A 72,089-nucleotide genomic window follows, 5' to 3' on the forward strand; every position below is an offset into this window, starting at 1 on the left:
TTAAAACGATCTACATTGTTCTTTCTGATCTGATTTTGAAAATTTTAAAATGTCATAGGTTCTGAAAATGAAACATCAAGAATTGTTACTATCGGCCAATAAAATCTATACAAAACTATAAAAAAAAATTAGCATCGGGCCTGTGGCTGCAAATTTGTATTGTGATCACTGCATATTTTCAGGTGTGCATACACATGATGTAGGGACTGTAAACGTTCTATATCAAAAAGAGAAGATTGTCAATGGGACAACTATCCACCAAAATTCATATAAAGTTGATGTTAGCATTTATAGACAATCATACGGCCTTTAACAATGAGAAAAACCATACCATATAGTCGGCTATAAAAGGCCTCGACATGAAAAATATGAAACAATTCGTTTGAAAAAAACAAACAGTTCTTTTAAACTTTATTTGTACTTAAGGTATGAACTGATGAGGATTTTCCTATTTTCGTTTTGATTTAATAAGAAATTTTTGAAGGGCAAAATAAATAAAACCGAATGTGCATATGGAAGGGGTCATACATGTATATGGATAATGCATATACTTTTGACAAGTTTCATTCCTAACGTAGTATTGGTACGTACTGTTATGTAGGAGTGCGCTGATATAGAACGGCGATTCATAACTGTAGAAAGAAAGAATATGCACATTTTCCCTTCCAAATCCTGGATCCGCAACTTGATAGATATGCTTTAGATATCGTATATTTCTACTCACTGAATACAGTTTCCAGCGCAGCTTATATTGTGGACTGACAACTGTATTTGACCTTCTACGATTTTTTGTAAGATCAAGTTTCCGACGGTTTGCCAAAAAACTTAAAGACGGTAAATCGTTTTTGGTGAAGAAATAATTTCGTTTAACTAGGCAGATTTGTCTTTAAAAAATTATAGGACCCGAAGTTGAACGGCTTTAACATCGGAAAATGTCACTTATGGATATTGTATTCCGACATATAGTAGTATTTTAAATGAAATCAGTTAGGTTAAATACTGTAGGTGGTCATATTTTATAAATATACTTCAGTTGAACCGACGAATCATTAAACTTTGTAACAATCAAGTTTACTTCCCCATCAATTATCAAAACTTTTACAAAAATAGATTTAAATGAACTAAATATCTCTTGCAATGATTTTAAACCTCATTTTTTAAGAGTTTAAATGGAAGCTTCTGGTATGATGAAAACAGGTAGTATACGACATTGAAAACACAGAAAAAAAGAAAGACGGAAGATACAAGATAGTCAAACGCACAAATTGAAAATGAAGCGACAGTGCCATGGCAATAAACCGAAAACGACGAAAAGACATACAACAGTCTACAAAAAATAAAACAATAAATGATAATAATATAGATCATTTATGATGGGTTATTTCAAAACTATAACCAACCTTGTAGACAAAACATCTTTGCCGGTTGCAACGCTAACATATTTGTATTAAACATTTACTATTGTAACATTCTTTTAAATGTTTGTTTTCAACATGTATAGACTGTGACAACCTTTGAAAAGTTGTAATAAACATTACATGATACAACATTTAAATAATTGTTACAAAATTTTATCAACTGTCAAAATTTTTTAAAGTGTTGGGACAGACATAAAGTAACTATAACAACAAAACAAGGCAACTGTCACAACCTTAACAGCTATTATCATTTGATCTTGCAGTCATTTTTGTGATTTTACTTTTTCATTTTCAGTCCTCCATCGATTAAGACAGTCGTACAAAGACTGTAACTGGTATAGGTTGCACTTCTGTATGTATAGACAATGCAGTGTTTCATAGAAACTCCTTTTACAGTTAAAACTGTACCACTTATACTATGAAGTTTTGCCAAAAAATATATCCTAGAACGGAAAGCTCATATGCACTACTATTTGTTTCCAAGGGAAAAATATAGGGCTGTGCTGCATATTTTCAACATTTATATGCCCGGAACTTCTAAGAGTTTAAACTTATACTAAAATTCTGTACTATCTCTCCCTTCACTTTGGGTCTTCCTCAGAATTCACCTTGACCGCTATCCATGTGTATCTATATTGGTAACATTCCCAAGTTATATCTCTACGAGATTAAACATAGAGATCATATATGGGAACCGGTAGTTAAACAAAACAAAATATCTATGAATATTATATATCTACACAAAAGAGACGTGGTTTGTGAAACAGCTGTATTTACAAAGTGCAACCTATAGCCAGTTGTGTTTTTGTCCAGTAGTGCATGCATTTTCAATTCATTTCTAAATATGAAAACAGCAATATATTAATTATCTAAGTTTTATTTAACATTTCAAAGTTTTTAAAGTCATGAACCTACTTAAGGAGAGGTTCGTATTTTGGCGAGCAAGCTTTATCTCAAGCGTATATAGAAGTACTCGTTGATGCTATGGCAACCGTAACTTTCTTGCATATTGTAGCCAAATATCGAACTAAAGAAAGGCTAATTGTCGAGTTGTATACAAACAAATGTTTATATTATGTCTAAAGTTTGCCTCGGATGTTAATTTGATTCATATATGATTAGAGATTTGTTCTTACTAGAAATATATATTTATTCATTTGTATTAATATTGTCTTAGCAGATTACTGAAATTATTATTGACAATACCCAACTCTACGTTATAATATTGACATAGGTTCCTCTAGAAGTGAAATTATAGTTTCCGACTTAGTTTGTTATAAACTTATATCAAATATTTTGTCACAATACCAACCCTAATCCGAATTCCAACACACAAAACAAATATATTTGAATCATATAAATATTTGGAGACAAATTTACAGTTTTATTTGGAAACAGACATGGGGCGAATTACATTGCAATGTAATGCATTATATTACAATTACTTTGACTAAAACATGCATTAAATTACAATTACAATTACATGCACTTATCAAAGTAATGCATTAAATTGCAATTACTTTTGCAAAGTAATGCATTGAATTACACATTAAATTTGTAAATTTTATTATCAAGTGAAGAAAAAACCAAACATTTTGAAAAACAACACGAAGTAACAAAAGATTCTAGCTTATGCAGTAACTGTTCCTAGTATTGAATTTAAGTATACATGTAAAAAGTCTATTCAATACAACGATCACATTTTCACATCATAAGGGTTTCATCCTTCATGCGCATTCTATGTTTCAAGGTATACATCTCTGTGTTTTCTCCAAAAAAAATTACAGAGATGAAGTTTTATACCTATTTTAACTTGATGTTAACTTTACTTTCATAAACATACATTTGTTTTTTTTTAATTTCATACAAAATATTTAATGAGAATTTCTTTCCTAAATTATATAATAAACATAGAGCTTAATCTATGACCAAGTGTCAAAATGGTGAAAAGATTGATTGTAAAACAAAGTAATTAGTGTTTTATTGTTATTTAAGGTATTCAGTAATACTTTTCAAATATCAATCTTTTAATGCAGGAAAATGTATGAAATAAAAAAAAAAGAACTCAATCTGATAAACAGTGTTGTGTTATTCATTTAGAATTGTAATTTGGTCATTCTAGTATTTATACCATTTTTTTTTCAAGTTCTACCTGGGGCAAGGCTTAATCTCCAAATTCCCTCTAGTCATTTATGCAAAGTGTGAAAAATAAATAGAAAATAGAAAATCAATATGCAAATGATTATGTTCTTAGTTAATCAAGAAATCTTAAATTCTGCTTTAGTTAAATCTCCAACAATCTGTTAAAGATATATAGTATGTGAAAAAAGAAATGCCATGTAAATTCATGAAATTACACAACTTTTTGCCGAAGTAATGCACTAAATTACAATTACATGTAATGCAAAAATTGCTGCATTACACATTACATGCAATTACTTGGAAAAATGTAATGCATTACCATGCATTACAATTACAAATTTGCATTACCCCATGCCTGATTGGAAAGTAGATCGTACCAGATAAAAGTCATCCTCATCAGTTTCAAAGTCGTGCACAGCAAATTGAAAGTCGTTCGCACAAGTTTGAATGTCGTACGCACCAAGTAAAAAGTCATGGGCATTAGTTAAAAAGTATTGCGAACGAGTTTGAAAATCTGGGGCATGATTTTGTAAACTAAAGCACATCAGTTGAAAATTTCTGCAAACAAAATATTAATTTTTCATGGTACTGAATGGCTCCATATACTGCTATGATCTTGATAATAAAAATATGCTTTCCAACCTAGGCAATTGTTACTTTTTCTTTTTGATAATTGTTTTAAACATATTCTGTTGTTCAAAATGACTAATGGACCAGCATGATTAGATACAAGTTTTACAACTTAGTATCACCTTCTCTAAGATAAGTAGTATCAATTCTTTTAAAAACATTTGACATGATTTTTTCAGCCCGCAGTGCATTTAAGCCACGTTTGATCAGAACCAAACGTAGATTAATCGGGACATACATTTGACCTTATTTATCATATTTAGCGCAAATCGAAATGAATGTGTTTTTTATGTTTTCTGTGATTGATAGCAAGTGATTTACTTAAAAAAAAAAAAAAAAAACCGATGTTGTATAAATATATGGATTTTTAAAAAGAAATTTAAACCAATTCTTAGGAACTTGCAATGGATGGCCTCTGGTATGTTGTTCTATATTTTCTTGTTCAGACGACACTATTCGCTCACGCCCAAGGTCCAGGAGATATTTCAGCAGCAATCGCTGATGCTGTAACGGAAGTGAATGGGCGACGACCTGGTAGACTTGCACTAGCATCTGGTAATTACCTTATTAATAGATTAATATGTTGAAGAATTAAGTAACATAGATATGATTTTAATCTTTTATGCAATAATACAATTATTAATTAATTCATATGTAAAACTACATTTTATATCTATATTATGTATTCTAGCATTTATTCTAGATATTAAATTCTCATATTAATTTAGGTGCTGGTCCTGCTGGAGGTGGTGCTGGATTTGATGGTACTGTCGGTGGACTTGGTGGTGCTGGCGATGGCCTTGGTGGAGTCGCCACACCAGGATCGGGATCTGTAGCAGACAACCCAGTATCTATGTATGCTTTGTTTAGTAGAAGAAGAGAAGCCCCTGCGGCAGTTGCAGCTTTTGGATTCGCAGGAGATATATCAACTACTGCAACCGCTTACTATGCCACAAGGTTCTTATATGTTTGATTTAGATGTTTCAAATGTAATTGTGGACTGAATTTTCAATGGCCTTAATATTGAAAACTAAAAGATAATTCTAGCACAAAAATAAATAAAGTATCAAATGATTTATAAAAACATAAGAACAAAATGCAAAATTTAAATATAACAACTGCGTATGCGACGTCCAAATCATGTAATCAAATGTCTTGGACGTTCAAGTACCAAGCTAAGCAACTTTTGACTCCTGGAAATATCATTCTTGTCACTAGTAGGAAGATTTCAGTCTGAAACGGTCATTTTGGTCTGATCAAGTCTTAATCGACTGAATTTACCACAATGGAAAAACGTTAAGACTTTTTCAGACTTTCAGACGCTGTTCCGATATATCGTATTCAGCTCGTTCAGTCATGTTAAGATAAACAAGACGGAAGGCTCTAGCGTTCGAATAAGATCTGTTAAGACGGTTTTGGACTAATTCAGACCAAACATAAAAAGTAACGTTCAATTTTTAGATCGGGTTAAGATCCGTTCAGTGTGTCAGTATGATACTAGGAGTTACGCCCCTTCATGCTGATGATAAATTTTAATTTAAAAAATGTATAATATAAATGCTAGAATTGAAAACGTAATTTTTGAATAATTAAACATAAAATCATTGGTTGATTTTTTATTTCTATTGTTTTTTTGTTTTTTTTTATTTTAAGAGATAACAGAATTATTATATCGAAACGTCGAGGAAATGAATTATTCGTCTATAAATGTTTCTGGTTTTATTTTTCTTATTTATGTAATTTATGTATTCATCTAGTACATATTATTGTATATTGCAATTTTTTTTTTATTTCGCAAATAATTTGTTGACGCCTGTATTTTATGGTAAAGAATGTATACATGTTTTTTAATTAAGGATTGTGAAAGTTACCGTTTATAACAGATTTACAATAAACGGATACATGTAGTGTGTGGATGTGAGAAATCTGTTTACCGTGCAATCGTTAATCAGAAAACATTTAAGTTATACACTTAATTTCAAAATGGCATTAATCTGGTAAAAAATGTAGTCCTTATCCTGAATAAAATGTGTACAGCAATTGTTTACGTCTTTGAAAAGAAGTAATTGCAAATTTTAAACATACCAACAACAAAAATGTGATAACAACACTTTATTTATTTTATGCGTCCGAAGCACTTTTCTGGATTTAACTTCATCAGGAAAGATCAACGCCGAATACAAGTATGTTTTATGTCAGATAATTCATTTCGTTAATTTCGTTATCTTTCGATACTTTCCTCTTAAACTTAATAATTACCTCGTGGCATTTAATAAACATTACCGTGCGAGTTATTTTTTTTTAAACTTAGAAAAGCGTCTATTATGTAGCTTTTTCCTCGTAGAGAGTGGTACTTCTGAACACCAAGGCCGCATCAGGGCACCAGAGACATGTCTCTGAGTGCACTAATCTTCTGATACTGCACTTAGACCGTGCGTGACGGGACGGTGTTAAAACTATAAATAACATACTATCGGATAGAGGAGGATGTGGATGGGGGTTTTACAGAAAAGAGAATGATGGGCAAAAATATAAAGAATAGAGAAAAATGAACCAAAAAATAAAAAATAGAGAATAATAAGGTGCTTGATTATAAGAATTGAGAATAATGGACAAAAAGTATAAGGAATAGAGAAAAATGGCCTAAAAAAATAAAGAATACAGAAATGAAGGACCCCCTCCCCCTTCCAGACCCTCATAGAACTTTTCATTAAAACAATATAACTTAATTTTAAGTTCAGTACCGATTGTATATCTTATAACATCTGTTTAGCAACAAACTTAAAATTTTATTTCAAAAATCATTTTCATGATTCACAATAGACTATTAGTATTAGAAATTGTATCCATCATTAGCCTATTTGACCGGCTGATTATTTTGTATTATAAAACATGTATTTATTTGTTTATTCAGGTTGCAATTTAATAAATATTTCTTCTTCATCTTTTTCTACCTCTAATAGTACATTTGGCGTTATCTAATACTTTCTGTCTTTAAAGATTAAGTTCGATGGCACGTGCCAATAATCAACAGGTAATAAAATCAATGATCCATAAAATATCAAAGAAACGTGGCAATTACATGGCCATTTTACAATTACACCATATGTACGCCTGTCATGGTATCATAGCTCCGTATTTGTAGTTTAAGGTTCTAACACATTTTATAATAGCTTCTTTCTAAACACTACAGACGACATTGTTAAAACTACACGAACATATCGCAAAACCGCAATTTGAGTAGTATTTACAAAAAATATACGATTCCCATGTATACATAGTCTGTACTTTTATTACAGCGGTATACTTGTTTTATATACAGACAATATTCTATGCAGATAAGATTTAAAAGTAATAAAATTGACAGGACAGAAATTAATATGTTTACAGTCGTTTTAAATCAATTCATTTCACAATTTAGGCAAATGTTCCTTCGCATCTTTGCCAAAAAAAAAATATCCCAAAAACCATATTTTGACGTTTTGTCCTTTAATTCTTTATTTTGACTTTCTATCCTACCTTCTAATCTGAGATATATGTATACACATGTCATAAATCGATTTAGAGAAAACAGATCCGGGTTACAAACCAAAATCGAGGGAAACACATCAACTATAAAAGGAATACCCATATGATAATTTTCAATTATTTTAGATTAAAATATGTAAAGAAATGTGTTTTTGTATTCTATTTATCTAACAAAGTTGTATCTATATTTACACCAAGATATCGATAAATGAAATTGGATACCCTGCATTTATCATGCATTTGAATAGCATATGGTCAAATTGCTGTAAGACCCCTCCTAAATTATTGAATTCTATCATTCTGCATTGTCTTTCAATTTTTTTCTTGTGACCTTCTGTCCTACCTTCTTATTGATGAATGTAGGAGGAAAAGTCACAGAAAATAAAGTCACAATAATAAATTTTTAAGTTATTGTTGAATGATTTTTTTCTCTGTATTTGTACTTTTATTTTAAGATTTTCTTTGAAAAAATCATTAAAATGTTTTCTATTTTGAACTTATTGACAAATAGATGAAAAAATGTTGAAAAAAAACTTTATTACCGGTGCGTAGAAATACTACACATTTAAACAAAATACAAGACCCATAAGATATATAAAATCAAAAACACTAGAACATGCTGAAATAATATATTCATGTACAACACGTGCGTAATAAACGGCATATTTTGGTATTAATATTGATTCACTCATAGGGTCTTTGCATCGGAGATAAACACATTTATTCTAAAACCAGCTGTTGGCATGATACGGGTTATGTTCTTCTCATATATTTTATGATGGTATGATTCTAAACCCCTAACGGGCGGGATTGTGCTTGATTTTCATATGATGAAGACATAATCTTTCAATCAGTTCAATCGAAGTCTGGAGCTGGCATGTCAGTAACTGCTAGTAGTCCCTTGTTAATTTATGTATCATTGGTATTTTGCTTAGTTTCTTAAGTTACCTTTTCTGACATCGGACTCGGACTTCTTCTCAACTGAGTTTTACTGTGCGTATTAGTGTGTGTTTGTTTATTCTACATTGGCTAGAGGTATAGGGGGAGGGTTGAGATCTCACAAAACATGTTTAACCCCGCCGCATTTTTGCGCCTGTCCCAAGTCAGGAGCTTCTGGCCTTTGTTAGTCTTGTATGTTTTTTAATTTTAGTTCATTTATATGTTTTGGAGTTTAGTGTGACGTCCGTTTTCATTGAACTAGTACACATTTTGTTTAGGGGCCAGCTGAAGCCCGCCTCCGGGTGCGGGATTTTCTCGATGTGTTGAAGACCCATTGGTGGCCGTCGGCTGTTTTCTTGTGTTTGGTTGGGTTGTTGTCTCTTTGAAATTCCCCATTTCCATTCTCAACTTTAAAATTAAAAAAAACATACAAAACTAACAAAGGCCAGAGGCTCCTGACTTGGGACAGGCGCAAAAATGCGGCAGGGTTTAACATGTTTTGTGAGATATCAACCCTCCCCCTATCCCTATAGCCAATTAGAATGGATTTATTGTGCAACGCATTTGTTTGTTTTTATTCGAATGTAGGACAAAAAATCACATGACAAAAAGTCACAGACAAAATAGTCACAGTTCATGATAGTTTTAAGTTTATTTTAACTATATCAAAAAAAGTTAATGACATTTAAATATCCTTGAATGTGTCTATCAAATTCTTTATCGGTACAGTTTAATGAAAAATCAAAACAAAATTCGATACGGGAATAAAGAGAAATTATCAACATCACGAATACATCGTGAACAAACAAATGTGTTCTTATTTTCAGATGAAAATATCTGTTGAAAACACGCCAGTGTAGAGATACAGTACACATTCTACTGAAGTTACCTAATCGATAATTTTACATTCTAAATTATTACGTAATACGACTACTTTTTAAATTTGTGCCTCGCATCCTAAAAAAATATGAAAATAATGACATACTTCGAAAATTTTATGCAATCTAATATTAATAATAAAAGTTTTCTTAATAAGATTTTAATGTCTAATAATTTAAACTATTTCAGAAAATGAGAGAGAGAGAGAGAGAGAGAGAGAGAGAGAGAGAGAGAGAGAGAGAGAGAGAGAGAGAGAGAAAGAGAGAGAGAAATGTAAATTGTATTTGTCTGCAAATAAAAACTTTCGAGACGTATTATCGTAAGGAATAGTATACGTAATAAGGCAGTATTTCCAATTTTGATGAAAATGAGAGAGAGGGAGGAGAGAGAGAGAGAGAGAGAGAGACTTATTAATTTATTATCGCAAGGAATAGTATATGTAATAAGGCAGTATTTCAAATTTTGATGAAAATGAAAGAGGGAGAGAAAGAGAGAGAGAACTATTAATGTATATAATGTAATAGCAATGAAACGACGAAAAAGTTATTGAACAAGCAAATCGTTGTATGTCATTTAATCTGCACGATTAACGTTTGGTTGACCCTACTTCTGTTTTGACACATGACGCCATCAATTTACATGATCGTTTTGGGAAATATGCGGACGATATTCAATCAATGGCTCCTGGTAAGGTTCTCTTTTAGGTTAAAGAAAGGGGAAAGTATGCCTTTACGTAATAAAAGATTGGTACATTTTAAATTATTATTCTATTTTTATATTCAGGCTTTTTCCTAAATTGTTAAATTATTTGGAGAGAGAGAGAGAGAGAGAGAGAGAGAGAGAGAGAGAGAGAGAGAGAGAGAGAAATTTAAATTGTATTTGTCTGCAAATAAAAACTTTCGAGACGTATTATCGTAGGGAATAGTATATGTAATAAGGCAGTATTTCAAATTTTGATGAAAATGAAAGAGAGAGAGAGAGAGAGAGAACTATTAATGTATATAATGTAATAGCAATGAAACGACGAAAAAGTTATTGAACAAGCAAATCGTTGTATGTCATTTAATCTGCATGATTAACGTTCGGTTGACCCTACTTCTGTTTTGACACATGACGCTATCAATTTACATTATCGTTTTGGGAAATATGCGGACGATATTCAATCCATGGCTCCTGGTAAGGTTCTCTTTTAGGTTAAAGAAAGGGGAAATTATGCCTTTACGTAATAAAACATTGGTACATTTTAAATTATTATTCTATTTTTATATTCAGGCTTTTTCCTAAATTGTTAAATTATTTGGAGACTTGCGTTTTAATGGTAGATCTTTAATAGTTTTCGATTAATGTATTCACATGGCAAAATCAAAAGCAAAAAAAAACACATCAAACGAATAGACAACAACTGTCATATTCCTGACTTGGTACAGGCATTTTCTTATGTAGAAAATGGTGGATTGAACCTGTTTTTATAGCGCTAAACCTCTTACTTGTATGACAGTCGCATTAAATTCCATTATATTGACAACGACGCGTGAATAAAACAAACAGACATAAAAGGTACAAATGTCAAAATAGGGGTACAGCAGTCAACACCGTGTCACAATCTTAATCACAACAAAAACAAACAAATATTTAACAAAGAAGCACGAAAAAGCATATATCACATTTAACAACCTCGTTCATTGCTTACTTATTTTTGTATGTTATTTATGTATGCCAAATCAACCCATAAAGGATCGAGGGATTTTAAACACTGGAACCAAATCGTAATTTTAACATTAACTCTGGCGTAGAATAAACTCGTGACGATTTAGAGCTTGACATATTGTGTAGACACCTGTTTCTTGTTGAAGACTATAAGTGTCCACTTGATATTCCTATGTTATTTTTGTCGTTTGATTGCTGTCATATTGACACATAACCCACATCTTCTACTGTTTGAGCTCCGTTTGAATACTTATAAATCAGTTTATAACAAATCATAAATGAAAAGGTTATTGAGTATAGATCAATTGTTTTTCTTTCCCTCAAGTCATGAATATACTCAGAGGAAGATTAATCGTTGAGAAATGTACCTAAATCTATAGTACATAGTTAACAAAAAAAAATTTAACTAACCAGTCTTTTACTTCTTCCCTCCTCCCACAATATTTCAACTGTATTAATTTTAAAGACATGTCACATCCAAACGAAGTCTGTTTGATTTGCAACTTATATTTTTTTCCCGTTTTGGCACATACTTGAACCTCATTAAATTCGATCTCAAAATAGTCACTATAAAGGAATAAATATTAAAAAAGCCTTAATAAATTCCATTGAGCACAAAACTAATCCAAATCCGATTTCAATTATTTGGTGATTCTAAAATATATTTTTTTATCTTGTATGACTTTGAAACACTGCTTTAAGATTTACATTGTCTACAAAATATCATGAAATGTTCCCAGTTTAAGAAATACAAAACACGCGTTCTATTTGTTTTTACAAAGTTGTTAATTGATTAACTACGCTAGGTCAGTGGCTGATTTAGGGGGCGACAGAGCGTACGCTACTCTTTTGATTGGCAAATATATCATTTTTAGCATAATTAAAATCATCAAATTTGTTTTATCCTCACTACACTCGGCGTTATTTCTTCATCTGTATATCACAGCTAGTGAATTAGTCTAAATTTCCATCAAATGTATAGAATGTATAGTGCTATTTCTTTTTCATCACTTTTTATTCTTAATATATATATATATATATATATATATTATTTGGCCATCGCCAATGGCAGTCAGTAGGATTTAAGAACATCCTTTGTTCGACCTGCTAGTCAAATGCGTTTTGTTAAAATATACTTTTTCATGCACTTTTTTTTGGTCTTTTGGAAAATGTTGTTTGTGCTGTATTTAGACCCCTCTACCAAGAAATTTGTTTTGCATGCACACGTATAAAAATTGCGGTTTTTATCCAACGCTATCATAGGTTTGAACGTTGTTTTCAATTTAGACTTGTTTATATTTATATATAAGTATATATATAAACAAGTCTAAATTGAAAACAACGTTCAAACCTATGATTAAATATATAAGCGTTGTCTACTTTTTATCTGACAAGCCCACACAGGAACGTTAGCGTTAGTATAGTAAGTCCTTGGCCCACAGTAGCAACAACATCCTTTTGATGATCAATTCATTATAAAAAAAAAACTATGTCAAGCATCATCGCACACAGAGGTTTGATTTATAAGACAGCTGGTTGGATACATGTGATAGATTGCCACGCCTTCATTAAACTGATTTCCAATCAAATGCCTCCAGAAACCTGTCAATAAAAAAATTACTGCAAGCATGGATAAGTAAGAGATTGTGTATTCGATATTTAAAAAAAAAATGTTAGATAGTAACTATTCGTTCATTATTAAATTGCGAAGAACGTGTCGTGTAACAACCCTCCCCCTTTTCCCGTTTTCGCCTTCCTATTTTTACACTTTCTTTTTAAACAGAAAAGTATAAAATACAACCACACTGCAAGTTTCAGAATTTTACAAGAATTCTATAAAGTAACGTGTGATTCCCGGGAACGTCATATTTTCAAGATTTGACACAACCGTCCGTAGAAATACCGCAAAGGACCTCCTAAGTACACCAAGAACAGGATTCCGCACCAAGGACATGATGGAATGACATAATTGACACAAAGGACATGAAATATAGAAGTTAACTAAGTTGAAATAAATAATTCCAAATTTATATCTTTAAAAATGACGATGTTATTTGATGTTTTATCGACACGTGCCACATTAAATTGATTGTCACCTGTGTGATTGATTGACATTCTTGTTCATTCAACCAGGACAAGTTTATTACGCACGTGTATACAGGTTGAACTTGTATACATGTTCTATGTTTTTGTTTTATGTGTTTTGTATTTTGTATATAAAATTAAAATTTTTGATACGGACAAACGCAAATAAAAAAAATTGTAAGTTTCACTCTGGATACTTTCTTTTGATCATCAAAAAAGCTTCTGTCTAAATTTATAAATTCTATGAGGTTTGACAAAATTGTTGACTTTTCTTAGTGTAAACTGCAAAAAAACCCCAAAAAATCCTGAGTCCATTTATCAGTAAAATACGGAATAACGAAAATTATAAAAAAAAATCCATGATCTTGTAAATTTATTTATATATATTGATTCTTGTATATAAACATGATAAAGTTGATCTCATAACTGCATTATTTATAGTTTTTTATTTTTATTTTAAACACCCAATGAAATTTAACAAGGAAAATACCAACAATTTTGTTTTTGTTTTAATAAGTATTTTCTCGGAAACTGAATTGTGACTTTTTGTCTGTGACTTTTTGTCCTGTGACTTTCTGTCCTACATTCTGTTCAACAACCCAACATATTCATTCGAGATTGATATTTATTTATTTTCCACAAGCACGCATTATTTATTCGTAATGTTGGAACATAGGTCAATTTGGCTCTGATTCACTACAATTGTCTTCTGGTAAACATGACCTTTAGTCGACACACGCTCGCCGTATCCGGCTAGAACAAATCAATACATTTAAATTTTACCTGTGTCTTTTCCTTGACTTAATGTTAATATAATATAAGTAATGGTTACAACTGTAGCGTAATGAACTGCATTTGAACCTAATCTTACTTTAATTTTCTGATTTATCAGTTGAACATCTATAAGTGGTCATCGATGTGTAATACTTGACACTGGACAATAATTTTACGATTGATACAATACAATCAATGTATTTCTATCAATCATTCACTTTAGTTATGTAACAATATGGTACAAATACATTTAATTTACTTAATTTGCAAATTTTTTTTATCGAAATGAAAATGTTATAAACTGCTCCCGGTTAATATAAATAAGAAGATGTGGATGAGTGCCAATGGGACAAATCTCCATCCAAGTCACAATATATAAAACAATTATAGGTCAAAAGTACGCCTTCAACACGGAGCCTTGGCTCACACCGAACAGCAAGCTATAAAGGGCCCAACATGACTAGTGTAAAATAATGCAATCAGAAAAACCAACGGTTTAATCAATAAGTACACGTCATTTCGTTACGTTATTTTATAGCTTTTTGGTCAATTCCGAAAAATCAAGTAAACGTCTCACTGTTTTTAAAATGAGAACATTGGTTCTATATATATATATGAAAAAAAAAAAAAAATGATACGAAACAGAATATAAACCGTACACTAGATTTATAATTTTGTACATTTTCTTTTTATCAATCGTTTCTTAACTTATGCCATTTTATAAAAAATTATTTTTTCTACAATATAATTTATTCTTTTATTAGTTCTTGCTAAAAAAAACTTGATGGTTAACAATGTCAGAGAAGTATCAAAATCGGTCTTTATAGGTATCTAATGGTAAATATAAACCGTTAACTAAATTCTTAAAATATGCTTGTATTCTTGTTGCATTTATTTTGAAAAAATAATGTTTTATTTGTAAATGTAATAATTTTACCCGGTTTATCCTTATATACACATGGAAATATATTTCATTTTACTTCCATGGATAAAGCAGCCAAAGCGTTGCATGGGTAAGTATTATTTAGATAGTTTGTGACAATCCGTTTCGGTTGACTGCTCAGATAATCGGTTTATTGAGATGTAAATAACTTTCACCAAACATCTGTCATCTGTTAAGAATTTTAAAACAATAAAGTAAATCAGATACTCAGAATATATGTTTCTTGACAATTTTATATGGATGAGAACAATTATTTTACATTACAGACGAAAATTTGTTAAAAAACAATTTTAAGATATATTACTAATCGTTATATCTTTACAGGCGGAATGAATAAATACAGGATTACTTTATGTCAGAAAGCACGACTGCAAAGTTTTTATGACTTACACATTTTCTGGTTACAACAATTATTCTTTTCTTATATAACCAATTAAATGTAAAAAAATCTATCGGAAAAAAAAAATAATTGTAAGTTTGCATACGTTATTTAATGAAATAGATATGCAGTAATACAATAAAAGAACACAAAAGAATATCCTCCAAGCTTTGCTAATTTTATTCATAATGGGGGAGCAACCCCTGATAAACACAAAGAAAGTGTCGCCCGTTTTACATCCGAATATTTAAAATCTTAACACGACTGAACACGATCTTACAAAATCGAAACAGAATTTTTAACTTTGGTCTGATTTGATCTGAACGTGGTCTGATCCAGTCTTAATCGAACGCTAGAACAATCTGTCTTGTTTATCTTGACATGACTGAACGGACTAAACACGGTATATCGGAACAGTGTCTGAAAGTCTGAAAAAGTCTTAACGTTTTCCCCTAGCAGTATTTCAGTCGATTAAGACTTGATCAGACCAAAATGACCGTTTCAGACTTAAATCTTGCCACTAGTGTGTATATATAATGATATGTGGGATGTTCGTATATGAGACAGCTATACATGACGAATTATTTAATAAAATATGTTTACACTAAAACTTCTAACCTGAAAAATTGCACAATCGCTAGCAAGTCCGATTAATACAATTTCAAACACATGTAATACTACTAAATATAAAGCTGTCAAATTTTGACTTCATGCAGCTAAGGTAGCACTCCACAGTTAGGTGTGTAGTTTCGCATTTTGGCCCCTGTGGATTTTTCAAATATGATAGTTAGTGTAGAATATAATTCATTTTTGGATAGCTGAAGATTAAAATAGCCTTCATACGGGGTTTATAGGAACATCAAGATTATGTAATGTATGTAATATGGGCTGTTTTCTGTATGACAGTCCGTATTTACATATCCATACCAAATATTGGTCCGGCAATTATTGTAATGTTTTTTTCCAACTTTTTGTCGCACGAACTTTGCAATTAAATTTTACGAAAATATGAGGCGAAAGACACCCATTTTTTATTTGATCATTTGGTAGATTAATATCAAGTTTCTGAAAAGGTATCACTTAAAGGCATTGAAATTCTAGTTTTAACCAAATTTTGGTGGAATAAGTGACTTTTTTACCCCCCTTTTTGCAATATATTATGGTAAATAAATGCAGAATGTTGCCATGGATACACTAAAAAGGAATCATATTTCACCATTTTAACTTTTAAAAATCAAATCTATGAAAGATACTGATTACATACATATACACATGTATAACACAAACAGCTTTGTTAATGTATTAGAAAGCCAGAAATAGAAGATGATAAAAGATTTTGTGGTTCAATTTTAATGTTTTTTTCTAACTGTGGAGTGCTACCTAACACGTGCACTTGCATGATCAAAAATAATTCGTATATCAAAACAAATCCAACACATCCGTCAAGATTTTAAAAATATTTAATCTGCAAGAAAACACAAGGATTACATTTATGGCATACTCGAATTATCTTCATTTTTATGCGTTGAAAAATCAATTGATTCACATGAACAGGGCTTTTCCTCGAATTGTACCATGGCTAAAAAACTTTAATGATATCCTTGCATTACTTCATTTCAGATTTTGTTAAAATATACTTTTTCACTTTTTCGGTCTTTTGGGAAATGTTGTTTGTGCTGTATTTAAACCATTCTAAAAATAAATTTGTTTTTCATGCACACGTATAAAAATTGCCGTTTTTATCTAACGCAATCATAGGTTTGAACGTTGTTTTCAATTTAGAATTGTTTATATTTTTTTGTTTGGGCTTGTATCATATTTTCCTTCGAGTTTATATGATCCTTTCATCCTATTTCGACTCTTCAAAATTCAAGAGTCTATCCTAAATTGAGGTAAATTATATGGCCTTCCAAATACCGTTTCGATTCCTAACATCACTGAAGAGACATTAATTGTCGAAATCCGGATATGGTGTACAAATTTTTGCACCTCATGTTTGCGGTATACCATCTTTTCGGTAAGTTTATTGTTTTCTGTTTGGTATAATATTAAAAATTAAGATTCATTTTGTTACATCTAGTGATCCGTTTTTTTTTTTGGCAATCGCCATTGCAGTCATCAGGGTTCAAGAACATCCGTTATTTGACCTGTTAGTCAAATGCGTTTTGTCAAATTATACTTTTTCACTTTTTTGGTCTTTTGGAAAATGTTGTTTGTGCTGTAGTTAGACCCCTCTACCAACAAATTTGTTTTGCATGCACACGTATAAAAATTGCCGTTTTTATCCAACGCAATCATAGGTTTGAATGTTGTGTTCAATTTAGACTTGTTTATATATTTTTGTTTGGGCTTGTATTATATTTTCCTTCGGGTTTATATAATCCGTTGATCTATTTCGACTCTTCAAATTTCAAGAGTCTATCCTAAATTGAGGCAAATTAATTGGTCTTCCAAATACCGTTTCAATTCCTAACATCACTGAAGAGACATTAATTGTCGAAATCCGGAAAATGTGTACAAATTTTTGCACCTCATGTTTGCGGTATAACATCTTTTCCTTATGTTTATTGTTTTCTGTTTGGTATAATATTAAAATTAAGATTCATTTTGTTACATCTGGTGATCCGTTTATTTGGCAATCGCCATGGCAGTCAGAAGGGTTTAAGAACATCCGTTGATTGTTAGTCAAATGCGTTTTGTTAAAAAATACTTTTTCACTTTTTTGGTCTTTTGGAAAATGTTGTTTGTGCTGTATTTAGACCCCTCTACCAACACATTTGTTTTGCATGCACACGTATAAAAATTGCCTTTTTTATCCAACGCAATCATAGGTTTGAAAGATGTTTCCAATTTAGACTTGTTTATATATTTATTTATATATCTCAAAGGTTTTAAATTTTGGTTAGAAACATTTTTAAACTTGTCAAAACAAGATTAGAATATCGTAAAATGCTCTCGACCAATGACATTGTAGGATTTGTTGTTTCTTAATTGTGAGGAATGAATTTAAATCATCTTCTAAGTAAGGGATTATTCTAATGTTAAGACCTATTTACTGTTCAAATAAATAATTGATATAAATGAATTACAAATGCCACGAAACACACTTATCAGCTTGAAAGGATTTGTGATGGAAATTGACTAAAAGTTTAACTTTAAAACAAACAACAAAATCAAAATAAGTTGAAGTTTGCTAGTAAGAGCAGTAAGATTGGTACCTTTAAGGATATTATCAGATTATTGATAACTTCAAACTTACCAAAAAATTAAACTAGATCAAAGCGATGCAAAAAAAGAAAAAAGTTTTAAAATTAAATATAATCTAAAATCTAATACGCTTAAGAAATCTTATATTACTGAATCCGCTGTTGGTAAGAACAGTAATTGCCAATATTCCTGTAAATTTAAGAAAAATGCAAGAATTTATTTAAAATTTTAAATATATATAAGGCATTTCATTTGAACATTTAGTTTTTGTTAATAACTTCACATAATTAGGTAGTATTTGATGTAAAGAGCTGGACTACAATATTGGCTGTGAAATAAAATTTAATTTCAACTTAAATCTTGAATTTATTTATTGGAATTGTAAATAAACAAAACAATAATTTTTCTCTAAAATATTACATGATTTACATTAATTTTATACTCACAATTTAGAAACTTATACTATTCCTACCATTTTATCGTACTGTTGTGTCATCTAATGTCTAAACCACAATTTATTATAATTTCCGAAATTATATCAAAGTCGATACATCACTCAAACTAATCCATAAATGAAATGAAACGAAATGCCATTAAAGGGAGTCATGCATTGATTATAAACTTGCATTGACAATGAAACGAATTCTTGAATCAACCATTTAAGAGATCATTGAGCCTCGAGCACTTTACAATATTCTAGCTAACGCTCGTATTTAATCATGAAGAAATAGATAATCATTCTCTTATCTATACTTAGAACGTAGTTATTCCGTCTCGTCCAATGAAAAATCTGCAATTTTCTTTCTATTTTTCAAAGTACATGGCTTTCTACGAAGTATACAAAACCCTTGGGCAATTTCCATAGGCAAAGACAAAACGAAAAAAATCACAAGCATGTTGTTTGTCTAATCATTAGAAATAAAAACAAGAAAACTTAATTATAAAAAAAAACATATTAAGGATGTACTTAGTCGAAATTCAAAAAATCTAGAATTTAAAATTTATACTATAAGTCAAAAGAGCATTAATATTACTAAAGGAACAAAATAAGCTAAATATATTGATATGTTATGGAGATATTTAATTTTTTTTAAACAAGCGGGAAAAGGCAGACTTGGACTTTTACCTTATATTTGCATTGGTATTATTTGGGTCTCAAATCGACAGAAAAGAAATCTAAAATCTGCTTAAATTTTGGTAAATGACCTGTTATGAGCTATTGAAGTCTTATATGAAAAGGAAAATGGGTGTTATGGGGCAAAATATTTTACCCTGTATCGTAGGAAAAAAACCAAGGAGTCCGAACATTTGACATAAATTCCTAAACCTCACCTAAGTACATCCTTAAGATGAGTTTTGAAGACCGCAACCGTTATACAATGGTACATAAATATAATCAAAAATAAAAAAAGACTAAATTGGGGACAAATTGAAGGTGTAGGCAAAGTAAAACTTTGTCTTTTTTTGGTTGCCTTATTCGACTTTAGATTTAATTTATTTTAAGGATTAATGACTGTTGATTAATTTATCAAAGGATGTATTTGAAAAACAGCACATTCATTAATAAAAAAAATTAAGAAACTGATTTTATTATTTATAATTTACGAAAAAGCTGATTGATATAAAATTGTGTGCTTTTAAAATGACGAAATGCCGAAATGTAAAACACATAATTTCCTGAATCAGAAAAATTTATCCTCTTAGTTCTCACAAAACTATTTCATAGCTTATTCATAATCATTCCATCTGCAGGAACTTCTTTTAAACATGATTTACATCACTGGTATTAACCATATTAACACTTAAAGTGAACTCATACAAAGTTTTGATTATTACAATTGGAAAGGATAATTTTGTAATGTCACTCGAAGGTGTGAGTATGTTCTAAATTGGTCTGGCAATACTTGGTCATGTTTTATGAGTATTTAAAACCCTCGGCTACACCTTAGGCTTTAAATATTAGTAAAGCATGACCAAGTATCGTGTAACCTCTACTAAATAAATGGGTTTTTTTTCCAAACAAATGAAAAATATCAAAGTCAATGAAATTTAACTCATTTGTAATTATTAAATATGCAATTAAATATTTATCAATAACAGTTAAATAATGAGACATGTTTAAGAGATACAACAAAAGCCAATCTGCTACTCGAGTAACGAACAAATTGATCTGCTTTGAACCATGCAGTCAATGAATCCTTAATTGCATTGTAATAAAAGTTCGTTTATTTCGGACCTTTTTATGACATGCTTTATAAAATTTACGTATTAATAAGTACAGCTACCAACTCAGCTTTAAGCGATTTCATGCCTTCAAACTGATAACTTGGAGTTAACTGACAGTTACATTCTAGAACACTTTAGTATGTTATATATATTGTTTAGACAACTGTCTATTGTTGACCTGTGGATATCTAGCCTTTGGTTTTTAGTGTCGTAATGATGCTACCTCTTTGGTGTATACCCCTATTCTTCTTCAATGACACAAAGTTTAACTTACCAGTGTGTATGTTGAAGTTCAGACTTGCTTATTTTATAGCAAAATGATAAACGAGCAAATCCGATTCATTCATACCAGAATAACCATAACAAAGATGTATGGTATGATGAGACAGAATACAAAGACATAAAAAAAAAGAAATTTAGAGGTAACTTAAAAAAAGTTTTACTCCTACACCAGACCACAAACCCCCAACATCCTATCAGTCTCCTTCTGTCGCATGTAAAATATGTTAAATTTTAGATCTGGAGGTGCTACCCCGGACACAACGGAATTCAGCAGACAGATGGCTCCATACTGTACAGAACGTCGCCCTGTGTGTAATCCTAACGACCGTTACCGAACACCAGATGGCTCTTGCAACAACTTAAACAATCCTTTATGGGGAGCCTCTATAACAAATCAAGCAAGATTTCTCTCCCCTACATACGGTGATCGTAAGTTAATATTTTCAACAGAGTTGAAAAATTGAAGGATATAAAATAAGTATGCAACATTTCATTGATTATATTTCAAATATATACCAATCATGTCTTCCTTAGTATTCTTTTAAATTTAATTTATTCTTTTTAAAATGTTTACTTTCTGACTTCTGTTTTCAATGCGATTTGAAACATGTTTACATGTTAATTGATATACATTTTCAACACAGTTTTGACCTATCTTTTTCATTGTAGCATATAACACTGGCTCTGTTCCACGTATACGTAGTGTGATTGGACCCCTCCTTCCAAGTCCACGTGACGTATCGAACGCTGTCCTGAATGGTGGTGTATCTCCTCCTAGAAGTAGAGTTTTTAGTGTATCCTTAACTCATTTTGGACAATTTGTCGACCACGATTCCATATCAACACCTATACTTCAAGGTAAATTTCGATATTGTTTCTTTATAAAAGACGAATAATATTTTAAGGGATTTTTTTTGGCTTTATAACATATTTTATTTTGGGTCTTAATATGACCACGTTATTCAGGTAATTTATATTTAGAAATCCTCAACAGATCATGTTTTGACAGCATTGCTACGTTAAGGTTTCCAAATTTCCCTTTTTTTTTATTTGGTGCAAAAATAATGGAAATGAACACTTGGTGTACTGAAGTCGGTTGTTTACAAATACCCTCTACGCTCAGGCAAATCAAACTTATAAGTATAAGAAATCTATATCCATAATTGTTTGTGTATTTAAAATTTGTTTTTACTATTATTTTGTAGATGGTGACCAAGATATAGTTTGCTGCAATGGAGATGTTCCGGTTGTAAGGTAATTTCAAAGTAATGTGCATGCATGTAAACAAACTATTTGGTCTGGATGAAATTCAAATAACAAGTACGAATTAGTTACGGCATTTTGCATTTTTCTTAACTTTTCCGATTATGTGTTAATCAAATTAAAACAATTGTAAATCTCCATGTCTTTAGTTAAGTTACATCCGCCTACAGCATGACATGTGTTTTCAAGTGTCATAACAATGCAAAATTGTAAATGTTTCTCAGTTAATGTATGAAAATACTTTTTGGGCTTAATCAACTTTCTTGAAATAAAGAACGATTTGCAATAGTATCTTTATCGTAGTAGAACGACATTTCTCACATCCAACATGACATCTCTAACTTCCAACTTGGAAGTTTCGATTTTTCGACACTTTATCATTTAATTACAATATGATAACCGAGTCAAATTAACAAAACTTGTAAAAACACAACAATCTACACTATTAAATTAGGGTTAATTAATAAAAATTTTAAATGAAAACCAATGTTTTTATTAGAGCTTTACATGGTAAACTAAAATGTTTTGTGTAAAATTTTTTTTTTACGACATTTGAATAGTTTGCTTTTCTCTCATGAACCATGTAAATCCTCTAGTTTTTCAGTCTATTTGAGAGTTTGCGACAATTCTGTCAGCATATATCTCGTGTACATGGAATGTGAAGACACTTTGAATTGATAACATTGTTTAAAAACAAACACATCTCTGTATTCACGTTTTTGTTTTATGTCTTTGTTTTGTAGACCAGAGTGTTTTCCCTTTAGAACTCCACCAGGTGATTTCCAGACGACTTGTATGCATTTTGTAAGATCGGACTTTGGTGTTGCCCCAGGATGTCCACCAGGTAAGGATTTATCATATTCAAAGTTTTGTTGATAAAGTATAAACAAAATAAACCTTTTTGACTATTTGACTAAAGAAATCAAAGGTTATACTAAGCAATCGTACAAATATATACGTATTTCTTCATATTTATCGGAACCACCTCGTTAGTCTTGTGGGAGTGTGCTCGCATCGAGTGCAGGAGACATGTCTTTCGTGAGATTTATGTATGTTAAATATCTTCTTCTTCTTCTTCTTCTTCTTCTCCGTATTAGAATGGTGATCCTCCATAGTATGCATTTTCTGGAACTATCCGTGTCATGTACAACAAGGAACTATCCGTGTCATGTACAACAAGGAACTATCCGTGTCATGTACAACAAGGAACTATTCGTGTCATGTACAACAAGGAACTATCCATTCAAAATTTAAAAAGCAAACACAACTCTAGCAATTTAAGATACACAGACCCTCTACTGGTTTACTAATCCGTGATAGCGACCATCCAACTCGTGAAAAAATCTAAACTTAGGTGGGTCTTCCTGATAAATTTGTCGCTTTTTTATAAAAAAATCAATGGCATGATGTCATTAAAACATGCACTAGAACAGCAGAATAGATCTTTCAAATTTTCGGAATATTCAACAAACAAATTAATCTCCTTAAATTGCACTTTGCAAACAGTAGTGCACATTATTTTTGCTGGCCGTTTTTAAATGATACCCACAATTTGTAAACATTTGGATATAAATAGAAAATTATAATACATGTACTAGGCGTTTGACAGCAGTTAAAGTGAATACTTATATGCTTAAAGTTTGGGAGGTAAATAATGATTGGTGAACTCGTTCTTACAATCATTTTTTTTGTCGATGCCCTTTTTCTGCAAAACCTTTATAACTGTAGACCGCATTTCGATGAAACATTCAGAGATTTTTTTCTTTCCTAATAGCATAATATATCTTCAATCATATCTGCGGCCAAAAGAATTTTTATTGGTTCCAAATAGCAAAATACAGTTTTTTGTTATTCGATTTAATCATATCGGTACATGTAATTGTTCATTTTGAATTGTTTTACATTCTGCTCTTCATGGGGCTTTTTTTGCTTACCATACTTTATGAGTTTTTCTCATCATTGAAGGTCGTACAGTAACTTGTAATTGGTTACACCCTTATTTCTTGTTCTTTGGTGGATAGTTGTCACATCATACAACAACTTATTTTGATATATTTTTATCTAGAAAAGATGTATTAGATGTGTATATATTACCACCTTAAACTTGTGATTAGATTTGAATAAATCGTTTGAAATAATTTCTAATTTAATATGTTTTCATTTAAATGTCATTATTCGCCTTTTTGTTGTTTGTTCCGTACAAGTTGTGTGGGTATATCTACAAACTGGAGCTAGGTTTCTTTATTGCACTTTCTCCAAAATTGAATGAAATCTAAAAGAATATGTTTTAGCAATATAGTTGTGCAACTCTTATTTCGAGTGTTGAATCCACGATGAACCGCTATTTTTTTCCTCATTTCAAAATTAATTTAGAAAGTCTGCAAAAAAGGCTCTTCATTTTATAAAGTTTTTCTTCCAGATTTTTGTGTAATTAAACAAGAATTGTGAAAATGTATCGATTAACATATTATAACGAAAAACGCTAACTATATTTAATAAACCATGTACATTTTTCACCAGAATCTAGAAATCAAATTAATCAGAGGACATCTTTTCTTGATCTGTCTGTGACGTATGGAAACACACTCGATGGACAAAATGACTTACGAGAATTGGGAACAGGTATACATAATATAATGCTATTTTTACTTAGACACTTTATAGCAAGAAAAATGTCAACTTCAAACTAAACGAAAACAATTAGGAAGGTCATAGTCTTCACGGTTACTGTAAAGTGTATGCATCGTGATAAAAAAAAACAGAGAACTGGTTCTTTAGCTTTCTACAACTTTTCAAATGGGCGACTTTGATTAGATCGAGAGAAAACTGAATTAAAGGTGAAATGGTGTAATTTTACCAATTACCAGTTATAAGAGTTTCAGCATTCTAAATTATGTCTGAACAATTTTTTGAAAAGGTAACATTATTATATTTTATGTTTGAATGATTGTTCATCATTATGCTTTTTAATATTGATTTTATAGGTAGACTTCAGGAAGGCGTTAACAGACTTCTGCCTACTGGTCCCCCAGGATCTGAATGTTTAGCAGGGGAAGAGTGTTTCAAATCTGGTACGCATTGACTCTAACTTTTACTTATTTCCCTCTTGTATTCTGTTCCCAATAGTAAGCGGATTATTGAACCACTAGACAATTTAATTAGATATAATCGTCTGAATAGAAGTGTATTACATTTGAGTTTTCGTCATTCCTTGTCGAGACCTTTTCAGACGTACGAAAGTCAAATGTAAAATCAGCCTTGCTACTATTAAGGTGTCTTCTATTTTTATGTTTGTACACGAACGAGAAATAGTACATTTTACTTGTGTGAATAAAAACAACTGAGTATTTCTTTTCTAGGGGACAATAGACCAGCAGAAGTTCCAATGCTGACAGTCGTGCATACTGCATTTCTGCGTGAGCATAACAATATTGTTGAAAGGTTGAGAGCACTGGGGTGGAATGATGGAGAAAAATTGTATCAAGAAGCCAAAAAAATTCTCACAGGAATTTATCAGCACATTATTTACACTGAATATCTTCCAGTAGTACTTGGGGAAGAAGGTATAAACATGTTCGGGTTACGAAGTAATCGATTAGGGTTTAATACATTGTATAATCCTTCTGCAAATCCATCTACGAGAAATGCATTTGGAGCCGCAGCGTATCGATTTGGTCATTCTCTTGTTGGTTCTTTTGTTGAATCGTTTAACCAAGACTTCACACCACGCGCCAGGGAACCTATGGAAAATCATTTCTTCAGTACTCGTTCAATAAGAGACTTTACTACATTTGGTCCAGATGCGATAGCCAGATGGATGACCACACAGTTCAAGAGCAGATCAGACCGTTTTCTGACTCCTGCAGTAAGGAACAGACTATTTCAAACAATGCCAGGAAACGGCTTTGACCTTGGTTCACTTAACATTCAACGTGGTAGAGATCATGGGATTTCATCATATAACAGATGGCGACAGTTCTGTGGATTACAGCCTGCTTTACATTTTGGATCAGGACACTTAGGTTTAACCAATCATTGTGTTTCTGCTGCCAGAGCGTTAGAATCCGTCTACAGGTGAATTAGTTTGATTATGTAGTTTCTCGAAGGTAGTATTGGGAATATAAACAAAATTAATAGATTTAAATACCTTGCCGAAAGGTGAGTGTGCTTCAAATCTCTTATAAAGCCTAAAATTTGGAAGTATTGTGATATTTGATTCATAGGTGAATGCAAATTCTTAACCATAGTTCTATTAGATATTCTTATAATTTGTGTATATTCTACGGTTGTGATATCACAAACGTCTTATTTTGATTCAGAAACTGTTTAGCAAACTGTTAAAGCATTACAAAATGAACAGGTGTAACATTAAATTCCGAAGGAGAATGTATGTAATCTCTGAATAAAACGGAAAGACGACAAGAGACTCCTTCAAATCGACCATACAGTCTTTAAAACGTCAATGACAAAAGTTAGAGAAGCGATAATATACGTCGCTTAACATGACATAGCACTAAAAAGTAAAAGTAATGTCATACAATTATTTGACAAGCAAAAAAATACATTTAAGAATGCAATGCTTCTTTTTATAATTTTATTGAGGTGTAAAAGCGTATTCATATGAAGGGCTTCATATCAAAAATGTGCGCACGATCAACGCTTTTACAACCCTATAAAATTATAAACAGGAGCATTCAATTCTTATCATTATATTTCTACAATCATAAAATTAAGAGTTATATCAAGCTTTTCATTTGTTTTTCAATGCATACAAATTTACATTTTCGCGGTTGACACCTGTAGTTATAGCTGTTGTATTTCATGAGGACATAGAATATTATATTGGATTGCCTCAAGATTGTTGTCAGCCAATCAAAATTACGGATTCTAATGGAACATAAATGTATTGTAATTATAAAACAATATGTTTTCATCAAATTTTAAATAACTGTCTGTTGATAAGAAGTATTACTGTAACCCTGTCCGTTGACAATTTGTAACCATCAGACGTTTTTGTAAGGATTGATTAAAGGAAGCTCTATTTTATCCACCATTTTCTACATAGGGAAATGCCTGTACCAAATCAAGAATATGACAGTTGTTTTCCATTCGATTGATGTGCTTGAGCTTTCGATTTTGCCATTTGATAAGAGACTCTCAGTTTTAAATTTTCCTTGGAGTTCGGAATTTTTATATTTTATTTTTTTCTTATTTACCGTCATTGACTTCCTTCAGAAACATTTATGTCAGATTAAGTCAAACAAAACGTACTATTGTGCAGATTTCTGACCGACGAGTGGCCTGTGTTCTACTCGAATTGATAAAGCAATATAATGACTCTTGTATTTATGATCTACCAAGGAGTCCATACACATGTATGTTAATAGTTCATATGTACGGTGTATACTATTGATATTGTGGCAATCACATTATTCTCACCCCCAAGTTATGTTTTTTTGCTTTTATTTAAACCTCCAATCAGGACATTAAAGTCAGAATACCTAATCTAGAAAAGGTACATGGACAATGAACTGGAAGATTGAACTTCTATGTAACATTTCATCGTTTATTTGATATGTGGATATTGGGAAATATATTTTCAGGTAAAACAGTTTTTGAAGTTTGCATTCCTGACAAAGGTCAATGTAACACTGCAATGATATACATGATTAGTGTGACAGTAAATTATTAATTGTAATCGAAGTCACGTTTCATTCCTTTTAGCCACCCTGATGATATTGATTTATTTGCTGGTGGACTGTCAGAGACCCCAGTAGAAGGTGCCCTTGTGGGACCAACATTCAGATGTATAATTGGACTTCAGTTCATGTTTTTTAAGATTGGTGACCGTTTCTTTTATGAGAACGAATTCGCTTCCACTGGTTTTACTGCTGGTTAGTATATATATTGTACAAACCACAATTTATGTCTTGTCATTATTTGTTAATACAATGTAATCTTTAAACTAATATTGCAATAGCATATAAGCCAAATACAGGTGAAGATGACCATTTATTTCTCCTACAGGAATACTATTTCTTTTTATTATTCCTTTTTTATAACAATACTATGTCGAAATTACATGAACATTGCATGGTTCATTTGGTTTGGGTTTTTTTTTACAATAAAATGTGTTTAAACAAACAAAGAACTTTTTTGACATTTGATGGAAAATTTAACTAATTCTCAATTAATTTATTGTACATTACCTTGTAAACAAAAATGGTGAACAAAATTAGTACTTAAATAAATGTTTAATCTTTATATATAAATTGTGATACACATTTGAATAAAAATATGCAAATAAAATTTGATAACTTTTTCTAATATCATTTCAGCAAAACCGTCCATATATTTTCTTTACCATCGACAATTCCATTTTTTAACAGCAATTAATGCATTTTTTGTTAATAAAGAAATTGCCAAGTGTAAACAGTTAAGTTTTACGTCTACTGTCATTCGTCAAGTGAAAGAATAACATGGAACCGAAACGAGGTACACAAACTGTAGAAAAAATGTTTTTTGCATTTATTTCAGCCCAATTGGAACAGATCAAAAGACAGTCATTGTCAGCACTTTATTGTCGGACTCTGGATGTGAATTCAATGCCTGCGAATCCGTTTGTGTCTCCGTTAACTGGGTAAAACTAGATTTTAGTTTTTTATTTATTATTCTATGTATAGAGAACTGAAAACTTCAGAAGATTGTTGAGTCCTGTTATGGATAAAGGCAACAGTAGTATACCGCTGTTCGAAATTCATAAATTGATTGAGAAAAAAACAAATCCGGGTTACAAACTAAAACTGAGGGAAACACATCAAATATAAGAGGAGAACTACGACACAACAGAAACACAACATTAAAATGTAACACACACAGAAACGAACAATAATATAACAATTACCATTTTCCTGAATTGTTACAGGACATTTTAAGAAAAAAATGGAGGGTTGAACCTGGTTTTGTGGCTAGCCAAACCTCCCGCTTATATGACAATGTTAAATGTAACATTAAAATGACAACATTACATGACAGGACTACAGTACAAATAAATGAGAGAACATATATACATACCTATATATGGCAGTTATAAAGATAATATAAGTCTAAAGGTCTTAAGCTCCATGGAACAGTTGAATTTCAAGCAAAAATTACACAGGTATTCAAACAAACATATAAAACAGAAACAATTATAGAATATAAAAATTTTTGCTGAACATTGAAATTATTTCAGTACCTTTACTTCGTTGTTGGAAGATATTGATTTTTCCAAATTGTGTTTAGAGATGTCATACAGGAATATTCTGATTTTCAAACACATTTCAAATTTTAGTTATCTATATCATGATATAGGACGAGACTGCTTTAACAAATGAATTCGGGGAATATCTCGGGACCTTAGTCAATAAGACACTCAATTCGAATTTATAATATTATATTATAAAAGTTCAAATTATGAACAGTTAACAGGAATAATCAGTATCAAGTATACAATTAAGGTAGCTGGGGTGTATAAATGTTCCACGATAGATTTTTCTTAAACTTTTGTAAAAGACTTCTTGGACTTTCAATATAAAAACTGGAGGTCACGAACCATTTTTTTTTCGTTAAATTACATTGAAAGTAACGAAATCACAATTGTTATTTTTTTATTTGTGTTATATAGCGGACATTTAAATTTTCCAATTAAACATTAAACAATACAATAGGTTCAATTTCAAACGAGAGAATTGCGTTTCATAAATACTTTCGAAATATCAAATAAAAATAGGGGGTCGAAGGCCGTTTTTTCTTGAAAAATCCCCAAAACACAAAAGTATCCTATCAAATTCAATATAATTATCTGCCCTTGATTTGAAAGGATTTGTTTCTGTAAATTTTAAATACACTGAAGTACACTTAATTTTTTCGATAGTTTAATCTTTTAATTACAAGTTTTTGATGTTTCTGTTGTATATAGAATGATATCTTGTAAAATATTTTAAACCAAAAAAGTATTTTTGCAACATGACCAGAAGGGATGCTCAGAAAAATATACCCTATTTACCTTAAATACACGGCAAAGTCAAGTATAAAAGTTTATTCGCTACGTAAACCCGTATGTAAGAATAAATTCTACGTTCGAACCTCAGGGCACCTAACTTATTTAAATTTAAATCTAATCTGAATTGCTTAAACGGAAAATAACACTTATAAATTTGATGCGTCCGAATTCCTTTTCTTGATTTACCTTCATACGGAACGTTCAAACCCAAACATTTGAAAGCCAAGGATGTATTTAAGAATTGAATGCTTCTTTTTGTAAATTCATTGGGTGTAAAAGCGTTGACCGAAGTACATTTTGATTCTAAAAATGTGCACACGGTCAAAGCTTTTACAACCTTATAAAAATTACTAAAAGAAGCATTCAATACTTATAATTACATTTTTTTGTTAGGATCATGAAAACACGATTTCTATCAAGTTTGTCTTTTTTTTTACCTGTGCACTTTATTGTGAAAGCTCGTGTCATCATGAATTTTACATTTCATTTTGAAATGAAGGTTTATTTCAGAATGACACGAGATTGCTGTTAGCCAATCAAAATAACGTATTATATTGAAACATACATGTAATGTAATTACAAGTACCTCAATTCGCGAGGAGCTTATGACCAAAAGGAAAACGAAAAGAATAACAATATCTACCTGAGTGAGTCTTTATAATTTTCAGCCTTATCAACAGCGAATTTAAGATAGTTATTCAATAAATCATATCATTACCGAAGCATTGTCTCTTGAGCCGAATATATCTTCGGGGTCTACCAATCCACCAGCACTTGTATCGACTAAGTTCTAGAAAATGAAAACAAGGCTTTATAAATTTGATGCATCCGAAGCGTTTTCCTGGATTTACCTACATCAGGAACGCTCAAATGATTATAACTGCTTGAATACAGAGAGCGTATGAACAAAATGAAATAAAAAAAGAATATCCAAATCCATCTAAGTTCAACTTTGCCTGAAAGAGTTGGAACCTTAGTTTCTTTATAATTTCCAAATATTTCAACGGATAATTTAAGAAAGATATGTGATAAATCATGTAAGTATTGAAGCACAGGCTACTGAGCTATTTATACCCTAGTTGACTTAGCTGTTCAACAGCGTTATCGACTTATTGCTTAAGAACGAAAATAATATATCAACAATTTGGTGCATCCGAAAAGCTTTAACTTCATCAACTGTTAAGAGTCACACAAATAAAACAGCGTGGAACAAACAAACAAAAACCACCAAGAAATGAACTCATTTCAGGAGAGACAATTTTTTTTAAAGTCTGATCAAGTAAAAAAAACCGGCAGACAATTTGACCGAATTCGACTAAAAATTAACGTGTTTATCAATCATGTTTGGTCAAATTGCCATAATAATAATAATAATAATAATAAAATGCAATTCAACTGGATCTTTCTTAGAAAATAAATACTTGATTGTTTCCCAGTCCCTATCAAATTACAATTTCGTAGATTAATTGTCATCAAAATCGGGTTTCTATTATCTGCACAATCAGGTTCTTCAAACTGTTGAACCCCAGACCTTTATATTGAAATAAATCAGATAACGGAACGTCATCATCAGGGTCTTTAGACTCATTTGCATTCAACGGAGTCTCTAAAGGGAATCTCAAATTACGAAAACATTGAGCATGGTGTTTTTCCATTCGTTTAAGAATTATCACAAACAGTAGCTTTTACCGACCCATATTTCAAAATTAGATCATTTTGTGAATAATTTGAAATTGCCTAGGAATCTTTAATTAATTCCATTTTTTATTTAGGGAGTAAGTCCTTTTATTGCCCTGTCCCTTTTCGGCTATGAAAATATTTATCCTTTTTATCAATTTTTGTTTCTTGTTATGAATTTCAATTTAAGCACTGCATACATGTATATTTATTTATCATTTAGATTCAATTAATTACAAGCTAATTAGTTTATAAAACAACTAATCATTGAATTAAACTTTAAACATCCCTGCCATCTTTGCCAGCATGTGTGTGTTTAATCACTCATGAAAAACAATAGTAAATACTTACAATGTTTTGCTTGCTATCGATCGATTTTGAAAGGTAAACATTCAATAAACATTCATTGACGAGCCTTCATAAAGCGTTCGGAATTCGGTATCGGGAGGGTTTGGTTTGCTCAGTTTGAAAAGGGAAATTTCATGGGATATTGGAAATTGTTTGGTTTAAAGTGAAATTCGTTTTTTCTACACAAGGAAATACCTGTACCAAGTCAGGAATATGAAAGTTGTTTTTATTTGTTTGATGTATTTGAGATTTTTAGCAGGTTTCACTGTATATGTTTGTTCTTTTTCCCTTTATATAAAATTTAACTATTTTTGTAACAATAGGCCCAGTGACAAAACAACTTTTAATATGCTCTTATATTTTATAGAAATGCGTATTTATACTCGAAAAAGCTGCTTCTGTATGTATTACTTCACTTTTCTTTTAGATATGTATGTTTATCGACATTGTTATGCGCTCAATTCGAATTATTTTCCAGATATAATCTTTATATATCCGATTGTTGATTTCATATTTGTATTGTGTCTGTATTATACGTATATCCAGTAGATGAAACAGTAGATTGATCGATTATTGATACATTCCTTTGCCCGTTATTGTCTCAAACATAAGAGTTATAACACAACATATATTAGCTTCAATTCAAAGATAGATCAATATCGACATCGAACCTGTTTTTTCCAGTTATAAAAGCGTCGATATGACTTTAAATGGAGAACAGCAGTTCGTTCGCGCTATTCATTTGAATAAGGATTTGTCGATAGTGTAGAGGAATTTTGTGTCCAGAATTGATCATCTTATGCATTTAATGCTATAAGCCGGATTTAGACAACTAATATGTATTCGACCATATCCGGTTCAAAATACACTGCCTTCGGAAAATTTATCGTCATAGGTTTCTGACCTACAATCACGCCTCGGTTAGGGACTAATTACATGATTTTGAGAAACAATTTTTGTCTTGCTGTTATACATGTATTAGAAACAATCATTTCATTAAATACATTTTTTTATGTTTTCTTTAGAGCTCCACGTTTACCTTGTCATGATTTTCCTAGACTGGATCTAAGACCATGGAGTAAAATAAATCCTTCCGGTTATTGAAGAGGTAGGGGCAGAGGAAACAGAAGTTGGAAGAAAAAGAAATCTTATTAAATTGTGTCAAAATATAATTTGTTTTTTAATTTTTTTTTTCTTCATTATAAAAGAGGAAAACAATTAAGGATGTACACCTCTGAGGAGCCAATAATTTCTAGAGTTAAACTTTTTTTCTTAATCTGATTTTTGGGTTTATATGACTTAAAAAAAAATAATTGGTGAAGAAAAAATCATATGGTTGTGCACTTCTTTTTTTTGCTACGGCCATTTGAAAGTACCCAATTCTGATGATTTTCCCATTTTTCATCAATTTTTACCCATTTTTTGGGCTATTATCATGAAAAAAATCACAGTTTCACAATTAAACTTTTTTTCATAATTTCAATAAAGATGAAGTGGACCAATCTGAAAAAATTTAACTTAAAAAAAAACTATAGGTAGGTGCTAATATAAGAAAGTTTTATAAAATGTTGTTGCTTTTTCGTGTCAAATTTATTATGCTGTCAAGTTTGTAAATTTGGGATTTTTCTCTTTTTGTAGAACAAAAAGCAAATTATGTCAACTTCTTTGTTATAAATGATTGAAAAAATACATATCTAAGAAATTTGAAAAGAAAATAATTGATATGGGATGTTCATGTTTCTGGTAAAATCATTTCTTGTACCCCTCACCCATTTTCTCAACATTTTGGCTAATGAGACTGACTTGATTGGTAATACAATTTGAAAATTTTATTACTCAAAAACTACTTATTGTAAATACACAGTTTTTTCACAGAGTTAAGTTTGATTATAATATTTTTTAAATTCTTTTATATTTTCCACTTGTATCAAATGTTTTGGAAATAATTCCAGAACGAGATTTCAACGAGACTAAAACGTCAGAAGAATACATCCTTAAACACATAAACAGAAAATCAAGGATTCAGAAATAGTAACCCGATCAAAAGACTGGGACGGAACTTAGGCACTCTGGAAGTGTTAATGGACTTCCTGTGAAACTAGTGGCAATCGTCGCTTTGCTTATGACTAGTCAAATATGGTATTATATATCCGTTGTCATTTGTGTTACAGATTTGCGTTAACGGTCATGATGGGACGTGTAAAACGTTCTTAGAAATGCCTCATCTTTAAGATAGGAACCCTTCGTGTTGTAGCCTAATTATAAATAGCAACCGTCTATGAAGGAAATCTTGACGAGTAAAGCAAGTTTTGGAAAATAATTACTGAATAAAAAAATGTACATTGAGTAGCCAAAAATATAATACCTACAATATATAATGTTTATATCAATTAATATGTATAATTGGGACAAATGTGTTAATAGTATAAAACAAGATGATTTGAGTTACCACGACAAAGAACAGAGCAAACGACCACACAGAACACCAACTAAGGACACTATGAGGAAAATATAATCAACCATAGACAACATATGTTTCAGATAACATGAATTTGTACAGACACAAATGTGGTAGGATTAAACCAGTTGTATGTTTACAAGCCTCCCCTTTTGCTTATATAAATAATAAAATCGTAAAATTAAAACACAATAAAAATACGTACAATTCAGTTTTGAACAGGATGAAAACTTACTTGAACAAGTTTTTAAAGGCTTTACTCGTTATATTTGCACGACGAACAGCAGGAAAAAACAAAAATACCAATTAAAGAGTACTCGCAGTTACTGAAAGCTAGTTTAAATCAATTACAATTAAAAAATAAACCACGATTTCCCATACTAGAATATTAATCAGTACTAAACTTACAGACGTTATAAAACAGTATGAGAAAAGATTGACCTTGCACAATGCTAAAATATAAGTATCTACAGGATATAAAACCATAAGTGTTAATAGCTGTATATCAATATATATTTAGTAATGTTTTAATTTATTAATAACAGAATTAATATGTGTGTACCGATAAAACTCTGTTTCAATTTTTCAACCTGTAAGTGTATTCAAATCATGGAGCGTATCTACTTTTATAGGCTCAATAAACAGCATCACCGTTAGTTAGGATAAAACATCCCATCTCTACAGGTACAGTCAAACTGTCAAACCAATTTTTTGTATCTAAGAAAGAATTAAGTAAATGTTTTAAATATTTTTTGTGTAACGAAATCACTGACTTTATAAATTACCAGTTAAACCTAGATTACGTTCATTGAAATAAAAACCGTCACTTCAGACACGGACATATCGAACGAGTTGGTCAATATACACAAGGTAGGAAGGGCCGAATGACAAATAATCCCAATCGAAAAAAAGAAAATTAACAATAGGAAACAAAAAATCTCTTGTGGTAAATTTTTGTATGGATTTTCTTTGTAAAACTGAACTACATTTTTTTTTTCTTTGAATATCATTGCAAAATATTTTTTGTCGATATTTGTTTATGCTTTAATTCTTTGTAACCATGTAATTGACAACGAAGTTGTCATATCTTGTTTGTGTAGAGATGTATTTTGTCTAAATGAAACGACATTCCAGGTTTAGTGAATAACACTTTGTCAATGACAAATAACATGTTATGAGAGCAGGGTATTCGATAATGCGCATTGATTTTTGTTTAACAAACTATTTGTTAATGTTTATTTTTATTGTATATTTCTAAGTTGAAACTGGCTTTGAACTAGATTTTGTTAACTGCAAGTACTCTGCAAATTGTACCTTGTGGTTTTTTTTCTTTATGGTTTTTGTTGTTGTGGTTGGTTTATATATGATGAGACAAGCCCTTTTCAAATGATTTAACTGGTAAGGAAAGTGTTTCCCGCACACCAGCCTGTTAAATTCCACCACTTTGTTTATGTTCCTGTTCCTAGTAAAGATCCGGTAAACCAGTGGTTATCATTGGTTTCTGTATGTCATATTTGTTTCGTTTTGCTTTAAGCATAAATCTAGTCATTGGTTTCATTTTTGAATTGTTTCCCATTTTGTCCTGCCGGGGCCTTATATAGCTTACAGTATAGGTTTTATTCATTGTTGAATGCCGTTCGATGGTGTTTACTTCCTCGTCTCATTGGCAATCAGTTATATATATATATATATATATATATATAACTGATTGCCAATTCCATCTTCATGCCTTATATATCATGTACTGTATAACGACGCTAGATTAAAACTGACGAGGAAAGGTAACACCCGGCCACCGAAAGCTTTATTATTGTGAAGCTTTGATGGTCGTGTGGTCTAGCGCGTCGGATACAGTGCAGGCGATTTGGTGTCACGATATCTCAGTAGCATGAGGTCGAATCCCGGCGAGGGAAGAACAAAAAATTTGCGAAAGCAAATTTACAGATCTAACACTGTTGGGCTGATCTTTAGACGAGTTGTATATACAGAATGTACACAGCCATTAGTCGGTAATGCTTATATTTTCTTCTGTTGCTCAGTCTATATCGTTTACTTAAATATGTATGATGGCTCATATTGAAGCTGAGACTTTTATACATATCTGGTTAAATGTTTGGTGTGGCACGTGATATTAGTTTTCCCACAAATTGCCGGACCCTGAAAGATGATGAAAAATCTCACTTTCCTCATGAAATAAAAAATTCTGTTCATAAAATTCGATAAAAAATGTGTCCTTTCTAATCATTTATTTAAGGTCAAATATACATATTTCTTTTCTAATCACATCAGCTCTAGAAAACAGTTCTCATAATTCAGTCATGTTTATTCTTAAAATTACAGCACCCACAATCGTATGGTGGACTAATATTTGATTTTAATTACATAATATGAGTTCCTCATCTCAAGGTCCATTAGGGATATTGGTCCATTTCTTAAAGGAACAGTGACACTTACGCCTCACTTTAAAAAGTTACCTTTCATATTGTAATTATAGCCAAACATATGTTAGTGTTCCCCAGATATATATTGAAAACATTTTATAAATACATAAACAACAAATTCAATCCATATAAGTTAAAAAAAAGAAGAAAAATCAGATAGGAAGAGGGCTGAACAGTTGACCCAAAAATTCTAACATCGGTTCAGTAAAACCACCGACTACCATAAAGATCCCCCCAAAAAAACGGTAACAAACGTTATCACACCTTAAGGTAGAGTGGCAGTAAGACCAGAATCTCAATTGAAAGATGAGAACAAAGAAAACGTACTCCAAAATAGTTCCACCAATAGGTATAAAAGGAAAGCTATTCAAGAAAAAATCCATTCGAACACCAAAAGGTTAACATCGAACAAGGAAATGAAAGAGTTGAAGAAAAAGAGAAACTGAAAAAAATTAAAATAGTCAAGGAAACTGGACATCGATTTTGATGACCAACATACTGTTTGAGACCAATCTATTAAAAAGAAGAAGAAAACAAATAAACAAAAAACAGAGAACACAACCATAATGTCTAACTTGAGTCAGGTTGATACTGAAATTGGACAACCAATGGAATTATCTATGTTTTCATCACCAGAAAATCAGGTTGCTGTCTATGATATCGTTTACACACAAGAACGTCCAATTTCATCAAATATGAATGATTCAACCTCTACGGACATTCTCATATCTAGGGAAGAGGCTGACTATATACATTTGAAAAGAAGTCGATTACATGTAAAAGCACAAATTGTCAAAGCAGACGGTATCCAACTACACCGAAGGAAGCAACTGGCATAATTAATATACCTCTTCAAAGTATGTTTTAACACATAGATGTTTACATGGATAACAAAAAGGCGTGTCTGCAAGTATTGTTATCTAGCGAGAACGATGAACAGGAATCTCAACTACAGAGTCAACTGTTCATGAAAGACGATTGTCCCATGGACTCTTTCACGTTAAACGGAAGTCTTCTTAGTAGATATCAGTACACAGAAGAGTCGAAAATGTTTGAACTAACTGGATCTTTATACGAAGACGTTTCAACCATAGATAAATGGCTTTTGAGTGGATATCTTTCTGATGTTTCACAGAGTATCATCACAGTTCCTGCTGATGTCATCCATGTCAAATCCTGATAACAAAGTAAAAATCATTGATTTTACAATGCATATTGCACGAATAAAAAATTTTCCGGGGATTTTGTTAAACCATGCTAAACTGTTAAACAGGTAGTACGGAATTTTATTGGGATTCAATTTTTCCAAGATCACTACCGTCTAAGATAGTCATAGGATAAATTACACAAAATGAAGTTAACAGGTACTACACAACAAATTCATTTGATTTTCAACATTTTTGTGTCACGAATATAACCCTTAAAATTAAAGGGAAAATTCGCGATTTTTTACTTTTAATCTTATTATGTTCATAATACCATAAAAACATATTTACTAAGTTTTATTTGGATATGAACACTAATAAAGAAGAAAATTGGGAATTAATAATTTAATTTATTCCAACTTCCTGACTTATGTGACGTAGTTTAAGTCTTTTTGCATGCCGGGAGTGAATAAATCTCATCGTAAGTCTTGTTCGTTAATCATCTAATAACGCGATTTAAAGCGCATCGACGACTTTTTGCGTAGCTATTAACCAACTAATAATTAAGAAAGTAAAGTGATCAGCCGTGCAACTTTCAAAATTAAAATGTACGATTTATTATTAAAGGATTTCTGATATGATTATAGTAATAAAAGTAAATCATACAAAAGAATATATTTTTATGGTTTTTTTTCCGACGGATATTTTGAACAAACATATATAACTGATATTGTTTTACAAATGCATGTTTGTTTTCTCACCTGAAGGCTTTTACTTCAGTCTAGCAAACATTTCCCACTAGTACTGTATAAATACAATGTGTATTGTACTGTGACACTTAGTGACTACCTGTTGAATGCGTGGTTAAATTCAAGGTAATTAAAAGATTAGCATTCTGTAATTCTATTCTTTTGATCTGCACTCAGTGAATTTCAGCCAACACGGCTCACCGTTACAGGTGTGAACAACATTTCGTATGAATGATAAAAACATTAATTATTTTGGGAGGAATATGGTGGCAAAATACCTGAATCGCCGTTATATAGATGCATATCTTTTATATTTTGCGTAAGCTTAATTTTAAAATAGATAGGTGAGTATTTTGTTGTAACATCGAAATTCTGAATTACTTACGATTAAATTATTTTATAAATAAAAACGGCCCACGAAAACGAGCGTATAAACCAAACACTGTACTTACTTTTTCAAATTATCATGGGTATTAACCTTGGATATTTCAATGTTTAGAGAAAATTATCGCGGTTACATGATTAATACAGCTTGGTCCGTCCACAGCGATCTACATTTACCTAATCGGGAATGCCATTATTAAAATATTAAAAATCTCACAACGTATACATACTTTAGCTATTTGACCAACGATGTTTAAAAAAAATAACAGAATCAATCTAAGGTCAACTTTCCTTTTTTGAATGGAGACAGACCAGCGGAATCAATTTTCAATGTGCTTTATATCTTGTTCCTTTGCAAGACTTATCATTCATTCACAAACCCACTATATACCAGAGACATATATGTCAGTCTTAACTGATAAGAATACACCTAAAGCGGACAAGCAGTATATTCTTTAAGTTTCTGTGATTTAATACCAAGAAAGAAAAAAATCCCGAAATTAATTTGATACTTTGATACTCAATATTTTTCCTGGAAAATATTCACATCCTCGTTTGGTCTGAAAATAAGATAAGAATTTGGTATACAGAATATACAGAAGTGTGAATGTCATAAAACCTTGTTATATCAGAAACCATTATAAATGTGAACCTGTATACGGAAGACCTCATGGGACGTCACCTAACCACATACATGTAATATACAAGTAGCTCTGTTATACCCTGAAATGTCAAGGTAAATCACTACCGATACAGAATGTACCAATGCAAAGAAAATTCTGATGATTGTGAGCATGACCATTCATGATTTTAGAGGAGTCTTAGGTGGAAATTGCCGGTACGATTTAAATTCTGACTAGATTTTTTTCTCTCAATTTAAATCACTGAACTTAAAAAAAAAGAAACCTACGCCCAAGATCAGAATTCTTCATGTAAATTCATAAATACAACGTTCTTATTTTGTAACTTTCGATATACTTTACCTCCAACCACCGCCCCTCCCAACCTGGGAACAGTATATCTAACATTACAATGTGTGTGTACCTGCCCAAATCAAAAAAAAAAGAAAAAGAAAGAGATGAACGGTAAGTCACATCAGATTCAAATATTTATATTGTTGATTGTCGTTAACCAGAGATGTATAGTTACATGTCTCTGCGTTAACTTATAAGAATGACAGGAAAGTATATACTTGAAATAGGTATATGATGAATAATATGCAACTGCAGCACCCCTTTTTATCAAAGTGTACATGCATGTATTTTAATGACTGTCCGTTATTTCGATTAAGAATGACAATTGTACGTGAAATTCTATAGTTGCCAGTGAGACTTTTTTTCACCAGATATGCGACTTTTCGTATTTATATTTTCTCTTATATTACTCTCATTTAATATTTCATGCATAAGTGCAATATTAGGAATGGTTTATCCACCCCTCCGTTTTAAGCTAACTAAATAAATTAACCAACCCTCTAGCTGACCAGACGTTAATACATCTACTATCAGTCTATTCGGAGTGAAGTTTCTTTATTTCTTCAAATAAGCTTTTTGGGGATCATTAATGTACGTCCAGTGGCATATATATTACATGCATGTTTGGACAGGAAAATTGACACGAGGTACTACCGGTATAATAGAACCATGTTCACATTATTATACATAATACACAACCATTGAGATGATGACGACTTTCTTAAACTGTTCAAAATAATCTAATTGAAATAAAAATCTTTGATTTTACTATGTGCATAACTTCGATGAACCAAAGCAAGTTAGATATCGACCTGTATTTAAATCAGATTGGTTTTGGATGTTTCTCTCGTATATTCAATATACATGTATATATTCTAAATTGCAACTATCTATAGTTCCGTAACCTTCTATCTAGGCGTATAATCCAATGATCGACAAGTGCGTACATTTTGTTAAATCAATATTTGTACGTTTCAAAATGTCCATAATTATTGACAAAGTGTAATTACTTACATTTTCCCCAATTTACGTTTGGAAAATATGTAAATATATTTTTATTTTATCAAATCTTTTTTTGGAGTTATTTAGATTTTCATAAATATTCTTTACACCATAAATGTTATTTATAAACAAGCGTATGAGTTTAGTCATATATATAATGGCTATTATATCTATGGTTTAGTAAAGACTAGCATATCACTATCGGACACGCAAGACAAAGATGTATATTCACCTGATAGTTTCAAAATGGAAAGTTACAAGTTATAGGCCGTGTACACTTCTCAATACTCTTAGTGGTGAAGTGATGCACGAGCTTTAAAGCCCGACAGGAAATCGCTTGAATACCTGGACGTGTCAACTCACAATACCTCTGGGAACAATTCCTTTAGCCATGCTGGTGATCAGATAAGGGAAGGTCCGAATTTATTTAAATAAGATTATTACATAAATGAATTATGAACACACTAGATTTTCGAAAACATTTTTACACGGAACACTTAATTTATCACTTTGAACCTTTTAAATAATTTCCATTAAAATTTCTTGTTTCAAAAACTTAGTTAAAAAAAAACATTTTTAAAACGACAGACCATAGTACTAGTTATTCAAAAAAAATTAAATATAATTACATTTTCCGTATAAAGTTAGTTAGGAAAGGTTGCATGCACAACCATGTCTATTATCATCTTTTTTTGTGACCCGGGAAACTGTTTAGGCTTTCCTTGTCGGGTAAAACAACCGTACGCTTGACAAGATATCGACACTCAATTACGGCTACGTTAGGTTACTGCTTGTTTTGGTCCTTTGTGGTTTATAGATATATCGTGGTTTCTATTCAGGGATGATGTCAAAATGGCCGCACGCGGAGAAGTGATACTCTAAATTTAAAATCGATGGTGATCTCTTATCTAGCAGAATTAAACTTTAATATTTATGAATTTGTGGTTTTTAATATATAATCAACATAATATCAATTTTTCATTTTTTTGCGAAGTATCCCTTTAAGGGAGTCGAAGTTAACCAGTTTGGTATGAATCTGGATTTTTCACATTTGCTTTAAATCCATGTGATTTACAAAAAGATTTTTTAAATCTCGTGAAATAAGTATCTTTAAAACTAGAAATAAAGTGTACGTCGGCTAATACAGAAAGAATAAATTGTTTGTGTTATTATCAAACACAAGCATTATTAACTTAAAACGAGGCGAGAGAGGACAAGATCTTAGAACCATGAATACAAAACAACTACACATATCATACACTCTCTCACTAAATAATTCAATGTTTGGTGACTATGTTGAACACATCTATCCCATCTAACTTGAAATAAAGGATACAACAGATACAGTTAAGTCTGCCTCATATCTTGACTTACATCTCGAAATTGACAATGAGGGTCGGTTGAAAACAAAACTGTACGACAAAATGGATGATTTCAGCTTCCAAATTGTGAACTTTCCATATCTATGTAGCAACATTCCAGCAGCCCCTGCATACGGAGTATATGTCTCCCAGTTGATACGATATTCCAGGTCTTGTGTATTCTATCATGCTTTCCTTATAAGAGGGTTGCTGCTCACAAGGCAGCTATTAAACCAAGAGTTACAAGTGGTAAAGTTGAAATCATCCCTTCGTAAATTTTACGGACGCCATCATGAGTTGGTTGACCGTTATGGAATATCTGTTTCACAGATGACGACTGATATGTTCCAATTGTCGTAACATCAATCTCGTTCCCTTTCCCCCGAATGGGACCTACCAATTTAGACATATCACCGGGTGTGTACTTACATGAGTAAGACGACGGTGCCACATGTGGAGCAGGATCTGCTAACCCTTCCGGAGCACCTGAGATCAGCCCACGTTTTTGATATGGTTCGTGTTGCTCAGTCTATGGCTTTCCGTGTTGTGTTTTGTGAACTGTTGTTTGTTTATCTTTTTCTTTTTAGCCAAGACAAAAACCACAGAAAACATCACAAAGCCAAAATCGATATGAAATAATTTTGCCTAACAACCGCCCACTTATGGACCCCCTCAAAAAGAGCTTGTTGAGAGGGATCTTCAATGTACACATAGCGTGGTACTCTTTGAACAAGGGACCTCTGAATTACCGTCCTCATCTGACGGACATACATTATTATATAAAAAAGGAAATAAGGCATAATATATAAACAATAACATACAAAAGCTTTCATAATTCTTGCAAATCTTTCTCTTCAAGAATAAACTGAAATGTCTGTATTGTCCGATCTCTTGCAAACATCCAGAGAACTTATCAGTAAAGTCTCATTTAAACAAAGCTAACTTTATTGTCATCCTGACTTAAAACGGTATGGTCCTTTCTAGCCTACTTGACTATGAGGTTTGCATGTTTTTATCGTCTGTTTTATTTACTTTTTTCCAAATTTCTATTTCTTTGACATCCTTGCCGTTTTCTTTGTATCGTCATACGACTCTTATCAATTCAGAAGTGGTAGCTGGCCTAGCAACCTGTGCTGGTACAGGGATGGTTCCTGTCGTAGTTGTCGTAAGGCACTCTACTTCCATGGGTGAGGATGAGAACAACAATGGTGTAGGTTGTGACATGGAAGACTCAGCCGAGTCTGATTCAATTATCATATGAACCAACAACGAGCTGGACATAAGAGGTGCCACAATAGTTGCAGTGGTTGCTGACACTGTGTTTGCTGGCATTATTGGAGACGTGAATTTCTTAGGCGTTATCTTCCGAGGTCCAATCGTACTATTCAACGTAGCCAATAGCCTTCTTCTTGATGAATGGGTCACCGGTGCTCAGGAAGTGGTCTTCCTGACCACTCTGCCTTGGAGGAGGAAACTTGATGACATCACTGAAGTTCTCGTTTCACTTGTCTTGGCTCTTGAGGATTCTCCAATAACATTGGACAGCGTCCCTGGATTGTGTTTCTCCCACTCGCTTCCCGTGTTCTCTATTGGTAACAATGATCTTGGATGCCTCCTTCTATGGTGTCTCATAAAATCACTTTTTTCTGCTGGTGGCGTATGGACAAATGTCACTCAGGAATTCTTCTTCAACAGACCTTTTCTTAACGCATGCTAGTACGTGGTCTTTAAAGTCCTTCTCACACACAAATCTTACTTGACACACTGGACATCTCCAGCGTGGTGTTTTTTTAGTGTTTGCCATCTGCAATGAAAACAGAAATCATCGTAAATATATAGTTTTATTACATGTATATTCAAAATTACACCTTATTTACATGATCTTACTTTACATAAGCGTTTCATTTATTCCTAATCTTGCACATAGTCATTTAACCAAGTAAGAGGCTTTCTCTCCCGTCTCAGTCTTTGTAAGTAAATGTGTTCGCCTTGTGCAATGGTACCACCTCTTTTATTAAAATCAAATTCGATAGAGGCACTTTCGCCTACATCTCGAGTCATATATTTCGGATACCGTAAATTCACTTACACCCCAGTTCTATTGTTATACTTCGTAGTTTCTTTTTCTGAAACAAGTGTAAATTGAATAGATCTATTGTTACGAATACTAATGGATTTTGCCCTCAGGGTGTGACGAGCGGGGTTTCTGGAAACACCTGCTTCTACATCCCGCAAACAAAGTCCATTGTTATTCGTAACAATAGAAATTTATTATTTTTTTAAATAGAAATTACTAATAGTTCCATTCTCAATTTTATTCACTACAAATTGTTTCAAGATATTAAAAAAACACATTTTAGGAAATTCCAATAGCGAAAAAAAAATTAAGCATCTATTTTGAATACAAAAATATCCTTTAAATACTCCTTTGCTTGAAGGTATTTTTTTTATCCCAGTCATACGTCTCTATTCTAAATTCTAAAGCATTAAAAAACGGGGATTCGAACTACCGGACCCCTCCCCCTCGGTTACCAAGTGGCCGATCAGGGGGTGGAGGTTTCGCTGGTTGGCCCAGACTTTTATTTTAAAGATCAATGCAATTTGAATGGTTGGACACCCCCCCCCCCCCCCTCTTTTTTTGGGAACCCCCGGCTGGATCAGCCCCTGATTGCCCCCAAAAAGGGAGTTCCTAAATATTAAATCTGTATCTTTGTATGTTGAGCGTGTCTGGTAGTCGGGTTTCTAATGCAGACAAACCTATCCCTTAGTATGTCCGAATATGAATGGGTTTTTTTATTCCCGAGAAGAGGGGGGAGGGGCTTTTTTTTTCTATAAAACCGTATTAAAGATATAAAATAAAGTTACGATTACCTTTATTAAACTGATACAGGTAAGTACTTTGGGTTATAATATTGTCTTCATCTTTAGTCTCTTCTACGAAACCCAACGCTTGCCACAAAATGTCGTCCGTCTTATACCCGTCCATATTGACAACTGATTACAAGGAGCATGATGTATTTTTTGTTTGTAAGAAGAATACATGAAACAGTCAACCTTGACCTGCTGATCCATATTAGCACATGGATTTAACGGGAATATGTAAAACAACTTTGACATTTGTAAAATATACTCACTTGTCAAAGTTTGAACGAAGATAACCAAAGAAAGGTTACTAGTGGGGTTTCATGTAATAAAAAAAAATCTTATAAATTATGGTTTGATATTGTCAATAAATATGCTATCGTTTTTTTTTTTTCGTTTTTTTTTTTTATTTAATAATCAATGTTAACAAATATAGGGTTTAGAATGGGGTGTAAGTTAGTTATACACCACGGGATACGGCGTGTCTGGATAAGAAACCCCTCCGGCCTCCGGTCGACGGGGGTTTCTTATCCAGACACACCTTTCCCTCGGTGTATAACTATTACTGATATTATAGCATGCATCTATTATTGCGATTTTTGAAGGATGGACAAAAATGCTAGATTAACTATTGAATTATAAGAAATTCCGGAAACAGATACTAGTAAATGTATCAGATGTCAAATGCGAGTTCTTATTATTGCGAAATCCACCCAGTCGTATTATTCGCATTTATAAAAACCTTGCAATAGTTTCTGAATTTACAGTACATGATTTTATTCCTTTGTATACGCTCACCTTGTAAACGTTAATATTTGTATTGTCTCATGCGATCAACATGAATTACCTGCTGTCGGCCTTTTTTGACGCAGTTAACTAGGTTAGTTTTATGTGAGTGTTGCTTTAAAACTTTAAAGGGACTCGCTAGTAACTTGTAAACTTAGGGGATTGCACAAGCTTACGTACACGAAAGAAACAGATATTTAGTCATTTTAATTAAATTCATTCTCAAATAGTGTCATAATATTTCTTCTGTCGAAGCATTTATCTATTAACATGTTTCTGTACAAACTGGTGGGAGTCTCCCATTCGCTCCTATAACTCCTATACCCATTTATTAGCCGGAATGGACTTAACTTCTCTTGGGAGTTCGTGCATAATATCAACAGGGTTAGCCACTTCTCTTTTAACCATCATACGGTTTTGAATGCACCCGATTGTTTCATGTACTTCTGTTCTGTAAGCTATCATCAAATAGGATAGGAGCTGGTCCCAGTTGGTATAATACATTTTATAAGCATTTTTACTAGCGTGCTCTTGAACTTCTCAACCATACCATCGGACTGTGGATGGTATGATGTTGTTAGGGTTTTGCTGATTTGGAGAGGGTTACACATTTCCGAGAATAGCTTACTTTCAAATTGTCTTCCTTGAATGGAATGAATTACTGTTTGTACACCGAATCTGCAAAGGATTTCTGTTATTAAGATATTTGCAACCGTCGATGCTTCCATATTCCCCGTAAGAAAACTCTCTGTCCATTTAGTGTAATAATCACCTTTCATCAGTATGTACTTATTGTCGCTAGCTGTTTTCGGCAACTCGCCCAAGATGTCGATTGCTATACTTTCTATAGGGAACCCTGACTTTTGGATCTGCTTTGGGGCTCTTTTTCGTTTTTGTGGGCCTTTTCGTTTAACCAATATTTCACATCCTGTTATGTAGGCCACCGCATCACGTCACATTCCAGGCTAATAAAACATATCTTTAATCTTACTAATATCTTTCGGATTCCAAACTGTCCTGATGTCTTATTGTCATGGCATTGCTGTAAAATGGCAAGCCTTTCCTTCATCGGTACATCGACGCATAGTATGCCTCCTGTGCTTTTTTCTTTACACAGTAAACCGTTATCGACTTTCAAGTTTTCGTATCGTGACTATAAACTCTTAATTGCATTATTACAGTATCCAATTTATCGGAAAAAAGTTTTATTGCCGTTTAATAACGAAGTCTTTATCAAGGAAATGTTTTCATCTTCTTGTTGTAGCACAAACAGCGTCTTCTTTTCATTAACCCCATCATTTATATTTACTGTATTGGCCTCAACTATTGGTGGTTGTGTTACATTAATTCGTAGTTTCTTATCTGAGTCGTTTTTATAGCCACATTGTTTACATCGAATTCTGATGAGCTCAGCAGCATTTCTGATTTCATGGTTGGTGCTTAATTTTCATGTTATATGAACTGAGGACTTCCAACCACCTTGCTAGTTGTCCTGCTTCATTTTAAAAATTTATCATCTACTGCAGAAAGCTATAGTAAGTTTTAACACACAAAAGTTCTTCCATACAGAAAATGCCTAAAGTGATTAACAAAATGTACTACGACAAGTAACTCTTTCCGAGTGATGCAATATTTGCGCTCTGTCTTTGAAAGTGCACGGCTCCCTTAAGCGTTAACTTTTTCCTTTCCGTCTAATTCCTGTGATAGTACTGCTCCAATTCCAGACTTACTTGCATCCGTATCGAGTATGAAAGGTGAAGAAAAACCTGGACGTGAGAGTATTGGCGCCCCGAGGAGCTTGGATTTCAATGTCTCAACGCACATTGACACTCCCCTCTCCACAGGTATTCTCGAACCTTTTCTGTTAATTTGTACAGACATTTTGCAATGCCTGAAAAATTGTCAATATACCTTCTTTGATATCCTCACAGGCCGAGAAAGAGCGCAACTCGCTTACTTCTTTCGGTTCTACCTTTTTGTGGAATCGTTGCAATACCGCGTTCTTTATCACATGTCAAAGAAAGGACACTGATTTTGCGAACAACGAGCACTTTTATGGGTTTAAATCTTAACCCAGCGTTAATCAATCGATCAAAAACGTGTCGCAAATTGGTTAACATCTCTTCGGAACTTCTCCCGACTACAATTCAAATACACCAAGCAAATGTTTCACTGCAGTCCAGCCATAACTCTTTCCATCATCCGCCTGAACGTTTAAGGAGCACAGGCAAGCCCAAACGGTATTTTACGAAATTGGAAGAGGCCACGTCGTTTGGCGAACGCAGTTTTGTGGCGGTCACTTTCTGTTACTTCTATCTGCTATAACCTATGCAAAAGTCTAGCGTTGAGAACCACTTGTTACAGGCTAGCTGCTCAAGCGAATCGTCTATGCGCGATAACTGATACGCTGTAAATAACTTGGCTAAATTGCTCAGGAGGCTTATCTCTCTGTAAGTATTAGTAAGTTGTACGTTCCCTTTATTTTTAGAAACCGGTATGAATTTTGCTTTGCATCAAGACTTTGAAAAGTGTCAATTATAGAGAACAGCGTTTCTCTGTTCAGTTTTATGTCTCGGCGTGACTTTTCAAAAAGGTTCGGCAAAAGCCATTACGGTTTCCGAAAAAAGCTCAACGCAATTGTGACGATCAGTCACGGTTTTCAAAACACGTGATTTACACGCATTTCAGATTTATACTCGTCTTTCCATTTAAGCACTGATTAAAAATCACTTTGCGGTACATTATTAGATATTTTATTTCAGATTGTCTCTTGTACAGAGTCAAATTCGTTTTGTTATGGAGTATGGTCCGAATATGTCGTAAAACTGCATACAATAAACTTTCGAATCAATTCCTGTATAATTAGATAGTCATCAATAATTCCGTTCGCACCACAGTATGTATAACTGTTTGAGTAGCCTTCTTCATGAAGTCCATAAACAATTCATAATCTGAAAGATTTGCACAGGGAGAGTAACTTTAACACCACGTGTTAACTTTCAAGGTCGGGTTTACTCTAAGAGGTAGTTGTGAATTCGCTGAATATGAAGAAAGGTCAGCAAGAAAATCCGACAAGTTATCTTCTTTTATGTAATCGATATGGGTGCTAGTCCAACTATTGATGTTCTGAATATGCATATTTAATTTTTCTGATGGTACTGAAAACATTTCGTTTCGCATTTTCGATTAATCTTCTTGTAAATAGCAAGTTTACAATCAAAACAGAACAAAGTAGAAATTATGGAAAAGAAGTATAGAAACGTATATATTCAAAGTAATATTTCGTCACCAGTGTCTGAGCAGAAAGTTGGTGAACCAGGGTTATGTCAAAGAACGTTTAATCCTTTTTTCTAAAAAAAAGTTCATCGGAAGATATCAAGACCTTATTGATAAATATTCCGTATCAACTTCACAAATAATACATTATGGTCTTGAAGTATAGATTCTAGGTACTGACGTTGTTTATCATCTCAATTGCGTGTTATAGTGTTCTTTTATTTGACATTGTAAATTATTAACCTTTACTGCTTAGTCAATTTTTGGTAATATCCTTTTAGCGAGGCTCGGTACTTATACATCACACCATCTTTTTATTCTGTTATGGTCATTTTTATATTCTTGTCTTTCATTTTTGCTTATGTTCTTTGTCTATATGCCATTTTGTTTTTCTTTGTTGACATATTTGTTTGTTTTTATAGTGATTAAGATTATAACACAATGTTGACTGCTGTACCCCTATTTTTGACATTTTAATCTATTATGTCTAGTTGTTCACACATTGTTGTCAATATAATGGAATTATATGCGACTGTCATACAAGTGAGAGGTTTAGCTAGCTAAAAACCATGTTTAATCCACCATTTTGAACATAAGGATATGCCTGTACCAAGTCAGGACTATGACAGTTGTTTTCCATTCGTTTGAAGTGTTTGAGCTTTTGATTTTGCTATTTGATAAGGGACTTTCCGTTTTGAATTTTCCTTGGAGTTCGGTATTTTTGTTATTTTACTTTTTTTCCATATAAAATCAAAGTGGCGATCCAACTTGCGCACCGTTTTAAAAGAGATTGGTGAATTGAACGACTTTAAGGTCTCACAAGAAAAACTAGTGCGAAATTTTCAACGAAATCAGTCACAATTTCATAGAAGGTAGGAATTGTCGCTTGGTGTCTGGAATGTAGGCTGTTGGTTGCACCATCTTTAAACCAAGGATGTAAGTTATCCCAGACGTTGTTTTCAGTTGATATAAACCATCTGGCAGATGAAATCAACTTATTACATTTGGGTTTACCCATAAATGCTAATAGTATGTTTTCGTTATTGTTAAACACAGATCACATTGTTCTATTGGCGCCCAACGAAGAATCCCTTCAGCAAATGTTGGATATTTTTCATAAATGGTATTCCAAATGGAGACTTTGTATAAATGTTGACAAAACTAATGTAATGCATTTCAGATGTGGGTCATCACCTCGATCTAACTTGATTTTAATTGTGGAAATACCGTTGTGAAATATGACTGTATCCTTGTTCCATATTTCAACAGTTTCAAAAAGTCTGACACATGCTGATGTGTAATTTCTGTTAACTCCAAAATCCAGTTTTATACCAGACCCGTTAACTTCGACTCCGTCAATTTTAAGGGTTACATTCGTAACACCAAAATGTTGAAAATCAAATAGATTTTTGTGTAGTCCCCGTTTACTGCATTTTGTGTAATTCATCCTATCACTAATTAGACGGTAGTGATCTTGGAAAAATAGAATCCCAATAAAATTCCATATTACCTGTAGGAATAAATGAAGTTCTGTGAAACAAGACTTCTGGTTATTACATTTTTAGCTAAGTTTTATTTTAATAGTTCAGCATGGGTTAACAAAATCCCCGGATAAATTTTTATTCGTGCAATATGCATTTTAAAATCAATGATTTATACTTTGTAATCAGGATTTGACACGGATGACATTAGCAGGAACTGTGTTGATACTCTGTGAAACATCAGAAAGATATCCACATCATTCAAAAGCCATTTGTCTAAGGTTAAAACGTCTTCGTATAAAGGTCCAATTAGTTCAAACATTTTCGACTCTTCTGTGTACTGATATCTGTTAAGTAGTCCTCCGTTTAACGTGGAAGAGTCCAAGGGACCATTGTCTTTCATTAACAGTTGACTCTGTAGTTTAGATTCCTGTTCGTCGTTCTCGCTAGATAACAATACTTTCAGATACTCCTTCCATGGGTAATTATTAGAATTAAGCGAAACCAATTTGTTATCCATGTAAACATCTATGTGCAAAACATGCTTCAAAGAGGTAAATTAGTTATACCAGTTGCTTCCTTCGGTGTAGTAGGATACCTGCTGCTTTCACAATTTGTGCTTTTACATATAATCGACTTCTTTTCAAATGTATATAGTCAGCCCCTTCCCTAGATATGAGAATGTCCGTAGAGGTTGAATCATTCATATTTGATGAAATTGGACGTTCTTGTGTGTAAACGATATCAGAGATAGCAACCTAGTCTGTTCGGGTGATGAAAACATAGATAATTCCATTGGTTGTCCAATTTCAGTATCACCCTGACTCAAGTAAGACATTATGGTCGTGTTCTCTGTTGTTGTTTTTTTTCTTTTTCCTAATAGATTGGTCCCAAACAGTGTGTTGGTCATTAAAATCGATGTCCCGTTTCCTTGACAATTTTGATTTTCTTCTCTTTCTCTTTTTCTGTATCCCTTTCTTTTTCTTGTTCGATGTTAAATGTTTGGTGTTCGAATGGATTTTATCTTGAATATCTTTCTTTTTATACCTATTTGTGGACCAATATGAAGTACGTTTACTTTTTTTTCTCATCTTTCAATTGAGATTCTGCTTTTTCTCCAAAGTAGCTAAAGATGTGATAACGTTTGTTACCGTTTTGTTTTTGGGATGTCTATGGTAGTATCTGGTTTTACTGAATCGATGTAAGAACTTTAATGTCGACTGGTCATCCCTCTTCCTATCTGATTTGTCTTCTTTTTTTTACTTATATGGATTTAATTTGTTGTTTGCCATATATTTATAAAAGGTTTTCCATATCTATCTTGGGAACACTAACATATGTTTGGCTAATCATTACAATATGAAAGGTTACTTTTTAAAGTGAGACGTAAGTGTCACTGTTCCTTTTAGAAATGGACCAATATCCCTAATAGACCTTGAGATGAGAAACTCATATTACGTAATTAAAAACAAATATCAGTCCGCCATACAATTGTTGATGCTGTGATTTTAAAAATGGATATAACTGAACTATGGATAGTTGTCTCATTGGCAATCATACCTCATCTCCTTTTTTTATATGAGAACTGTTTTATAGAGCTGATGTGATTAGAAAAGAAATATGTAGATTTGACCCTAAATAAAGATAAGAAATGGAAAAAAAAATATTGAATTTTATGATAAAAATTTTGGGATTATTTCATGAGGAAAGTGACATTTTTTACCATCTTTCGGGGTCAGGTAATTTGTGGGAAAACTAATATCACGTGCCACACCAAAAATGTAACCAGACATGTATAAAAGTTTAAGCTTCTATATGAGCCATCATACATATTCAAATTAACGATATGGACTGAGCAACAGAAGAAAAAATGAGCATTATCGCCTATTTCACATCTAAACCCAAATTGTAAAGTTTAATTTCAAAGGTGATGGCGTATTTCATGGTTCAATAACCACACATTTAGGATCATAGCTGCTGAAATCAAGGTCAGTTACACTTTTTATCAAAAATATACAAATTTTGTGCTTTTAAACAGTGAAAAGGCAGAAAATGGGACATGAAATACTTGGACAAGGGCCATTCAGAGGAGAAAAATTATATTTCAGAGCAAACCAATGTTATTTACCCAATGGAAAAAGAACTGAAATTAATGTAGCACGTTTAGCAAAAGTTTTGCAGTTGAAAAAACAGATTTAGACAAAATTTTGGATGCCTCACACCTTTGTCACAATGCATATTGTTTTAGAACCTCATGAAATCAACAACCAGCGAAAAGTATGCGAAGCTTCACACAATGCACTATACATACTGTCCATGGCACAACCTATACTAACTGCATGCTGAATCCAAAATTGTGGTTTGTCATGAATCTTATTTAACCAATTTAAGTGAACGTACAAGTAGGCCTTGCACCTTACCTCCACATTAATCATTTGAGAAAATACGAGTTTTTAACAGAGCGTGTATATTAACGACAAACATATCTTATTCTGGTTGTTAAAATTGAAAATTTTGAATTGCTCAATAGTTTTAAGTTTTTGTATGTCTTGAAAAAAAAACAATTTGAAAAATACTAAAATTTTCTTACATCAAAATTAACTGGAAGATTAAAAAAAGTTGGAAGTTAGAACAGTTATATTTACTTTTATAGCTAGAGATTTCGGGAAGAAGTAGAATTGTTATTGTTGTAGATCAATTGCATTGCTTAACATTGATACAAAAATTGAAAAAAAGAATAATTGAATTTTTCCAGAATATTTTTTTTTTACAGAAAATACAAATTCAAACAATCCACAACGGCTTGTTTCCATTTTTCTGCAAAGAAAGTAAAAAACAAAATACCCATCATTATAGCATTTCTTTTTGGTTTTATAAAGTTAAATTTGCTTTCATAAACTTCACATTACCTGTTTAAATTATCAACTAAAATATAAGAAGCCTCATAAGTACAGCATTTTTTCTGTTTGTAAATTTCTCGATGAAAAGAGAAAATGTTACATCATAGTTTATTTTTCATGTTTCAAAAATTATCACAAAAATGAAAAATGCACCTGTTTTGAGTATTTTTCATTTTTGAAATTATTTGGCAAAATGAAAAATGCATCGATGTGTATTCATTACATTTTATTAACATTGTTGATTCTCTAATTCTGACAGCGATATTGAAAAATGTTTAAAAGACATTTTTTTAATTCTATTTTACTTCTAATTAGCAGCTTAAAACATTTTTACTTGATATCACACAGAGTGCACATGTATTTATCCATAAAAAATCCTTCAAATATTTTACTTTAAGAAATGAAAATTAAGAAAGGCAATCAAAGGAGAAATTTGAAAATATTATCGACAATTAAAAATTGAAAAACCAATATTTAAACAAAATCCAATTTGTTCTACATATTTTGTGGAATCTCAATAAATACGTTGTGTTTTCTATATACGTTTAATCGTCGCGATAGCTAATGAATCTATACAATAACGTCATTCACTACAGCGTTATGGTTACAACGTTACCATAGTTCAATGTTAGTACTTCGCGTATTTTCCGACATTCTAGGGGCCGACAAAAGTGAAATATGTAACGAAAATTAAAAAGTTTAAGTTCACAATATAGCTAAAAGAAATTTAAAATTAATGTCCATCTCAAATAAAATAATTTAGTCACTTAACCTTGACTGATCACAATTAAAATTTATCTCTTAGTCCATTCATGGATGTTTCTTCTGGCACGGCAGCTTCACGAAACGGTAATTGTCTTTGTATGTTACTAGTTCCTGGTTGTTGAGTATCATGTGTGTCTCTTGAGTGAATATTGTCACACATCTCTAGGGGATTTAATTTTACGATCGGTCGAGAAAAGCACCCCGATTTTGTTCTCTCTTCTGCTGCTCTAGTAAGTCCATCGTTTCCAGTTATTAAAGAATCAACGACTCCGATTGTCCATTTTTTTCTTGGATACTTGTCTTCATGGATTTGTACAACGTCTCCCACTTGAATTTTCTGGTCGTTATCTCCTGTTCGAGTGTGGTATTCACGTAGGGATGTTATATATTCTGATTTCCATCGCGACCAAAATTGGTCAATTACGAAAGTTTGTAGTTCTGCACGTTTAGAAATGTTGTTTCTGTCTATGAACATTGTATTGTCGTCGATGTCTAGTCGTGGATATGGTGTAGTGGTAATTCTCCTCCCATATAGCAGGTGCGATGGTGTCAAAGGTTCCTGATCCTCGATGTCGGTAGACACATACGTTAAAGGCCGATCGTTCAAAACGGCTTCAATTTCGGTGACTATTGTTTGTAAATCCTCCAATGTAATGTACGATCTTCCAAGAACTTTTCGTAAGCACATTTTTGTTAGTCTTATTAAGCGCTCCCACCAACCACCGTACCAAGGAGCTCGTTTTGGTATGAATTTCCAACTCGTTCCACAGACGGATAACGCATCATTCAAGGTTTCAGATTTGGTTAGTCTCTCTGAAGTCTCGGATGCGGCCATGTATGTCGACGCATTATCAGATATCATCACTCTCGGCAAAGACTTGCGGCTTGTAAATCTTCTGAACGCTTGTAAAAAAGATCTTTCTTTAAGATCTGTGACGACCTCTAAATGCACTGCGCGCGTTGACGCACATGTAAATAAGCATATGAATACTTTGCTTCCTTGTCCGTTATTGTCTTTTACATACAACGCTCCGGTAAAATCAACACCTGTGACGGTAAACGGTGGTGCTTCCATTAATCTAGTCTTTTCTGTTGTTTCAACCACGTTGATAGCTGTCTGCTGTATTTTCGGCTCCTGTTTCGTACCTGTATTGACCTCTCTCCCTTTACATATGCTTGTATGATGCATTCCGTTACATTTTTTACACCGTTTTGTAGACTTACATGCGGCCACTCGGTGTGACCCTAGACAGTTGAAGCATAAATGTTTCTGTTTTACAATTTGGTTTCTTTTGTTTGCGTCTATTACATCAGTGCACTCCGTCGGATACTGCTCACCTGAACAAAAAATACATGCACGTGTATTTACCTTCTTCGGTGTGTCTGTTAATTTGCCCTTATTATGTGATCTTGGTTGTGTACCCGTGAAAAATGCTGTGGTGTGCAATCTGTCTGATTCCGTAACTCCTTGTCCTGCTTCGAGTATGCCAATCTCTTTAGTTATCGATTTGCGTAGAATTTCCAATATCAAATTATCTCTCCCGTGTTCTCGCGCTATAGATTTCCTTATGTCAATCGGTAATTTGTCCAAAACAACTGGTACCAAAAGCGATCCATACATCTCTGGTGTTTGACCAAGTGACTCTAATCCTCGCACATAGGAGTCTAGTTTGTCTCCGTAAGACCTCAAGCTAAATACATCATTTGTCGGTGCGGGTATGTTCATGAGTGCTTTCATGTAAGCATGGACAAGTTTGCTAGATTGTCCGTAACGATCTCTAAGAAGATTGACTGCGGTTTCGTAATTTGCATTGGTCAAAGCGAATCCCTCTACTGTTTGCGCGGCGCTTCCCTCAAGCTGAGCTTTAAGATAGTTGAACTTTTGGATTGTCTTAAAGTATCGTTATGGTGTATAGATGACTCGAAACAATCCCAAAATGTCTGCCACTTGAGAATATCTCCATTAAAATAGGGCAAATCTAACTTAGGTAGTCTGTGATAATTACTTTTTGAAGATCTCGATTCTGGCTGGACTTGAAACATGATATTCTCTGACGGACGGGTATGAACTGCAGGGATGTGAATTGAGTACTGCTGGTTCATAGAGTCTATTGCACATGTGTTCATATCAACTCTGACCTCGGGCATGAAATTATATGCGTCTGGGTTAAGTCTGCTCTTTGAAGGATCAACATTATCATGTGAAGTTTTAGTATTTGTTTCAAAGGACTTAATAAATTTGCGAATTTGTCTAATCTTGCAATCGAGTTGATACATATACTCATCTGATTCGGTGATTTCCTGTTCCAGATTTTCCTCCGATGTCTGATCTAAGAGTCTGTTATTCAGGTCAATCAATGTTTTCTGTTTCTGCGTGACGGCATCATCGAGAGCTTTCACTTCGTCAACTTCTGTGTGTGTGTTTGATTTTTACTCGTCGAATTTTACCAGTAACTTCGTGACGGCTCCTTTGTGTCCAGCACGAACTGACTTCAGCTTTGAATCCATATCCAAAGGTTACGGCACCATTAAATGCTGTGGAATCTCAATAAATACGTTGTGTTTTCTATATACGTTTAATCGTCGCGATAGCTAATGAATCTATACAATAACGTCATTCACTACAGCGTTATGGTTACAACGTTACCATAGTTCAATGTTAGTACTTCGCGTATTTTCCGACAACATATAATCAAATTGGGAAATAAGGTACATGGGAGCATTTTTCAATTTTGAATTTATAATGTCAAAATGAAAAATGCTCCAACTTGGGAGCATCTTTCAATTTTAAAAGTAAAAGGGAAAAATCTGAAAGGTGAACAATTGCAATTTTCGCTTTTCGAATAAGATTGAAAGACGTTTTTTTTTCTAAAACAAAGAAATACACTAGTTTAAATTCTTATGAAATGTTGAAAATTGAATCAATTAATGCTATAATGTTATCTTAATTTTTCAATATTCTTGCGAAATCGAAAAAGTAAATTCCGTGAACATTTTGAATTTTGAATCTTATTAAAAACATGAATTTATACAAATGACTTCACAAGTCATTTTTTTTAATTCAAAGCAGGTTACTTTAAAAATTTGCGCTCAATTTGCAAAATGTTTTTTTTTTCTAAATAAAATGACAAATGTTTGGCGTAAATGTACACGGACGTTTAACACAAGTAAACATGAAAATGGGAGAATGGCCCACCTCACACCCCAAGACACTGACACAAACATGCAAGCATGTTTATGTAGTTTATAGGCTCAAGGACAAACATTTATGTGTTGTTTTATCAGTGTTTATCATTATTTACAGTGCAAGGGGAGTAACTCTTGATGAATTCAAATTATGTGTCAGAAAATTCGGACATTCAATCAAATGAAATAAACATGCTTAAAAAAAACTAAATGAAAGTGAAACATAGAGACAAATAAATGAATAAAAAAAATAATTATTAAAATAAGACAACAAAAAACAAAATAAAGAATAACAGAATGAAACTCTTTTCGAATGAATGCATGTATTGGGTGATACGAAATGATGTTTGTGTCTGATACAAGGTTTATTTCAATGTCTTGGACCATAATCCCATTTTCATAATTGTTTGAAATAAACTTTTTAATATAAAATATACAACTAACTCAAAACATGCACATACATTCCTGAAAATATTTTTTTTTCAAAGATAAGATATATATCAATCACTGTAATAGATAAGATAAATAAATGCATTAGCTTCCTGAAAGGCTGAAAAATTGAGTAACATTTTAATACAAATGTAAACATGGACAAAAACTACAACCTGGCTGTAGAAAGAATGTTTTGGGACTTGAATTCTGACATAGCTTAAGTTCTAACTGAAGTTTTTTTTTATATAGGCTTTTTCGAGCTCTCTTGTTTAATAATGAATTGATAGCCTACTTTTTGCGAGCCTGAAGGCTGGTAAATTTGACTCGTAAACTTGTTTGATACGCACAACCAATTATTTCATGTTTACGTATTTTTTCAGAGCCACTACACCACGATACTTTTAACCTAGAGCACACCCTACAGCTTATCTTAGTTTCAAATCATTGGCCAGAGCTCTTTTAATATCATTATTTTCGCCTTTTGTAGCTCATGGGAACATACCGACACTAAATTTGGCTCTGAGTACTTCACGGAACTGACTTTATCCCCTGTGTATAGTATCTGCAAAACTATTTACTGACCATACATGATCATATATTTCTTGCATTCCTTCTTGTAAACCTAATACATAGTTTTGTATCCCCATTAGTAGTACAATAATCCACAAGTAAATAAAGTTTGGCAATTTTTTTTTTACCTATTTCATACCCAAGATTCTTCTCACTCAAAGGATCATACCTATAAGTGTTTTACTGTGCAAAACTCATTATCTGGACATTCATCAGCATAACCTTTACCGCGTTACCATGCACCAACCAAGAATAGTTTGATTTTGATTTAAGTGAAAATCTATGATATAATGATTGTCTGTTTCATTTACACAGGCTATAACAATTGCTTGTGATGCATTTGTCCCATTTCATATCTACTTTTTTTTATAAATACTCTGATAGGTACCATCCATTTGTAATTTTACATGACTATTATTATTTAAACCTAAGGTTTGATTTCTCCTTCTAAAATTCTCAACCACTTGCTTAGTTTCATTCTCAGCAAATTTTACAACCTTGTCACAAACATTATTTTTTATTTTCTGCATTGTTGCTTTTGCCATAGGAGGAGTACACGAACGAGTCATAAGTACACGCTATCATTACCAATATTAGAGATTAGAGCTATTAACGCCAGTCTGAAACCCGTAGTTAATTGTTGCGCTCTTGTGGCTAGGACGTCCTTTGCTAATTTTCTCTAAACACTTCTATTTTTCTGAATCAATGTACACTTGGTACATTTCATTTCCCAAATCCAACCGAGACCCCATTGTGTTTCTTGTACCAGTTCAAAATGTGGAACATCACAATTAGGACTTTTATTCATATGACTAATTATCAGATTATTAATCATTAAAATGTTAAGATCTCTATCTACTATTCTGTTTTTTGTACTTTTCTCATCTAAATACTCATCTAGATAATTATCAGACAATTTATTGGGTCTTAGTAGTTTGACCATAGTAGCGCCATTTTCAGTTTGTGGGGCTACATAAAATTTCTTATCATAACTCTCTTTTGAGTACAACTTGAACTTTTTTTCAGTAAGTCGGGGTAACCAGACAGATTCTGCGGTGGTTTTAGGTGTCACATTTGTAGTGGAATATGAAATATTCAAGTCTAGGTGATGCCGGTGAAACTTTCGCAGATGAAGTTTTTAAAACATGTGTAGATGGAGCTGTAGATGGAGCAACATTTTTAATAACACCACAATCTTGATGTGTTGCTAGGGATTCATAACGCAATAAATGTGCTTGGTTACCAACCTTGAATTGGTTTCTTTTCCTTTTCCTTTTCATTTTTCAAAAATAATACACTCTGTTATGTTTGTACAATTTTAAATTATGACATCATAAGGTTACGATGTTACGAAAGCTATGACGTCACAATGCACATTTCACAAAAAAAAGCTACATTTTTCCTTTTTTTGAACATGCAAACAAAATGTAGTCTAAAATGGTTTTTACTTGATGGATTTTAAAACTAAAACCAGGGTTAGAAAGGTCTGTAAATGGTCTTAACAGTTATACAAAATACAAATGTTTCTCTCTTTCAATGAAAGAAAAAAATAACAAAAACATTATTTTCTGAGTGAAAAAATCCTTAAATCAAGTAGATTTTATGTAAAAAAAAACACAAGATTTACATGATTTATCAACTAAACATGATGATTTCTACAAAGCCAGTAAGGTAATAAATGTTTTTGAAAGGCACTTTCAGCTACAAAAAAAGTAAATTAACAAAAATACCGAGCTCCAAGGAAATTTCAAAACGGAAAGTCCCTTCAACAGCTCAAACACATCAAACGAATGGAAAACAACTGTCATATTTCTGACTTGATACAGGAATTTCCTTATTTATAAAATGGTGGATTTAACCTGGTTTTATAGCTAGCTGAACCTTTCACTTGTATTACAGTCATATAGCATTCCATTATATTGACAACAATGTGTCAGCAAAACAAAATGACATAATATATGACAGGTACAATCAATGTTTTAAATGTGAATTGATAACATATGGTTTATGTGCTTTTTTCAATCACATGCATAAAAAGAGATAAGGAACAGCAATATGCATGTTTAATTTAGTATATTCAAAATAAGACTATTTTATTTCAGATGGGGTTTAAACTACACAGAATTGGTCTAAAATGTGTACCGAAGGAATACATACTACAATGTAAGTGGAATCTGATATTAGCCGATCTTATATGGGTCAATATCCCTAATGGACCTTGAGATGATGAGATGAGGAACTCAGATTACATTATTAAACAAAATATCAATCCGCCATACAATGGCGGATGCTGTGATTTAAAAAATGAACATAAACTATGAGAACTGTTTTATAGAGCTGATGTGATTAGAAAAGAAATATATAGATTTTACCTTAAATAAATGATTAGTTTTTTTTCTTTCCACCTGAAAAGACCCTTCTAAAGAAGGATATTTCTGTGTTTCGTACAAACGATTCTTTACATATATCACTGCATACAAAACCTTCTTGCATTTTTTCAGCATTTGTCCAGTCTGTTGTTGTAAATTCTGTTAATGCTACAACCCAATATTTATCAAACTGTACGGATCTGTTGAATTGAACTCTAAAATCGGAAGGAGCATGACTAAGGGAAAAACCATCACTATTAGAAAGTATGACCATTCGGATGCTCATCTTGATGTTGACTAGATATCATTAAATAATATGTGTTTATATCATAAATCTTGTTTCACCCTGACTTTTTATAAAATTCATTGTTTATACTGTTCTTACTTTCGAACGTTTGTATATATGTCTTACTTATTTTATATTTTTTCTTCTTGCAGCATAATACTTTTTTTTCCAACTTACTTACCTGGTAAAAAATGAGTCTTGTATCCATGTTAAAGTCTGACGAGATGTAGAAAATCTGAAAAATAACCGTAACCTAAGTTAGCTGATTGACAAATTATAAAATGAAAATGAAAGTGCCATAAAACACTGGCCAATGCCCTGGTATTTGTAAACTAAATAAATGTTCATTAATTATTTTTACCATATTATGATAAAGCAGAAGGCAAAAAAAATACCAGTATTTGATTTTTCCTGGAAATTAAAATAACTGTTAAACAGTTATTTTTCAATTAAAAAACAGAACTTGCTGTTTAATTTTTACAAAGATCATTGATTTTCTACCTACATGTACATGACATTTCTATTTAAACAGAAATAGTATAGCATTAAAACAATTTTCTCTTATGTGAGAAATTTTCATTTTCTCCTTTTGAACAGTTTGTTTATTTATTTAATTGTTACACAGTCAACCTGAGAGTTTTTCCTCAATGTTGTGGGCCTCACAGGGGCATGCTGGACTGTCCTTCTGATTTTTTCATGCATGCATAATAATTATGTTATAAATTGATACACCATGTCCTTTGTTTGTTAGTTTGTTTCTATGATATGTGACGTATGTGAAAAGATTTTCCTGAGCTTGAGGTGAATGCTCGTATATTTTTTCAGTAATGTCATATAATTCTTGTGATAATTTCCTTGATCATGTTTATCTTGTGTATGTGAGCCATTTCATTTTTTCACTTTTGGTCAGAGTTCTTATAAATAGAAATTGTTATCCAGTCATCAAAATATACGACACATCCATGCATAATTTCCTGCCAAGTTATATATATTATAATGTCCAATTCTTGTCACTTTGGTCTTAGTTAATTTGTTGTTTCATCAACATAGAAATAAAAGCCACTTCATCATAAAAGAATAGAACTCAATGAATGGAAGTAGAAGGGACTCAACATAACATTTTTATGTTTCCAAGAACTAGGTCGTCTAAGATCACACGTTATATTAGTTTTCCCAATCTTAATAGCACCTTGAGTAGTTGAGCTGTTCTGTTAAAGCACAAGGCAAGTGTTATATTCCAAACAATCTTCGTCTATTTTGAATGTAGTATCAAACCAGAGGCTCTAAAGAGCATGTGCTTTTGTGCATTTTCAACAACTAAGACTAGAATAAAATTCATGACCAAGGCCGCTGGAGGTCCTTTTTTTCATCTTTTATCGCTGATCATTATTCTGTGTTCAGTTTCTCTCTATCTACAATATGTTTTCCCGAAATATAAAGTATGTGTAAAATTATCATTCAAGAGCTCTCTGTAAAGACATGAAAGAAGTGGATTTACAATTTCAGCTTTTTGACGCCTTTGTAGATCTTGTCTTGCAGATCATTTATGCTGATTAAAGTTTTTCCATATCTTCTACATGTATACATGTGGTAAGAAAAGCAAAATAGGTAGGTAAAAATTGTAGTTTAGAGGCAATAACTCCTATGTGGGGTCAACTGACGATTTCACAATTGACAAATTTGTAGATCTTGTCCTGTTAATCATTTTGCTATTTAAAGTTTTTCTTTTTCTTTAATAGTTTTCCAGATGATATACAAATGTATAAAAAAAAAACAAAAAAAGTTAATTACATAAAATTGAGAATGGAAATGGGGAATGTGTCAAACAGACAACAACCCGACTATAGAGCGAGAAACTCCCGCACCCGGAGGCGTCCTTCAGCTGGCCCCTAAACAAATATGTATACTAGTTCAGTGATAATGGACGTCATACTAAACTCCAAATTATACACAGGAAACTAAAATTAAAAATGATACAAGACTAACAAAGGCCAGAGGCTCCTGACTTGAGACAGGCGCAAAAATGCGGCGGGGTTAAACATGTTTTTTGAGATCTCAACCCTCCCCTATGCCTCTAGCCAATGTAGAAAAAACAAACGCACAACAGTACGCACAGTAAAACTCAGTATAAGAGAAGTCCGAGTCCGATGTCAAAATAGGAAACAAAAGAAAATAAACAAAATGACAATAATACATAAATAACAACAGACTACTAGCAGTTACTGACATGCCAGCTCCAGACCTCAATTAAACTGATTGAAAGATTATGTCTTCATCATATGATATACATATCTTCATGTAGGGACATTATCCCCAATAAGGAGTCAACCCATAATTTCGGCCATGTAGATCTAAAGTGAATAAATATTGTATATAATGTCTCCATTTTTTAGACTTTTACTCTTATTTTTTATCAGGAGATAAAACGTTTTCTATCAATTTTGACATGATTTTATGTTGATGCATGAATTTTTTTATATTAGTACATGGGTCCTGAAGTTAGCCAAAGTTGGTAGAGTATCGGCTTTTTAGGAAGTCAATATTTGCAACATTTTGATTCAGGTGAATTTGTTTTTTCTAAACAATACTGGACTTATTGAAGTCAAATTTGGTTTTAATATAAAAAAAAAATAACCCATGAACCATACAAATTAAGACCTCTACAACTTGTCAAGTCAAAAACAAAAATTAAACTTATTTCAATAGGTTAGACTTAACCTTTCTAATGGGAATGCATTCCCCATTTAGTAACAATCCCTCAGAGGAAGAAAAATTTATTTTATTTTTCAGGAATGTGTGCCATTTCAAGGATAAATGGTAAAATAAACAAACAATTGAATAATGGAAAATAACATTCGTTTGAGGAATATACACAGTTTATATAGTTACTCTTTAGGGAACAGGTTGTTCTGTCTAATTCTTGTTTGCACCAGGTCATTTCATCTTAATTTTTGATATATATTATAAATGTATCATGATGTACATTTTTAAACGAAGTACAAAACCTGATTTGGTGTAAAGTGTTTGTTTCTATTGTTTTTGGATGGCTCTCTTAACATTTCGTTTATTTATACTTTGGCCCAATTTATTCTAATAGAGAGGATATTTTTTTTTTTTTAGCATTATGATATGCATTTGATTTATTTTAACACTGCATTGTAACAATGGAATTTAAAATCTATTCTATCATATATTGAGGTGGATAGTATTTGAACTGTAAGTGTAATCTCGTATCCCAAATTATGAGAAGTCAATTGATTTTATAATTTAAGTACTACGATATCCGATATGCGTCAGTATTATATTTTATATTAACGCTTGACTGCATAACAGTGGAAATCTTTTAGATTTTATGATCAAGAGTTTAGTGTTTGAACTGGAAACATATTTTGGCAAGAGGTCCTCTATTGGTCTGTAGAATATATAGATTCTACATAAGGATTGACTATTGGAATTATTAGGTATTAAATATTTTATATATATCTTCAAACGAATAACGTGCGTTATCATATCTGCATTCTTATATGTGGAGATGGAATACTCAGCATGCTGTAAATAAGTTATTGCATGAGTGGTGAACTATTAATTTCACGTTTAAGTACATGCACTGTATACCGACTTTTACTAAAAGTGCTCAGTGTGTTAGGGTTAAGGGTTTTAATTATTCGGCTATGAAAGCTACAGACTATGTAACAGGTACAGAAAATTATACAGATGGAAGCTTTAAATTCCAAATTCAATAACAGCATGACAATGTGTTTGGTTTTATCGTTACAAAGACGCAGAATGATCATGATTTAAAAACAATATCACTATATCTACCTGGTTCCGCCGACATTTAAATGAATAACGTCTCCTGGCATTGACACATTGGATGAGTTGGGCAAATCGCTAAAATAAAAAAACTACGGATCAAATTTTATTTAAGTACCAAGATAAAAAAAAAAAGACCAAAACGTTCGTATAAATTACTTTCCCAAACTAGCATGTTTCAGACCACCTGTACTAAAAGGACATGTGAACTTTTGTTACAACTTGGCTTTTGCCGTGAATGCGGGTCAACTCGAACCGTCTATATATGACAACTTAGACAAAGTATAAAAGTAATATCCATGTGTGGATGAATGGACGTGTGAAATACTGAGGAGCGCTGAAAAGACTTTTATCCCTTTATATATTGCTATCCGTTTTTTATGGGCTTATTGATTTAACTTGTTTGTACATAATCTTCTCTTAACGTTTTAACTGACATATCATTTAAGAATATATTGTTTAAATATAGATTCATCGATTCAAATGTGAAATGTTTTCTCGCCGTTAGTAGCCATATTAGAAAACCGTGGTCTGAACCCCACACCAAAACAAATTTGTATCAACATCAATTGTCTGACAGGTACAGCGGTATATATTTGTTCTACAATTTTGATACTTTTGCGTATCTTGGAAAAAAGGTCAAAGAAAAACAATTTATTCACGTCATTAAATCGCCTTACAAATTTTCTGACAAAATACAGACTGCCTTATGGTGATGTAAAAACCCATAACCCGGTAGTGTTAATAATAGTAAGGGGCGGTGGCTCCAGGGTAAAAAAACTCACCAAACAGAAAAGGAAATCATCTGGTGGAGTAAATCTTCTGAAAAGGTACAAAAACGGGATCAATTTTTGGAAAATAGTATTGCAGAAAAAGTGAAAACCTTTGGTTGGTATGTCTCATAAACATTAACATGACAACTTTTGGCCAAAAATCACAAATCGGCTATAGAAAACATCTAGACATAGTGTCACCCATAACTGAAATATCCAGATCTCACTCATATTCTCTTTGGTGACTTACATGGAACTCTAAAACCATCAAGTAAGAACCTCCATGATAAACTCTTAAGAACCTTCAAAACTCAAAGAAAATGGATTTTTAAAGGCAATCATTTGGAAAACGATACATTCTTCCACCACAACGGACTATCATCATCTCAAATAGATTACATACTGACTTAAAATTTATATACTCTAGATAAAATTGTTATAGAAAACAACTGTGGAAACAATTTATCATCTCATGTTCCAGTTAGTGGCGTCTGCCAGCAAACTGGTGACTTTTAAATATTGATTAATAAATAATATTACATTAGAAGTTTATAATATTATATTAGAAGAATTTATAGAAGCAGGTAAGTTCATAAAGATGTCATTGTATAATTTAGTGGATACATCCAACATGGTGACCAAAGAAATAAAAATGAGAAGACTAAAAGAGAGGATGCATACGATCCATAAATGTGTTTATTAGAAGTATATGATGAAACAGAAAAAAACCTATTTTAGTCTAAATGATCAAGAAATCCATGCATGTTTTTCTTTTACAAAAGATGTTTAGCAAAACCTTTGTCAAAAAAGTATTTTATTAAACAAACAAAAAAAGTCTTTTCAGAGAGCATTAGTCTTAACAATCAAGAAATTCATACCTTTTTTTTCTTGAACAAGATTTTAAGCAATAATTTTGTGAAAAAAAATTAATAAAAAAAACCCAATTTCAGATCGAAATAGTCTAAATAATCAATACCATAATCTAATTGCATTAATGTTTAATGATTATTTATGCATTGGGCACTTGTCATTAAACAACAATATAAAAGAGTTGTAAGGTAATAAATATGTTAGGTATTGGGCACTTGTCATTATCATCATAATTAGATTATCTAATTGACACAAAACACTTTATTTTTTACACTTACTTGAAGTATTAAAATGTAAAATAGCAATAAAATCACAAAATAAAAACGTGAATATGAAGTATAGTACATTTAGTTCCTTTAATTTTATATCTGGATTAAGAGAAAATAGTAAATAAAGTAAATTTTATATATTGCAAAGGGAAATTAAAAAAAGGAGCAAGGGAAATATAATCGAATAAGTGAAATCAGTGTGTCTTTATTTCAAAATATGTACAAAAATAATTTTATTCTTCAAGTACAATATTTCTCCTATATTAATAATACAAACACTGTGAACCCAACGATCACAACTACTGCACTAAAGTGGTGTGAATTGGCCAATACCTTATCTGTTTGAATCAAAATAATGTAATCTTAATACAATATACAACCGGAGTTGTTGAGAATGTTACTTTGAATGTGATAAAGAGTGCTTACATAATGCGTATAAATTATAGAAAAACAATTCACTATATTTTTGATAGATGTAAACTTAAAAATTGATATTTTTAAATTATGTTTTCTCATCTATCATCTAGCCTACTTTTTTTTGGCTGATTTATAGACGGCTTTTTTTTCATTTTATCATCATCGTGATCTATGAGAATTTTCTATTTTTTCTGACATTTTGATTACTGTGTATAGTTCGGCATGTTGTACACAAGGATATATAACCATTTTAAAAATGGAAGACAGCACATAAGTCTTATCTGGTTTTGAACCCAAATTTTGGTTTCTTGTAAAAACACATTTATATTTGCCAATGAAAACCTTAAATTTCGTTTTGAGAAGAATGCTATTACAACACACATACGAATAATCAAGTCAGCTGCTTTTTGTTTTTATCATTATAAAATCAAGTACTACATGTAAGTATTATCAAGTTTTTTTTTATTAAAATCGAATAAAATACGTGAAAGTTCTTGATTACATTTCATCATTAATGAGTAAATCGTTTGGAAAACTAATAAGTGATTGAAGTAATTGCAGTGCTTGATGTAGTTATTATCTTTTTAAAATTTCGCCGAAATGCAATTACTAGACAATACCCTATAAACAGTACAATAATTGATACTCTATTTTCATATCATTTCTCTTTTGAATGTATGCAACAGTCTTTTAGTCTTCAACTTTTTATTCCAATGGTCGCCACTGGGACATGATATAGGTGGCACGGTAGTATTTTCCTGTCATAAGCGACATTAGTAACATTTTACAAATTTTCATTACTTTCTAACACTCCCCAAGACCTTAAACTTACTGTAACTTGAAGTAATTTCATTCAGACATTCAGAAATAGATGAGAAACATCATCATGACCGTTTACTTTTCTAGCTGTTGTCACCAGTCTAGGGGAACAAGTCATTTACATCATTGTTAGCTGCAGTAAATGTAGATTAATTAACAAATTGTCAAAAATTTATTTCTGTAGTTATATACAAAAATAGTTTGTTAAATACTCATTATTGGTCAAAATTCTTGACCAAAATGTGTCTGGTTGATAATCCATTTCAATGTCCAATCACAGTGTTTATAAGTATTCACCTAAGTCATGTAAGTGGGTACACAAAGGAGCAACCAAAAATGTGGGAAGCAAATACTACCGTGCTAACTATATTATAATAGTCCCATGTCGCCTTGATGAATACATCTACTAAATTGTAATGACATCTTCATGAACTTACCTGCTTCTATAAATTCTTTTTATGTTATATCATAAACTTCTTATGTAATATTATTGTTAATCAATGTTTAAAAGTCACCAATATGTGCTATAGTTAAAATTTCAGGTGTCATTCGGTCATTCTAGGTGTAATTCGGATAATGACGAGTCATTCGGTCTTTCGAGCTACCTTGTTTACAGCGGAGACGGATAAAACCTCACATCTCGAAATCTTAAGATCATCAAGGAACGAAAACCTGATAAATGTGGAAGATCGCATAAGTCTAGCTCGAAGAACTTCCTATTCATTGATGTCAAAAGGAGTACATGGAACAAATAGTTCAAATCCAAGAATTTCTTATAATCTATATAATTTACATATTACCCCGCTTGCTCTACAGTCTTGAAGTTTTACCTCTTACAGCTGGTCAAATCAATGCCTTGGGTAACTTCCATTTATCCTCTTTTGATGCGCCAGTACCAATTAGAAGTATGCAATGGAACATTTCTCCACAGATCTGAAAATTTCCTACTTCAATATAGCCTACATAGACTGGAAGAGCTTCTAGTGAGTCTCCCAACAAAACAAAATGGAAACCAATTTTCAGATCGAAATAGTCTAAATAATCCAGAAATTAAGACACTTTTTTTCTTGTAGAAGATTTTAAGCAATAATTTTGTGAAAAAAAAAAAATTATTTAATAAAATAAAAAACCATTTCAGATCGAAATAGTCTAAATAATCAATACCATAATCTAATTGCTTTAATGTTTAATGATTATTTATGCATTGGGCACGTGTCATTAAACAACAATATAAAAGAGTTGTAAGGTAATAAATATGTTAGGTATTGGGCACTTGTCATTATAATCATAATTATGTTATCTCATTGACACAAAACACTTTATTATTCAACTAACTTGAAGTATTAATATGTAAAATAGCAATAAAATCACAAAATAAAAACGTGAATATGAAGTATAGTACATTTATTTCCTTGAATTGTTATTCTGGATTAAGAGAAAATAGTTAAATTAAGTAAATTTTATATATTGTCAAAGGAAAATTAAAAAAGGAACAAGGGAAATATAATCGAACGTTAAAAAACAAAAAATCCAAACTCTAAGGAAAATACCAATCGGAAAGTCCCTTATCAAATGGCAAAACCAAAAGCTCAAAAACATCAAATGAATGGAAAGCAACTGTCATATTCCTAACTTGGTACAGGCATTTCCTCATGTAGAAAATGGTGGATTAAACCTGGTTTTATAAGTAACTTAACCTCTCATTTGTATGACAGTCGCATAAAATTCCATTATATTGACAACAATGTGTGAACTAAACAGACATAATAGGTAAAAATGTCAAAAATAGGGGTACAGCAGTCAACATTGTGTTATAATCTTAATCACTATAAAAACAAACAAATATGTCAACAAAGAAAACAAATGGCATATAGACAAAGCACATAAGCAAAAATGAATGACAAGAATACAAAAAGTGACCACAGCACAACAACACAATGGCCGGATGCATAAGTGAGGGGCCACGCCAAAAGGATATTACCAAAAATGGACTAAACAGTAAAGGCTAATAATTTACAAAGACAAATAAAAGAACACTATAACACGTAATTCAGATGACAAACAACGTCAGTACCTAGAATCTATACTTCAAGACCATCATGTATTATTTTTGAAGTTGATACGGAATATTTATCAACAAGGTCTTGGTATCTTCCGATGAACATCAGTGTATCTTTATTAAAACATATGTACAAAAAATAATTTTAGAACTGTGAACCCAACGATCACAACTACTGCACTGAAATGGTGTCAACTGGCCAATACCTTATCTGTTTGAATCACAGAGTGCTTACATAATGCGTATAAATTATAGAAAAAAAATTACTATATTTATGATAGATATAAATTTAAAAAAAGCTTTTTTAACTTATATTTTCTCATCTTTCATCTACCCTACTTTTTTGGGCTGATTTAAAGATAGCTTTTGTTCACTTTATCATCATCGTGATCAATGAAAATTTTCTATTTTTTCTGACATTTTGATTACTGTGTGTAGTTCGGTATGACGTACACAAGGATATATAACCATTTTAAAAATGGAAGACAGCACATAAGTCTTATCTGGTTTTGAAAACAAATTTTGGTTTCTTGTAAAAACACATTTATATTTGCCAATGAAAACCTTAAATTTCGTTTTGAGAAGATGCTATTACAACACACATACGAATATTCTAGTCAGCTGCTTTTTGTTTTAATCATAATACAATCAAGTATTATCAAGTTTTTTGATTAAAATTAAATTAAATATGTAAATTTTTTGATTACATTTCATCATTAATGAGTAAATCGTTTGGAAAACTAATAGGTGATTGAATTAATTGCAGTGCTTGGTGTAGTTATTATCTTTTTTAAAACTTCGCCGAAATGCAATTACTAGACAATACCCTTTAAACAGTACAATAATTGATATTTTATTTGCATAGCATTTTTCTTTTGAATGTATGCAATCAGTCTTTTAGTTTTCAACTCTTGATTTCAATGGTCGCCACTGGGACATGATATAGGTGGCACGGTAGTATGTTCCTGTCATAAGCGACATTAGTAACATTTTACAAATTTTCATTACTTTTTAACACTCCCCAAGACCTTAAACTTACTGTAACTTGAAGTAATTTCATTTAGATATTCAGAAATAGATGAGAAACATCATCATGACCGTTTACATTTCTAGCTGTTGTCAACAGTCTAGGGGAACAAGTCATTTAAATCATTTTTGGCCGCAGTAAATG

The 72,089-nt window shown here is 32.1% G+C and overlaps 1 protein-coding gene across 1 annotated transcript; it reads left to right on the plus strand.

Annotated features, from left to right (window-relative positions):
* The first annotated feature begins 3,911 nt into the window (after nucleotides 1-3,911).
* Nucleotides 3,912-29,116, plus strand: LOC127737217 (peroxidase-like protein). The gene is made up of 11 exons (XM_052247752.1): nucleotides 3,912-3,933; nucleotides 4,919-5,147; nucleotides 21,375-21,568; nucleotides 21,809-21,997; nucleotides 22,345-22,393; nucleotides 23,146-23,246; nucleotides 24,923-25,024; nucleotides 25,387-25,473; nucleotides 25,762-26,476; nucleotides 28,127-28,296; nucleotides 28,940-29,116. The coding sequence occupies exons 1-11, from the start codon at nucleotides 3,912-3,914 to the stop codon at nucleotides 29,044-29,046; spliced, it is 1,965 nt and encodes a 654-aa protein (XP_052103712.1). The 3' UTR covers nucleotides 29,047-29,116.
* Nucleotides 29,117-72,089: the final 42,973 nt, after the last annotated feature.

The sequence above is a fragment of the Mytilus californianus genome, unplaced genomic scaffold (assembly GCF_021869535.1).
Source record: "Mytilus californianus isolate M0D057914Y unplaced genomic scaffold, xbMytCali1.0.p SCAF_4, whole genome shotgun sequence".
NCBI lineage: Eukaryota > Metazoa > Mollusca > Bivalvia > Mytilida > Mytilidae > Mytilus > Mytilus californianus.

Bases quoted from the DNA above. Each gene is read 5' to 3' on its own strand.
- LOC127737217 (XM_052247752.1), top strand. From the start codon at position 3,912: ATGCCTGATTGGAAAGTAGATC. The intron at 3,934-4,918 runs GTACCAGATAAA...ATATTAATTTAG, and splicing joins GCCTGATTGGAAAGTAGATC to GTGCTGGTCCTGCTGGAGGT. The intron at 21,998-22,344 runs GTAAATTTCGAT...ATTATTTTGTAG, and splicing joins ATCAACACCTATACTTCAAG to ATGGTGACCAAGATATAGTT.